The sequence below is a fragment of the Adiantum capillus-veneris genome, chromosome 6 (genome assembly GCF_014529385.1).
Source record: "Adiantum capillus-veneris isolate H3 chromosome 6, ASM1452938v2, whole genome shotgun sequence".
Lineage (NCBI taxonomy): Eukaryota > Viridiplantae > Streptophyta > Polypodiopsida > Polypodiales > Pteridaceae > Adiantum > Adiantum capillus-veneris.
In genome coordinates, this window is record NC_140936.1 from 140,887,111 (window position 1) to 140,959,199 (window position 72,089).

A 72,089-nucleotide genomic window follows, 5' to 3' on the forward strand; every position below is an offset into this window, starting at 1 on the left:
TCTAGCATGATTGTGTTCCTCAACAAAAACTACATCATTGACTGTCCTTAGTGCAACCAAATCAACGACACAATGTGGTTAAGCCAACATTGTGCAGCAACTGTTTGCATTAGGAAAAATTTGGACTCTCAAAGGGGCCCTATAAGGAGGTTTGACTTTGCTTCTCTTGTCCAAAGTGGGCAACCCGGTGAAGTACATAAACGCTTTGTCAAAACCCTATCAACCAACATATCATTGGAAAGATCTTGAAAGCAAGTTCTAAATCCCCAAACTCCAACAAAATTTGAAGTTGATTTGTAGAAGTTATGGCCTCCCACTAAAGCTAAAATGTGTAAAAGATGCTAGAATAAGCATCGTAAGAAATGCCGGTATCATAGCATCTGTATATATACCGATATGCACCATCGGAATATATATGCAGTTATAATCGTCAAAATACACGCAAGTATACGCGTTTGTATGCACGCAATTATACGCGCCAAAAATTTTACCTGATATTGATGGTTTTTCAAGGCCTATACAGACGCGTATATGGAACTCTATTCCGATGACCAAACCTGCAAATTTTTTTTTGGGCAGAGAGGGCTGGGAACTGAAGCTGCATATACTGCAGCAACTGAAAATAGCCCTCTCTACCCAAAGGAAGAGTGCACAAGCAACCGCACTCCACTTACAAGTTGATGCTAAAGAGAGGGTATATACAGATTAGCAGAACTGTCAAAAGAACAAAACCACAAAATCAAAAGCTTAATCATGACAAGTTCTCAAAAGCATAACCATAACATCGACTCCCAAACCATAGGCACAACTTCATAAAGTTTTTATAGCCATAATTAAAACATGATTCAAAAATTACAAAACCATAAACATAACACCATAACTTGCTTGTCATGCAATAATCATAACAATCATACCATCATTGCAAAACCATAACCATAACCATAATCTGATTGCCAAACCATAACTATCACATGATTGCCATACTTTCACTGAAAACCATAACCGTAACTTGATTGCCAAACCCTAACCATACCATGATTTCCATACCATCATTACAAAACCATAACTATAACTTGATTGCCAAACCATGACCAAAACCTATGTGCCATACCATGACCATAACCTCTGTGCCATACCATAATTGCAAAACAAATCATAATCACAAACAAAATGTAAAACCATAAACATAAGCACTACAAAACTGTACATGCAAACAATCATTGAGTAAAACTATATCAAAAAGACCATAGCTACAAAAAATATTGTACAAAGAAGACTGTATGAAGATGACTGAGTAAGACTGTATCAAGAAGATCGTCATGGTAATGCCTCCCAGTCATCGTCCTCTCCCTCCTCCTGTATAGCTGGGTCAAAAGGGTCACAAGTCCATACTTGTACTCATATTTCTCCTCTCAGCGTGTCGGAAGGTGCTTCAAAGAAACTTCCTACAAAATTATGGTTTAATCATGAGATGAATGTTCAAAATTTGTATATATTTTCAAAAATGCAAAGCATACGTATAATACTTACAAACTCATGTCGAAGTGTGTCGTACCCTTCACTCCCAAGATGTGACGCTCCATGAGATGTGGCTACATCTCTTTGCTATTGAAATCTGTTTGGATTGTCTTGTGTCTCTCGTACACTCCCCGTCCACTCCTTTGCATCCAACCATGCCGGCTTTGGACTGTCAGCATTGTACCTATATCTCTGGGATGAAATTGGAGCAATATGTACTTGCGGAGTTTGATCTATTGTCTCTGGACCATGAGATCGATAACGCAAGTCTTATAGTTGCTCTATCAGAAAGAGAGCGTGATTACATATGTGCTCGTCACAGATTTCTTGCTTTTGAAAGATCTGATGCTTGCAATGCGCACAAGGACACACCATTCTATCGTCCATATTTTATTTACCAATGATGCGACAAATAATTAAAACACTTTAGTTGTTATAACTACACACTACTAACTACATGACAATACATAACAACCTCACATTCTCTAGCTAGGCCCGATCCCCGCACACATCGGTCTAGAGGTGCACAGAGATTAGGACCACAGGGTAATAATATTGTCTTTATTGGTCAATGTTGGATCTATATATGGCTCACTCTACTCAACTTGGTCTCACCTATATATTTGTATCTTGTCCTCAATATGAATCAGTCTTTGGGAGTGTATATGGTGTGTCTCTTGTCTCATGTCTCTCTCTTTCTCTCTACATCTCAACATGGTATCAGAGCAGTAACGATCACGCATCGATTCAATTCATGGTGACAAAACAGTATGTGTATGCGATTTGCATGTAAGATTCAAAAATTGCTACAAATTTTATTTTTGAGCATTGATTCTTGTTAATTGTGGTTGTTTTGTGTTAAGAAGAATATGATTAGTGTTTTGTGTGGCACTTATTGCTAATCAATCTAATTGTTGATTACGTTTTCTTATTGATGACACCCTGAACTTCATCTCAATTTTTCTTGCTGTTCTGCTCAAAATTTGGAGAAACGAGAAAAGCGCAATGGAGCGTAGCATAATGCAACTTTTCATCCAAAACTTGTTCGTCTCCTCGAGCTCTTCGATTTGAGTTCTAGGTTTGCGTCAATCGGAGTTCGCAGCAGAAAGTTATGCTATTTTTACTGCAATTTACGCAGCTTTCTTTCTCCCACTTCTTCGTGAAGCGTCCGCGATCGTTTTTCTTATTTTGGCGTTAACTTTTTCGAGAAGATTTAGCTTTTTGCTATTCATATTGTGGCGGTCAATCTAGCGTCTTACGCCACTCTATTTTGAGGACTCTTTTATTATTAACGTCCCCTTACCCTGCCTTTTTGGGGTGACGTCTCTCACATCTTTGGACGTTCCTTGAGCATCCTTCTTACGCTTATCGTTGACAGAACGCAGTCCTCATATCTCTCTCATTCTCAATTGCGGCTTTCACCATATATGGTGTGAAAATTCTGCGATCTTATCTTATACATCTTCTCGCAACAAGATATGGCTATGAATATTCTCGTCAACGGCTTTCCTTCTGGCCAGCGTTCTGTTCCTCCTTTCCAAGGTCAAGGTTTTCCAGGCTTGAAAGCAAAGATGTTGTTCATTCTTGAAGGCGATGAACTCTCCGATGTTGTTCTTGGAAATCGTGTTTGTCCATCTCAGCCTATTGATACGGATAATGATAACGTGCTTATCACTGAAGGACCTATATTTGAAGATTGAAATGTTGCCTATACGGATTGGCAACAACGTGATAAAGCAGCTCATCGGTATATTCTTTCTGCTCTTACTGATTCTCTTTTTCTTGATATGTATGAACTGCCTACTTCCCACGACGTATGGAAGTACCTTATTGCAAACTTTCAGAAGAAATATGTCACAGAAATACTTTATTTGAGAGGGTTGCTTAACAAGTTACAATATGAAGTTGGTACTGCCATGACGGGACATGTTGAATCTTTCAAATCTATTATTAATCAACTTGCTGCTGCCGGTGATCCTGTTCCACAAAAGCAACTGATTACACTTCTCCTTGATACGGTGAAGGACTCTTCTTATGATAACATTGTTACTATTCTCTCTAATAAAGATGGTCTTGATTTTGACCAAGCCTGCATGTCTTTAATTGAATACTCTCAATGTCAAGAACATCGTAATGTTAGTCATGATACAGCTATGATTTCACAAGGGGAGACTGAGTCACAACAGATGGAACGGGCTTTTTATGCTCGAAGGCGTCCATTTCAACGAGGAAACCGCAGAGGTGGCCGTCCGGTAATATTTTCTCTCATCTCAAATTTCCTAATAAGCAATGTTCTTACTACAACAGAAATGGCCATACTGAAGATGATTGTTGGGCACGTCAATATGATGAAGAACACAATATTACCACAAAACAACCACATTTATCTAGAGACTCTTCTTCTTCTTCTTGTGAATATTGTGGACGATCTGATCATCCCACTCATATCTGCTATAAGCGTCGATTCGACACAGATCGAAATAGAGCATATGCTACTGAACATCGAAACAATATTGCACCAGAAACAACCTGCGTCATATGTTCAATTGCTCCAGACATAATACTTCATGTACGCGATGGATCACTTTTTATTGTCGATTCTGGTGCTACAGGAAATATGACATATCAGTCCAAGTGGCTCCATAACTATCATCCACTGCCAGTTCAACGTGTTGTTTATCTTGCTGATGATACTACTTGTTAAGTAAAGGGTATTGGAGACTTATATCTTGGTACCTTATCTTCTTCCACTTGAATTTTGCGAGGAGTATTGCATGTACCAGATCTTCAACGTAATCTTCTTTCAGTTCCTAGACTTGTTGATCTTGGTCTGTTTATTGGATTTGATCATACCAAATGCCGAATTGAGAAAGATGGACAGACTATAGCCACTGCTCCTCGAAATGGTAATTTGTTTGAAATATCTCTCAACGATGCTGTAGAAAATGTTGTCACTGCTTCGGGTGATCATGATTGCAAAGTATGGCATCACTATTTTGTTCATGCTGATTTCTCAAAACTCCTTGATCTTCAACGTTGTGATCTTGTTCATGGCATGGATCTTAAAGCCCATCCCCATATGGGAATTTGTGAATTTTGTGCTCTTGGGAAACACAATCGTAAACCCTTTCCTCTTTCAAATACAACTCATTCTCATGAAATATTGGATCTTAGCTTGTTCATACTGATATATGTTCACCTCTACCTTCTTCGAGATCACAATATCGCTACTTCATTACTTTCATTGATGATTTCTCAAGGTATATGACTGTATTTCTACTTAGAAAAAAATATGAAGCCTTATCTGTTTTCAGACAATTCCACAAGGCTGCGGAACTTCAAACTGGTCGTCGCCTTAAGAAACTTCGTAGTGACAATGGAGGCGAATATGTTTCCCGAGAGTTTGTGAGTTACTGTGCTGACAGTGGAGTTCATCATGAACACACTATTCCATATTCGCCTTAACAAAACGGTGTTGCTGAACGAAATAAAAGCACTATTCTCAATGTTGTAAGATGTATATTGATTCATTCTGGCTTATCTCGTGTTTTTTGGGTTGAAGCTACTTTGACAACAGTATTTATTCAAAAACATCTTCCTACTACTGCACCCTCTGGTAAGATACCCATCAAAGCATGGACATGTGACATTCCTTCTGTATCTCATTTTCGAACATTTGGATGTATTGCTTATATTCATGTTCCCAAAGAAACACGAACAAAGCTTGATGCTCCTGGTCTTAAAGTTAGTTTTATTGGATATTCTGACACTTCCAAAGGCTACAAATTCTATGACCCTTCCTCCAAGAAAGTAATTATGAATCGTGATGCTACTTTTAACGAACAGCTTATGGGAGGCTCATGGTCCATGGATAATTCTGATCATACTAAATCATTGCTTCAGGATTTTCCATTTCTTTCAGAAGATGAAACTCTTCCTATAGAGCAACTTTCCTCTTCACAACCATCCATTCCAAATGTTGCCAATGATGATATTGATATTTTTGTTGATCTGCCTATTGATTTTGAACATGGCTCATGTCATGTGTATGATGACGTTATGCTGATAATGCTTTTTCTACTTCCAAAAATCCCATTACTTATGATGAAGCTATCTCTTTAACACAAAAGGATCAATGGAAAGAGGCTATGGAAGCAGAGTGTAACTATTCTCTTATCTCTAAAGGTACATGGATACTAACTGAATTACCTCCTGGTCGTACAGCTATTAAATGTAAGTGGGTGTATAAGACAAAAGTAAAAGCAGATGGATCTATTGACAAGTTCAAGGCGCGTTTAGTTGAAAAAGGTTACTCCCAAGTAGCTGGTGTTGATTATCAAGAGACTTTTTCACCAGTTGTTCACATTACAAGTGTTCGAGTTTTATTGGCATTTGCTGTTTAATTTGATTTAGAAGCTCATCAAATGGATGTGTGAACTGCTTTTCTTAATGGTGACTTGGAAGAGGAAATTTATATGGAACAACCAGAAGAGTTTGTTATTCTAGGTAAAGAAGACCTTGTTGCTCAACTCCATAAGGCACTATATGGTCTCAAGCAAGCTTCGCGAGCCTGGTATACAAAATTTGATCTTTTTCTCACCTCTAGAGGATTCATCTCTTGCTCGTCAGACCCCAACTTATACATAAAACGCCAAGGTAGTAGTTTTGTGATTCTTGCTCTTTATGTGGATGATACCATCCTTGTTTCCAATGATTTGGGATTTCTTCAGCAAGTGAAAAAGTTATTGTCTTCTGCATTTGATATGGTGGATCTTGGGGAGATTCACTCGTGTCTTGGCATTCAAATCCAACGGAACCGTACAAAAGGTATTTTATTCCTTCGACAGTCAAAGTTTATTGCAGATACTATTCAAAAATTTGGCATGGAATCTGCACATTCAGCCAACACACCTTGTCTTGCGAGCTCTACGAAGAACACTTCTGACAATGGCGATCAACTTGTCACAAATCAACCTTATGCTAACTTGATTGGATGTCTCCTATTTGTCGGCATGAACACTCATCCTGATATTCTGTTTGCTGCTAATTATCTTGGACAACATCTTGCATGTACTTCTCTTAAGCATTGGTCTGCTGCAAAGCGTGTGTTGAAATACTTGAAAGGTACTACAGATTTTGGTTTAGTCTATCAACGACAACTCCCATCGGATTCTATGCAATCTCTTTCTCTTTTGGGTTACACAGATGTAGACTGGGCAAGCTCACATTTATCTATGCGATCTACTAGTGGAAATTGCTTCTTTATAAATGGTTGTCTTGTTTCTTGGACCAGCAAGAAACAACTTTGTGTTGCAGTTTCTACGACTGAGTCAAATGCTGGTTGATATTGGTCACTCTCCTCTTTCTAGCACACCCTTGCGGTGTGACAAACAAAGTGCTATTAGTCTTGCAAAATACTATGTTCAACATAATAAGTCAAAGCACATTGTTTTCCATTATCATTATGTCAGGTATAAAGTACGCAAAGGAACCATTATGGTTGAGCACTGTCCAAGTGACCAGATGATTGCAAAATTGTTTACCAAAGGCCTCAACGAGTCACGTTTCATCCTCTTACGCTCGGAGCTTGGAGTTGCTTCGACCTCACTCTTTCTAGATTAGCTTCTTTGCTATTGTAATAGCTTTGTACATATGACATTGTAATCTTTTAGGTACCATGCACTATGCACACTCCACATTTGCACATTGTGATCTCTAAGTCACTTGAATATTTGTACATAGATGCACAATTCACTTTCACATCATCATCGCTGGTTCATATTTTCACATTGTATAGGGGCTTGGGTTTTTCCCTTGAACTCCCCAAGGGTTTTTTCATCCAAAGCTAGAGACCTTTGTTTGAGTGGGGGTGTTGGAGCTATATATGGCTCACTCTACTCAACTTGGTCTCACCTATATATTTGTATCTTGTCCTCAATATGAATCAGTCTTTGGGAGCGTATATGGTGTGTCTCTTGTCTCGTCTCTCTCTCTTTCTCTCTACATCTCAACACAGACAAGCGAGGAGAATGTGAACGAAGCAGCACTAGAAACCGTGCGCCTATCTCCTGAAGACGTGTTGAGGAAGTTGGCACGTCAACCAATCTATGAAGGCGCCAAAATATATGTGCTTCGTACTTGTCTGGCGTTTTTGAATCTTCAGTCAGTGTATGGGTGGTCAGATGCAAGCGTCACTGCTTTGTTTAGCTACGTAATTTACAAAAGAGATTTTCCGATTGCAACGGTGATGTGCTCAGAGAGCTTTTTAATTTAATGTGGCTTAAACAGGTTATTGCGGGATCAACTTCTCCCGGCAGGCAATGAAATGCCCCCCTCTAGGCCAGACGCAAAGCAACTTTTGACCTCAGTTGGCTTGGACTACAACAAGATTCATGCATGTCCAAATGATTGCATTCTTTTTCGCAATGAATTCGCAGATTGTCTGTCGTGTCCTAAGTGTGGAGCAATGCGCTACAAACAAGATGCAGTTGGCGAGACAGTGCCAACTAAAGTGTTGCGGCATTTCCCTATTATTCCTAGGATAAAAAGCATGTTTCGTTGTGGTTCCATTGTAAAGTTGATGCGGTGGCATTCTACGAATAGATCCACTGACGCAACATTTAGGGTGCCCGCTGATTCGAAGGCTTGGAGGCACATTGAAGATACCTAGCCACATTTTAAGAGTGAACCACGCAATTTGCGTTTGGGCATGGCAATGGATGGAGTCAATCCATTTGGCTTGAGAAGCTCGTCATGGAGCACTTGGCCTGTGTGCCTTATCAATTACAACCTCCCGCCATGGCTTGCTATCAAGAAGGGTCATTTGATTTTAAGCTTGATTGTACCTGGTAAGTTCAAGGCAAAAAACATGGATTTTTATCTAGCTCCACTAGTTGACGAGCTCCAGGAGTGATGGCATGGGATCGACATAGCAGATACGGTTGAACCAGTAGGACAACAGCATGCAAAGATCCATGGACTTCTTATGTGGACTATGCATGATTGGCCAGGATACGCAAAAGCTTCTGGTAATGGTTATTGATTTACAAAATTCTCGCTATTTGCAAGCCCTTTGCCTTGGCCTGATTCATGCTTTGATATATGCAGGACTAACAACTTCGGGATAAAATGCATGCCCAATTTGAGACAGTCTTTGGATGTGCGCTATTCTACCTCTCTTCAAAAGACAATTTACCAAGGCCACCACCGTTATCTTCCAGATGGACATCACTTACGCGAAGACCAGCGTGGTCGCGTCGAACGTCATCCTATGCATGTACAAGAGTGGCGTCGCCGATGGGAGCAACATGAGGGGCAACCTATTCCAGGAATAAAATGTTTTTCCATTCTCCATACGTTGCCGTACTGGGGTGATCTACTAATTAACCATTTGCTGGATCCAATGCATATATTCAAGAATGTGGGAGAGCTCCTCTCGAAGACAATCATGGGAATGAAAGACAATCGAGCTTCACGAGATGATTTGCAGTCGGTTGGAAAGATGCCAGAGCTGTGGCCTTTCACCAATGCAGCTGGTCAAACAAAACTTCGAAGAGCGCCATGGGTATTGCTAAAAAACGAAGAGCGACAAGTGAAAAGGGTGATTTTAGAGTTCAGGGCGCCAACAGGATATATGCGATGTCTCTAGACAGCATTCACCCGTGATGATCAACTGTCAGGGTTGAAATCGCACAACTGGAATAAGTTCTTGCAATTCATTCTTCCAATTGCGTATACAAGATTTCACAGCTAGTGCGGTGGATCTCTTCCAAGGAGATACGGGAGGAATCTATTGCAGTCGCAAGGGCTAACTCCATTGAGGCAGTTTGCATGATTGAGAAGTATCTACCCACGAGCTGCCTAACTATCCAAATGCACTTGCTCGTCCATGTAGTAGATGAGGTTGCAGTGGCAGGTACAGTCCACAGCCGTTGGATGTTCTTTCTAGAGCGGTTCATGAAAACACTTAAGGGTTTTGTTCGCCAAAAAGCGCGTCCAGAGGGGAGCATGACAGAAGTATGGCTGGTGCAAGAGTCTCTTGTGTTGACGATCGAATTTATATCTGTTTCTGACCCAGAAATGCCTCGACTGTGGAGCGATGAGGAGGATGCAAGACTAGTGGGAGAGGAGCCGCAAGGGCAAGCGATGCCGAAGAAAATGAACCTGGCCATGCGAAAAAAGATCATGAAGTTCTGTATACTAAATTCAGCGCCGATGCAAAAATGGCTTGAAAGGTACGAAGAAGAGAAAGAGAGACGCAATCTAGAGCGACAGGATTTCAGGCGAAGTCGAACGACTAGAGGCTTACCCTTGCCAGACTATCTCGCTCCTCTACCTGAATTCCCTACAATGGCATGGTTGGACAAGACAGTGAGAGCAGCTCGACAAATCGGAGAACCCATATCTCTAGAAGAGGAAGAGCTGGCTATTGGATGTGACTGGAAGTATCATACATACATGGCACTGTGGTCGCATGGAAAGCATTTCAGAACACAACAAATTGACAGCAGAAGAAACACATTTGACAGTGGGGTAATGGTTAGTTTCATGCAAAAGAGCAGGGCCAGTGCTAGAGACACGAATGAGAGCACTGGATTACTGTGGTCTGGTGTCAGATATCCTGAAAGTAAGATTCAGGCGGTTTGAGATGTTTTTGTTGGATGTGAAGTGGTTCAAGGTGATTACTTCTGGTCGCAATGCAACGGTACGTAGAGATGGAAATAAGCTTGTGTAAATAGATTCTACAAAGACTTGGACAGATGCGAGCGACACATTTGCTCTCACTGAACATTGCGAGCAAGTGGTCTTTGTAACGGACCCTCGAGAGCGACAATGATGGTTTGTGGTTCAGGTTGATCCAAGAAATAAACAAGTATTTGAAGGACAAGATATCCTGGAGGAAAGTCAGTCAGACGACGTCCATACTACTGTGACATTAGATGAGATGGACGAAGGTATGGCAGAGGAAGCTGACAGATATACGAGGGATGACGCAGACGAGCCAGAATTGACACTTGTAGATGAAGATGCAATGGATGAAGACAATCTACCAAAACGAATTGGGGCAGAGTTATGTTTGCAATTAGAGATAGACGATGATACGGTGCAAGATCTTATCGATGATGCCTCACTCGTCGAGGCCTAGGCCTGTAAGTGTTTGTGTGAAGACTTTGATTTAAAATTAAGCTTAAAGTTAATTTAAACAACTGTGTTCTCACACTTTATTTTACTTTCTTTGTGCAAGACTTTAGTATGGCAGACGAGATTCCAGATCCCGCTTCCATGAGTGCAGATGCATTCATGGGCTTCGTTACACGGATGACACCTGCTCAGATGGCAGAAGCTTCTCAGTACTGGGTAGCCAGAGGCACGGGTACTACACCTCTGGGCTTCACACCCGAGGGACCGACGCCTAGGGGGGGGACGCCTACGGGGTTCAGGACGCCTATGGGTACGACGCCTTGTTCTCCCATCACGGCCGCTTCGACACCTAAGAGTGGGGCAGAGGCGGGTACATCCTCATCTCCGCAGCACAGGCGCACTCGCCGATCTCAGTGATCGTCAGGTGGAGGTTGTGGTTTCTGTGGAGAAGGGTCCACAGATTCTTCGACCCCTCCTCGCTCACGACCCCCGTCTTACCCAGGCACACCTCTCGACACACCTGTTGGCACACCTCGGACACCTTAGGGGGCACACGATTCTAGTGCCTCCAAGCTCTATACTATACGAGGAGATGGTTCTGTTGACATGGATAGAGTCGGAACTGAGATGCGACAACGGATTCGCCAGCTCGTGGAGCTGCAGTTTTTGACCAGCATTCTGACGTCTTGGGATCAGCAAGACAAGGAAAAAGTCACTTACATAGTGGAGACCATCCTGAGAGAGTACCAGCCTGCTCAGGGTTCTTCCGTTGTTTCGGCGCGATGGATCAAGGGTGTTGCACGGGACACCATCAAACATCGACGAGATGCAGCTCGGAAGGCTTTCAGGACCGGCTCGCCAAAGCCTTCGGGCATCCCACACGAGACATGGCTGCAGATCAGGGAGGATGAGCGGACAGCGGCCACGCGGTTCAGATAGCAGCGTGAGGCCGCGCAGGTACGGCAGATGACAAGGGGGACATCTCATCTTGGCAGCGGAGGCTTCGACACCTGTCGCTATGAGTTTGTGAGTTTCTAATCCAATCTTAACTATGGCGTTTTTTAAAACGCGATGAATCATGTATTCTTATTACTTTGATTTTTGTATAAACGTAGAATCTTGCGATGCATCGAGCTCCATCACGCGAGGAGGAGTCAGATGGGTATCGCAGAGGTATCTATGAAGTATTGAATGATCTTGAAGCTTCAGGAGAGCTTGTAGACTGGGAGGCCTTACAGTCTCACTGATCGCTTGAGGTGAGACGTTAATATGTGTGAGCTGATTTAATTAAGTCAGTATATATGAAGTAATATCAATACTAATTTTGTGAGTTGTCCTATGTGCAGGTTGCGACGCCTAGTCATTAGTGGACCAGATTTCATCTATATGCTTTGTGAGACACAGACACGCTTCTATGTCTCTTTTTTGTACAAACAGTTAGTGTTCAGACAGTTATTGTTTCCCTTATGGTTATGATTATTGTCATTGTCATTGTATAGACAGTTATTGTTTCTCTTTCTGGTTATGCTTATGGTTATTGTTAATTTTGTTTATGGTTATGGTTATCTGCATTATGGTTTTGATTAAAGTGGTTATAGAAGGTTATTGTTTTAAGTTATGGTTATGGTTCGTTATGGTTATGCTTTTAAGTTATGGCTATGCTTTTCAGTTGGTACGGTTGTCTTTCATTGGCCTTAAATCTCATGTGAGATCCTACATGGATAGCATGTAGGAGGCGTATACTGCATGATATGTTTTTTTTTTAAAAGTCTATGTAAAAACAAAGGAAACTCTGCCGAAATTTCTGCGCGCGGGAGCATGGTTGATATTTTGGTGCTGCTCGCTTTCTTGGGCAGAGGGCAGGAAGTCTGGCTGTGGCTGTGTCCATCTTTTAACTGGGCACAGGCCAGGCTACCTGCCCTCTGCCCAAGAAAAAAGTTTTCTGCTATGGTCGTCGCTATATGCGTCGTTATGCCCATCGCTATTAGAGTCGCTATCCGCGTCGCTAATAGCGACTGGTTTGTAACATTTAATGGCCTAAAATCTTATTTGTAGCGGAAATTAGCATGAACATAGTGGGCATTTCATTAGAATAGATTCCTAATGAGAATTACAAGAGTGCTTGGGTGGAGAGAGCAACAAAAAGCATAACACCTAGTTAGATAGCATCGACAATACTTTCAAAAGAGAGAGCAATTAAGCTATTGACAACAGTTGAGGACCGGATTTGCATGGAGCCGGTCCCCCCTCCAAAAGGCTTTGTATTATGGTTTCTCCCATCAAGAGAGACATTGTACAATACAATTCTTTGTGTTCCTTCAAGACTAGCTAGTGCAATGAAGATGGAAGCTTCATACACCAAGCAAACACTTAATCAAACACAACTTGAATTATCCCCGTTCTCAGACCCAAGACCTCACACACCTTCGAAGATGGTGAGAGCTAGCAGGGTATGAGAGTAGATTGAGAGGAAAAAGAAGTATCTTACGAGAAAGAAGTACATCTCCTCACATAATCACTCATATTAGCATAGCTTAGCTTAGTAATTAGCTTGGTAGAGAAGATGAGCATGCATTGAAGCTTGGCTCTTGGTTGGATTTGCATCCACATGCCAAGAGAGTGTTGATGTAGGCTTCTATCTCACAAGCTTGGAGTAGGTGATGAGCTCTCCATTAAAGCTTGGGAGGAGATAGAGTATTTTCCCTTCACACATGGTCAAGTGTGAGAGTGTGTGTGTCAATCCAAGCAAAAATCAGCCCCCCTCTCTCTCTTGGGCGAGCCCTAGCTGCTAAATTAGGCTGGCTTTTGCCTCATTGGACCTCCCCAGTTCAAGCCAATAGGGATTAAGCAGCATAAGTGATAGCCTTCTGACATGTGTCCCCCTTTCCCCTTTTGTGAGAGCTTTAGGTAATTAAATAATTAAACTAAACTCTCATTGGACCCCTTTGCCTCCTGGCCAATAGGAATCAGGCAAGCCATGGGGCTCCTGAATGCTCATTGGACCCCTTGGGAGACTGCCCAATAGTCTTCTAGGACACTTAATTCTTATTGGTTTCTTTTATTAAATGTTTTTAAATTAATTAAACTAGATTTACTCTAGCTTAATTCTCATTGGTCCACTTCAAGGGTCTTCCAATAGGAATTGGGCACACCTTGTGGGCATCTGGCCTAGTTTGATGACTCCTGTCCCTAATTCCTTTTGTGTAAAGGGAGCCTGTGTGTGTGTGTGTGTGGTTTTCTCTCTCATCCCCTAGTTTTGGGGCTCGCCCCCTCCCTTGTAGGGATGCAGAAAGACTTTTTGGGTACACACTAAGCATCCAATTTTCCCTAAGGTTGACCTTTGGACACAACCTTTGAATTTTGGAACCTTAGCATTTTGGAAGTCTTAATGGGCTGAACCTTAGGGTCTTTTTGGCCCATTGTTTCACATGGCTCTTTTGCAGATGGCCCCCCCTTTGGATCCCTATTTTCCCTCCTTTGGATCCCTACTGTGGCCGGTCTGCTAACTTAACCAATATTCTAGCTTTTTCTCCCTTGGCACTTCCCCACATTAAATGATCAGTTTAATATGAGAAAATCATTTAGGAGAATTAGATATTGATTATTATGACATTACCTCTCTCTTGAAATCATAGTCGTCCTCGACTATGGTGTAGAGAAGATAAAGCATATGCATGAGTCCTTTTCTTAGCGGGTAGAGGATCCCTATGTTACCCTACGACATCATTCCATAATGGATGACTAGTCCATTTGGCGCTTGAGAGCCTGAGGCTGCCGCAAGCATGTCTGCACATTAGTCCTATCAATCTTCCATAGTAGAGTGACAAGCTCTACTTGGTGTTCCGGAGACGTCGTCTCCGCAAACTTGATCTAAGCATGCATACTACTTCATTTTTGTGCACAAATAAAGAAAAAGAGAGTCTTATAAGACAAAAATTTTTGTTCATTTTTAACATTTTGTACATTTGCTTACTCTTGGGAAGCATTGTAAGCATTGACAAGGTTTAGGTTATCCTTTAATTGTATGCCTTGCATCCATCTAGCATCTTCAAAAGGATAATTTTTAAACTTAATAAGATATCGTCGGATAGTCTTACCGCCTCTTAATACCTTGTCTTCATGTCGGAGAATGGACTCGGGCTGCAGCACCTCCTCGTGGTCCTCGATCTCCGGTGGGTCTTCAATAGTTGGTTCTTGAGGTGGCTCTCCTTTGTAAGGCTTTAAGAGGCTCACATGAAAAGCATTGTGTATGAGCCAATGATTGGGCAACTTAAGTTGATAGGCCATCTCATTGATTGGCCTAAGAATCTGGAAGGGACCATAGTACCTTTTTGCTAGTTTAGCATAGTACTTTTGGTGGCCCGTAGGATTCTTGCCCGTCGTGTGCCTTAAGCGAGCCTTGGGAAACTTTAACAAGACCCAATCGTTTTCTTTAAAGGCTTGGGCTCTTCTGTGCTTGTCAGCAGCAGCCTTTTGCCTTTGCTGTGAGATAGAGATAGCATCCTTAATCTTTTGGAAAGATTCTTGTAGGTCTCGGCTATACTCATCTGCAGCGAAGATCTTCCCATGTACCTTAAGTAGCAAGGGACTTTTTGATCTTCCCTCAATTACCTCGAAAGGTGCTTTTCCTGTAGAAGTATGTACAGTGTTATTGTAAGCATACTCTACTAAGGGTAAGTACTTCTCCCATTGGGATCTTTGATCTACTTCCGTTACATAGGCTTTTAGTAGATCGAGAATAGTTAGGTTAGCTATTTCACTTTGGCCATCAGTTTGTGGATGATAGGCCGAAGAGAAGTTTAGCCTTGTTCCTAAATTCTCAAAGAGACCCTTCTAGAAATTACTGGTCATTCTAGGATCTCTATCCGACACTATGGACATTGGCAAGCCATGGTACTTGAAAATTTGTGAAATGAAGAGGGTTGCCATTTGATGGGCTTTGATAGTCTTTTTGACAGGTATAAAATGAGCTTGTTTACTGAACCTGTCTACTATCGTCCATATTCCCGTATTCCCATGGATAGACTTAGGCAATCCAAAGATAAAATCCATGGATATGCTCTCCCATGGTGAATTAGGGATTGGCAAGGGTTGAAGCAATCCAAGTTGCTTCCCTCTATCAAATTTTGTCGTTTGACATACCACACATTTGGAAACATACTCATGTATGTTCACTTTCATGGTAGGCCAATAGAAATATGTTTCAATTCCCTTTAGGGTAGACTGAATCCCTCTATGCCCCGCATATGGGGGAGCATGAGATTCATACATTACTTTCTCACGTAGTGAGTTAGTAACGCATAGTCTATTGCCATAGAGAAGATAACCATCTTGTAAAGTAAATGGTTCTTCTTTCTTCCCTAAGGCAAGGGCTGAAATCACATCTCTAAAATCGGGATCAATAGCATACTCATCTATCATTAAAGATAGATCATTGTGAGTTGCTATGGAAACCGCATTCACTCTCGGTCGTCTTGAGAGTGCATCGGCTACTTGATTATGCTTGCCAGCAATGTGAGCAATATGAAAATGAAATTGCGAAAGGAAATTTGCCCACCTCATTTGTTTGTCGGAGAGCTTGGTCTGCGTCATGAAGTACTTAAGACTTTGGTGATCCGTTCGCAGAATGAAAGGAGTCCCCAATAAATAGTGCTTCCATGAGTCTAAGGCATGTAGAACTGCAAGGAGTTCTTTTTCGTATATGCCTAGAGCTTGCTCAACAGGGTCGAGCCTTCGACTCTCATAGCCTATGGCGTGCCCTTCTTGGAGCAAAACAGCCCCAAGGCAATCACCACAAGCATCACATTGGACCTCAAATGGTTTTGAGAGATCCGGTAGTGTAAGCACAGGTTGAGAGATAAGCTTTTCTTTAAGCTTTTCGAAAGCATTGTTCTCCTTAGCAGACCACGTATACCTAACATTTTTCTTTGTTAGGTCATGTAATGGTCCCGCAATTTGTGAGAACTTTTCTATGAAGCGTCTATAGTATGCACACATACCTATAAAGCTTCTTAGTTCATGAAGATTCCTTGGTTTAGGCCATCCTTTTATTACCTCTAACTTGGATGGATCCATTTGGATTCCATCTTGAGAGATAATGTGACCTAAATATTGAATCTCTTGCAAGAAAAATTCACTTTTCTTTCGATTAACATAAAGTTTATTCTCTCTTAAAACTTGAAATATTACCTGGAGGTGTTGCTTATGTTCCTCTAATGAATTAGAGTAGATGATAATATCATCAAAGAACACTCCAGTGAAGGTTCGATGAGGTCTGAACAGCTTCTCCATCAAGCGGTTAAATGTGGCTGGTGCATTAGTCAAGCCAAAAGGCATGACAATGTATTCGTAAAGACCAAATGTAGTACGAAATGCGGTCTTTACAATGTCTTGATCAACTATCCTTATTTGATGATAGCCACTTTTTAGGTCAATCCTACTGAAGTAGGTCGATCCTTGTAGCTTATCAAATAGGTCTTCTACCCGTGGAACGGGAAACCTATTCTTGATAGTGATCCTATTTAGTGCTCTATAGTCGACACACATACGATATGTGCCGTCTTTCTTTTGCACTAATAGCACAGGTGAGCAAAATGGAGATGAGCTAGGCCTAACCATGCCCTTCTCAATTAACTCATGCACTTGCCGCATAATCTCCTCTTGTTGAGCTTGAGAAACTCTATAAGGAGGTTTGTTAGGCGGTGAACTTCCTGGAAGAAGTTCAATTGCATGGTCGTCATTACCTCGTTTAGGAGGTAGCTCACAAGGGATGTCGTCAATAAAGACATCTTGAAACCCCTTGAGAAAATTGGATAACTCTAATTCCTTTTGGTTGCTTTTATTTTCTTTTGCTAAAGCATTAGGTTCATTTTGAGAATCTTTAACAAAAATCATGTACACGGAAATAGAGCTCTTTATTGACTTGTTGAAAGCTGGTGTATGTACAATGGGGATGGTGTTACCCATCTCCCTAGCATCTATATACATGTCCTTTTCCCTGAACTTAAAGGAGATTCTCCTTTCAGGAAATTTAACATGGGCAGCCAGACGGTCAAACCATGGTGCCCCTAGGATTACATCCTCATGCTTGAGAGGAGAGATAAAGAAATCCTCTTTGTCCACATAGCCTTGGACATGAAGCCTCAATTTCCCGATTAAGGGAGTGACTGAAGCTTCTTGCCCCTTGAAGGCACTGTCTGCGGGTAGGATATCTCCCATCTCGTAGGATTGTATGCCTAGCTTGGTGGCTAACTCCATAGATATGAAATTGTGAGTAGAACCAGGGTCAAAGAGAATAAAAGCATCATGTTCTCTTACCTTTCCCCAAGCATGGCATAGAGGAGATCCTTTGTGGTGAGTTTGGTGAATCTCCTCCTCTTGGATTTCAACCAAAGAAGCTCTAGGAGGATCTTGGCGGTTGTTCTTTTGGGGACAAGCGCGGTACGCATGCCCTTGTTCGCCGCACTTGAAACACCGGTTATCTTTACGATAACGCTCAAGCTCTTCAGGAGAGAGTTTATTCTTTCCTTTGTAAACTCCCTTCTCTTTAGCTTTGTTGGAATTGCCCTTAGGAGACTTTTGGACATTGTCCTTCCCCTTAGGCTCATTGGAACCTTTGTTTTCCGGGGGCTTATTATTTCTTTTACCCCCCGTTTGGAAATTGATTCGCGAGGCCACCATAGTATGGTGTATTACCGCCGATATGGTACGTGGCCTTTGGGAGTTGACATACTCCGCCATTTCTTCGGTTAAGCCCGCACAAAATTGTTGCTTTTGCTCTCCAAAATCCAACTTTTTGAAGACAGTGGCTTTGAGTTGTAGGTCCCAAAACTTGTCTACATATTTGTGGATGGATTCATTGGGAGAGAGCTTTAAGCTTCGCCATTCGGTGAGTACTTTGTCTTTGGCATCGGTGGCCAAAAACTGCTTCATAATGGAAGCTCTTAAAGCCTTCCATGTTCGTGGAGCTTCACCGTTGGCTCGTAGGCTAGACCACCATTGTCTGGCGGACTTTTGAAAGTGCATAGCTACATGGCGTAGCTTAGAGGACTCCGTGAAGCCCTCATCTCCAAACGCCGCATCAAATTGCTGGATAAAGGCCAAAACTTTGTCTGTAGCACCGAAGGTGCCATCATAGGTAAGGAAAGAGATGCTCTTCCCTCCCTCTTTGAATTTCTTCAGCTTGGACGACCTCTTCCATGCGGCATAGGATTTCCTATGGCCTCTTCTTTTTGATGGTTCAAAAGTTGCACCATCACTTTCTTCAGAAGATGAAGAATTTGAAGAAGGTGGAGAAGAGGGTGACCTCTTTCTCGCCTTTTTCTTGTCTTGATCTTTGTCGTCTTCACCATAGCTTTCATAAGAGGAAGAGGATGAAGAAGATGGAGAAGAGGGTGTCCTCTTTCTCGCCTTTTTCTTCTCTTGCTTTTTATCATCCCTCTTTGAATTATGGCGTGGAGAAGAGTGTGATGGTCTTCTCCGCTTTGGTGGTGATGGAGAGCGTTTAGCCCGCCGTCTTCGTGGAGCCATCTCCGCCGAGGTGGCGGGAGACTCGCTTCTTTCTCGTTCCTTCGGTGGAGGCTCTTGAGTTCTCCTTTGGGAAGGAGATGCATCATCAAGAAGTAAGTTCTTGAGCCCTTCATATGGATTCTCTTCTTCTTCCCGAATCGGAGAGAGACCTCTTTTGGTAGTCTCACAAGGAGGCTTCCTAGGTGTTCTCTCGTCATGGTGATGAGCTTGGAGAATCCCGTGAGCACGGAGCTGCCGTTGCACTTCACTTTGGAGAGATGGATTGCCCATGGCTTGTTGAAGCCTAGAAACAAGATAATTAACAAGCATTGAAGCATCATTAGTAGCTTGCTCATGAGCAAAATCAAAGTTATCAACATTAATTTCACTCTCTTTAATATTGTCAGCCATTCTAACAACTTTTAGGTGTAAACTTTTTAGGTGTACTTTGGCACTTCAAGCCCTAGTTGCTACTCCTCTTTACCCCTTTAGAAAAAGCACTCAAGCTACTGTACCCGCGGCTCGAATACCATTAATTGCAAGGAATAGAAGAGAGGGTCTTTCGACACCAAAACAGCACCGGCTCCTGTCAAGCTTCTAATAGCTCAATAGTGGTTAAGCCGTAGGCAAGCCCCGTAGGACTCCACTATTAAGACCATAGCTCTCGACGGTGATGCCCCGTTAACTGCACAAAGGCAGGCGCACTGCAAGGCTGAAAAATCCCTATTCTACTTACTCACAGGCAATTAATAATACCAACCATTTGTAGCTAGCTTGAGGACCTCCCTTCTTGAGCAAGAAAAGAGAAACCTTGAGCTCTGATACCAATGTAACATTTAATGGCCTAAAATCTTATTTGTAGCGGAAATTAGCATGAACATAGTGGGCATTTCATTAGAATAGATTCCTAATGAGAATTACAAGAGTGCTTGGGTGGAGAGAGCAACAAAAAGCATAACACCTAGTTAGATAGCATCGACAATACTTTCAAAAGAGAGAGAGCAATTAAGCTATTGACAACAGTTGAGGACCGGATTTGCATGGAGCCGGTCCCCCCTCCAAAAGGCTTTGTATTATGGTTTCTCCCATCAAGAGAGACATTGTACAATACAATTCTTTGTGTTCCTTCAAGACTAGCTAGTGCAATGAAGATGGAAGCTTCATACACCAAGCAAACACTTAATCAAACACAACTTGAATTATCCCCGTTCTCAGACCCAAGACCTCACACACCTTCGAAGATGGTGAGAGCTAGCAGGGTATGAGAGTAGATTGAGAGGAAAAAGAAGTATCTTACGAGAAAGAAGTACATCTCCTCACATAATCACTCATATTAGCATAGCTTAGCTTAGTAATTAGCTTGGTAGAGAAGATGAGCATGCATTGAAGCTTGGCTCTTGGTTGGATTTGCATCCACATGCCAAGAGAGTGTTGATGTAGGCTTCTATCTCACAAGCTTGGAGTAGGTGATGAGCTCTCCATTAAAGCTTGGGAGGAGATAGAGTATTTTCCCTTCACACATGGTCAAGTGTGAGAGTGTGTGTGTCAATCCAAGCAAAAATCAGCCCCCCTCTCTCTCTTGGGCGAGCCCTAGCTGCTAAATTAGGCTGGCTTTTGCCTCATTGGACCTCCCCAGTTCAAGCCAATAGGGATTAAGCAGCATAAGTGATAGCCTTCTGACATGTGTCCCCCTTTCCCCTTTTGTGAGAGCTTTAGGTAATTAAATAATTAAACTAAACTCTCATTGGACCCCTTTGCCTCCTGGCCAATAGGAATCAGGCAAGCCATGGGGCTCCTGAATGCTCATTGGACCCCTTGGGAGACTGCCCAATAGTCTTCTAGGACACTTAATTCTTATTGGTTTCTTTTATTAAATGTTTTTAAATTAATTAAACTAGATTTACTCTAGCTTAATTCTCATTGGTCCACTTCAAGGGTCTTCCAATAGGAATTGGGCACACCTTGTGGGCATCTGGCCTAGGGAGCTGACATGTGTCCCTCATTCCTTTTGTGTAAAGGGAGCCTGTGTGTGTGTGTGTGTGGTTTTCTCTCTCATCCCCTAGTTTTGGGGCTCGCCCCCTCCCTTGTAGGGATGCAGAAAGACTTTTTGGGTACACACTAAGCATCCAATTTTCCCTAAGGTTGACCTTTGGACACAACCTTTGAATTTTGGAACCTTAGCATTTTGGAAGTCTTAATGGGCTGAACCTTAGGGTCTTTTTGGCCCATTGTTTCACATGGCTCTTTTGCAGATGGCCCCCCCTTTGGATCCCTATTTTCCCTCCTTTGGATCCCTACTGTGGCCGGTCTGCTAACTTAACCAATATTCTAGCTTTTTCTCCCTTGGCACTTCCCCACATTAAATGATCAGTTTAATATGAGAAAATCATTTAGGAGAATTAGATATTGATTATTATGACAGGTTTCACAGCAACGCGTATAGAGACGCGCATAGCGACGGGCAGCGTCGATATATGCGTCGATAACACCTGTTTTTGTTGTAGTGTATGCTTTGGAATTATGTTATAAAATTACGCTACCATCTTCTCATGTTGTTTTGGAACTATGTTGTTTCAAAATTATGCTATGAAAAAATCTTGTTTTGAAATTATGTTTTGAAGAAATTTCGTTTAGAATTATGTCGTTTTTGAAATTATGCGGTGGATGAGGTTTAGCTTGTAGGTTTTGGTTAGGTTTAGTTTAAGTTATAGGTTAGGTTAGGGTATAGGTTAGAGGTTAAGTTATAGGTTATAAGTTAGGTTATACGCTAGGATAGGTCAAGTCATAGGTTATGCTAGATTAGGTTTAAGTTATAGGTTAGGTTAGGTTCAGTTATAGGTTAGGTTAGATTAGGTTATAGGATGCAATTAGGTTAGATTATCTTATAGGTTAGGTTAAGTTAGAGGTTAGGTTAAGTTATAGGCTATAGGCTAGGTTAGCTAGATTAATTATAGGTTAGGTTTAGGAAACATGCTAGGTTATATGTTAGGTTAGGTTAAGTTATAGGTTGTATATATGTAAAAGCTTAGGTTAGGTTATAGGTTAAGTTAACTAATTTTTAGGTTATAGGTTTGGTTTGAAAAAAAATGATGCTCGCAAATGAAACATTGGCGTTCCATAATCATGATGTTAGTAGCTTACAAAATTATTGTCAAGTCAATTTTCCAAAGACTCTCTCTCTCACTCTCAATAAGGGTATCACTCCTCACCAACAAGGTTTCATAAAAGGAAGATCTATTTAAGATAACACCTTGACATCAATGTTTGGATTAGAATACACACTATTCACCATGCAAGATTGTGTCAGTTATAGGTTAGGTTAGAGCTAGCGACAAATAGTAGAAAAAACGCAAACGAATGTACTTCGATTATGTTAGGTTATAGGTTATGTTAGGTTAGAGCTAGCGGCAATTTAATAGTAGAAAAAACGCTTGCAAACAAACTTCAAAGATAACTCGTGCACTTCAAAAACGCAAACGGACTTCGATTAGGTTAGGTTATAGGTTAGGTTAGATTGTAGGCTAGGTTTAGGTTTAGGTTACAAGTAAAGCTAGATTATAGGTTATGTTAGAGCTAGGGACGTTAGTAGAAAAAACGCAAACGAACTTCGAGATGACTCATGTACTTCAAAAAACACAAACGAACTTCGATTAGGTTAGCCAATAGGTTAGGTTTAGGTTATAGGTTATGCTAGGTTAGGTTAGGTTAGGTTTAGGTTATAGGTTAGGTTAGTTTATAGGCTAGGTTAGAGCTAGCAACAAATTAATAGTACAAAAAACGCAAACGGATTTCAAGAATGGTTATAGGTTAGGTTATAAGTTACGTCAAGGTTATAGGGTTTTCGTTATGTTAGGATAGGTAGGTTTAGGTTAAAGGTTAGATAGATTATAAGTTAGGTTAGAGCTAACGGCAAGAAGTAGAAAAAACACAAACAGATTTCAAGAATGACTTGTGTACTTCAAAAAACGCAAACGGACTTTGATTAGTTTATGTTATAGGTTAGGTTTAATTTGGTTATAGGTTAGGCTAGGTTAGGTTATGGGTTATAGGCTAAGTTTAGGCTATAGCTTTGAAAAGCGCTAGCGCAATTAGACTTTAAAAGCGCACAAAGACTTCAAAAACACTAATATATAGTCATTGACCTTGTGTTCCTAATCTTCGTCCACCTCTAGACCGAGGTGTGCGGGGATCGGGCATGGCTAGAGAATGTGAGGTTGTTAGAGCTAGCATAAATAGTTGAAAAAATGCAATCAAACTTGAAAAGCGCCTTGTGTACTTCAAAATGCAAACGAAAATTAATAAATGAAGTAAAATAACACAATCGGACTTCAAAAGTGCACACAACTTCAAAAACCTTAATATATAGTCATTGACCAATAAAGACAATATTATTAACCTGTGGTCTTAATCTCCGTACACCTCTAGACCGATGTGTGCAGGGATCGGGCCTGGCTAGAGAATGTGAGGTTGTTATGTATTGTCATGTAGTTAGTAGTGTGTAGTTATAACAACTAGAGTCTTTTAATTATTTGTCACATCATGATCATTGGTAAATAAAATATGGACAATAGGATGGCGTGTCCTTGTGCGCATTGCAAGCATCAGATCTTTCAAAAGCAAGAAATCTGTGACAAGCACATATGTAATCACGCTCTCTTTCTGATAGAGCAACTATAAGACTTGCGTTATCGATCTCATGGTCCAGAGACAATAGATCAAACTCCGCAAGTACATATTGCTCCAATTTCATCCCAGAGATATAGGTACAATGCTGACAGTCCAAAGCCGGCATGGTTGGATGCAAAGGAGTGGACGGGGAGTGCACGAGAGACACAAGACAATCCAAACAGATTTCAACAACAAAGAGATGCAGCCACATCTCATGGAGCGTCACATCTTGGGAGTGAAGGGTACGACACACTTCGACATGAGTTTGTAAGTATTATATGTATGCTTTGCATTTTTGAAAATATATACAAATTTTGAACATTCATCTCATGATTAAACCATAATTTTGTAGGAAGTTTCTGTGAAGCACCTTCCAACACGCCGAGAGGAGAAATATGAGTACAAGTATGGACTTGTGACCCTTTTGACCCAGCTATACAGGAGGAGGGAGAGGACGATGACTGGGAGGCATTACCATGACGATCTTCTTGATGCAGTCTTACTCAGTCATCTTCATACAGTCTTCTTTGTACAATCTTTTTTGTAGCTATGGTCTTTTTGATATAGTTTTACTCAATGACTATTTGAATGTACAATTTTGTAGTGCTTATGTTTATGGTTTTACATTTTGTTTTTTATTATGATTTGGTTTGCAATTATGGTATGGCACAGAGGTTATGGTCATGGTATGGCACATAGGTTTTGGTCATGGTTTGGCAATCAAGTTATAGTTATGGTTTTGTAATGATGGTATGGAAATCATGGTATGGTTAGGGTTTGGCAATCAAGTTATGGTTATGGTTTTTAGTGATGGTATGGCAATCATGTGATAGTTATGGTTTGGAAATCAGATTATGGTTATGGTTATGGTTTTGCAATGATGGTATGGTTGTTATGATTATTGCATGACAAGCAAGTTATGGTGTTATGTTTATGGTTTTGCAATTTTTGAATCATGTTTTAATTATGGCTATAAAAACTTTATGAAGTTGTGCCTATGGTTTGGGAGTCGATGTTATGGTTATGCTTTTGAGAACTTGTCATGATTAAGCTTTTGATTTTGTGGTTTTGTTCTTTTGCCAGTTTTGCTAATCTGTATACACCCTCTCTTTAGCATCAACTTGTAAGTGGAGTACGGTTGCTTGTGCACTCTTCCTTTGGGTAGAGAGGGCTATTTTCTGTTGCTGCAGTATATGCAGCTTCAGTTCCCAGCCCTCTCTGCCCAAAAAAAAACTTGCAGGTTTGGTCATTGGAATAGAGTTCCATATACGCGTTTGTATAGGCCTCGAAAAACCATCAATATCAGGTAAAAATTTTGGCGCGTATAATTGCGTGCATACAAGCGCGTATACTTGCGTGTATTTTCAGGATTATAACTGCATATATATTTCGATGGTGTATATCGGTATATATACCGATGCTATGATAGCAGCATTTCTTACGATGCTTATTCTAGCGTATTTTACTTTTAAAAGAAACGTTGTCTCACCGGTATCTACACCAATTTTTGCACGACGTTGTGAGTGGGATGGAAACACACAGAGCGCCTCTATAACGACCCGACACACACTCTTGGGATGATACACACACACACATTAAGGGGCACCACTCGGCTTACACAACCAGCCTGGCCGAGACAGGAAACACACAAACAGAGTGAGAAGAGAGAGATTTCCCACTTGCCCACTCAACACTCACACACACACACTCACACACACACTCTCAATTCAGCTCAAAGGAGGCAAATTGCTATTGTTTAGACTCAATGAAGCTCAGCCCAACACCAATGGGGCAAATAGTTTACACAGTATGGAGGAAATACACCAGATACAACCACAAAGTTAAGCAGAGGCTTCACTCACCCGAGAAGATTACACAGAAAAAACAGCAAAAACTCTAATTGCATCCGGAACGGCCCAAAACCCCAGTCTACAATGTCAAAGTGCTCAAATCCGACCTCGGATGAGCAGTTTACGGCCAAAACAGACTCCAAAATGAGCAAAAACACACTTGCGACTGTTCCACCTCTCTTCTCCACTTTTTTTCTGATCTTCTCTCAGTTTCCCACACTTAGGTTTTTTATTTGGGCACCCGTGGCCTTTTAGATGACCTCAAACGGACCCCGAACAGGCCAAAAACTGACCTCGCAGTGCATAGTTGTCACCTTTTTGCATCATCGGCACACCTGGCACTCAATTTTTCCAAATAATGCATTCCGCAACCACGTGAAGTGGCCCCAAAAATTGGTCCTCATGACGACCTTTCTGCATAAGTATCACAAGAAAACACCCACATCGTGTCCATACTTCTCTGCGTGCAAGTATTGACCCCGTTCGCCCTCCTGACGCCACTAGATTCCATGTGACGCACCTGCTTACCTCATGTCGTCGGCCCATGGATAGCTTCCTCGAGAAGTTTTACGCACTACCAACTCCTCATTATTGTAGAAAAATCACACTGGTACTGATAATAGTGAAAATCGTTTCAGTATGTACACCCTGTCCTACATGTACACACGTGGGCCCCACGTAACCACCTGGCTATGAAAATTGGGCAATCCTTTATTCGATGCACCATGCATGTGTATGTACATATGCGCAATCCCTTGCTCCAAAAAACTCCTGACATAATTTTCCCATCCCCCAGCTTGCTAGATCATTCATGATCAGCAGCAGCAAAGAGAGATATGAGACTCGCCGCATCACAGGTCTCCTCATCCTTCACCAACATTGCTTGCTCCACAGACAACTCATCTTGCTCCACCATCATTAACCTGGCATGATACAATTTAAGATGCAATCCATTACCCTTAACTTATGTAGAACACCATCCAGGTTAGCCAGCTGATATGTACCATTTGGAAAACACTCCACTACCTTGAAAGGGCCTTCCCACTTAATCTGAAACTTATTTTGGAAGGTGTTGTCCGGCTTACTGTTGTAACACAAAACTAATTCATGCTTCTTGATACCCTTACTTTTGACCTTTTCATTTATCTTTGCCAAAGCCTTATCCTACATCTGCCCATAATGCTCCAATGCGCTCATCCTATCCAACTGATCCTCTTGTAACTGCAATAGCCTCTCTTTGAATGCATCACTAGGTGTCCCAAGCAACTTCTCTAACATCTTGACTACAGGCAACTCTACCTCCACAGGCAATAGTGCTTCCTTTCCATACACCAAATGAAATGGAGTAAACCCTGTACCTGTCTTCACCGAAGTATGGTAAGCCCATAATGCACTAGGCAATTCCAAATCCCAATTCTTTCCTTGGTGCTCTGTCACTTTAGAAAGAATTTGTACCAACTCACCATTGAATCTTTCATTTAAGCCATTACACTGCGGGTAATAAGGAGTGGTATGCTGGTGCCTAATCTTCATCTTTGTGCATAAGAAGTCTAGCAGTTTAGCTCTAAATCCTAGCCCCTTATCTGAAAGTAGCTCTAATTGCACCCCAAACTTGCAACATATTTCATCATACACAAATTTTGCCACATCCTTTGCAGTGATCTATTTTACTGCTATAGCCTCTGCCCATCTAGAGAGATAGTCCACTGCCGTCAAGATATAGCTTTTTCCCCTGCTTGTGATAGGTAACGGGCCTATTGCATCAATCCCCCACTTTTCAAACACATCAAACACCATAATGGTTTTTCATAGCTCTAGCTTCAACACTCTCTTCCCAAGTGCTTGACACCTATTGCAAGACCTACACCAATGGTGAACATCCTTGTGCAAACTAGGCCATACATACCCCTCTTGCAAAATCTTATGCAAGGTGATCTTTAGAGCAAAATGGCCACCACATGCGCCTTCATGATTCTCTTCCAACACTCTGTAAAGCTCCTCCCGCCAAGGTACACGTCTCAACATGAGATCATCCCCTTTCATGTATAAGACATCACCAACCAATTTGTACCTGTATGCTCTACGCACAAAACCATACTTCTTAGACTTTTGAATCTCCTTTGGAATAATTCCTGTTAGCAAAAACTCCTCTTCTTGAGCCAAACTTTCTTGGCCATGATAAAGAGGTAAAGTGGTCCTCAACACAAATAGCTCCCCAATCATGCCTTGAGCTGCTTCATGTGCCTCTCTATTTAGAGCACGTTCAATGTTTCTGATGCTCCGTGCTTCGAACTTTTTTAACAGGCCTTTATTTCTGAAGCACATTTCCTTCAATGAGGTGTTCTTGCTCTTCCACACACCCAACACTTGCTTCACAACTAACAAGGCATCACCTTTCATGCTCAACCTTCTAACCCCATGCTTCAAACAAATGTGTAATCCAGCTTCCAACGTAGCATATTCAGCCTCATTGTTACTATGCGCATCCAACTTGAACCCTCTCTTGCATACTAGCTTCCCCTCTGGATCGTAAAGTGCTATACCCCCTGAAGCTGAATCATGGCCCTTTCTGTATGAACCATCAAAGAACAACACATGTGCATTGCTGGTCTGTGGCACTTCTTCAAAGACCTTTCTCACCACCTCTTCCTTAACAATAAGGGGATTCTCCTTGTAGGTCAACAAATCAGCTAGGGTAGCCCTTGTACTATCGTCCACTAGAAAAGAGAACTCAAACTCTTGCAGCTCAATTACCCATTTCTTCACCACATTTGACATGTTAGTGCCATTAATTAACTGTGGAAAAAAGGCATAACTCGTCAAGAAAACAAAAGGTCGTGGTAGCAAATAATGACGAAATCGTCGACAAGCAAATATTACACTAGCCATCACTAGCTCTACTTCCGAGAACTTTCTCTCCGCTACCAACTTCACTCGGGTTGCACAATACACTGGCCTCATATAATGGCTACCCTTCTCCTTTTGTAATAGCATGGCTCCAATGGCATCATCCCCTACTGATGGATTTACATAAAACACTTTCTCCCAATCAGGAGCCTGCATGGCTGACAACCCTCCTAACACCTCTTTCACCTCTTGAAACACTTCTTCACACTTGTCATCCCATTGCAATGGATCATGCTTTGCCACTTGCTGTAATGGATAAAGAAGCTGCGAAGACAATGGAATAAACCGTGCCATGTACTTCACTTTGTGTATAAAAGTTGCCAATTGCTTCATACTCGTAGGTGATGGAAGAAGAATAATAGACTTAACCTTATCTAGATCAGCCTCAATGCCATTTTCTGACACCATGTGGCCCAATAACTTCACCCTTGGCTGTGCTATATGACATTTCTTTGGATTCAGTTGTCCTCCACATTCATCATATCGAGCGAATACCATCTGCAGCTTCTCATGGTATTCAGCCCTACTGCTATAAACACAGAAGTCATCCATAAAAGCTTTAACACAACTACCAATGAATGGTTCCAACACCCAATTTGCTCTCTCTTGATAGAAGGAAGGTCCATTTGACAACCCAAATGGAAATACTGTGTAGCAATAGCAGCCCCATGGAGTAATAAAAGTGGTCTTTGTGCGGTCTTTAAGAGCAATCTTCAATTGAAAATAGCCTGAAAAACCATCACACACAATGTACCTCTCATAACCTGCCACTGAATCCAAGATCTGATCGATGAATGGAAGAGGATATGGGTTCTTATAGTGGCTGCGTTTAAGGGTTTAAAATCTACACAATTTCTCCACTTCCCATCCTTCTTTGGACTGACTACAACTGGACTCACCCAATCTGTGGTCGCCACAGGGACTATGAACCCTGCCTTCAACAACTTGTCCACCTCTTCTCGCAAGGCTTCCATTTGCTCTTGACCCATACTTCTTAGCCTTTGCCTCACTGGCTTAGCACCTTCTTTCAGCTCTATATGCATCTCTTCGCCCTTGAACCCTCTGATCTCTTCATATGAAGTAATGAACAAATCAGGAAAACTAGCCAGCATGTGCAAATATATATCCTTCTCCATAGCTGAGAGGTCTCCACTGATCATTTGTGTCATCAATTCCTGCTTCTTTGACAACTCAACCTTGGTTTGCATTAGCCCTTCAATCACTTCATAAGGCCCTTCACTTTCATCTTCAACCTCATTCGCAAATGCAACTAAACCAAACTCTTGGATTTCTTTGTCCATCAAAAGAAATGCAACATCAGCATCCTCATCACTGCTGGTAGTGCTATCACTGTCCTCATCTGTCACCATGGAAGAGTCTTCAACACTAGAATCATCCTCATCTTCATAAAGCTCCTCTAATCGTTTCCTTGTGTCCATATTATAAAGCTTCTTGGTACCTGTCTTTCCATAGAGGCTAATCGTACCATGTCGCCAATCTTGAACAGCTCCCATTTCACGTAACCATGGTCTTCCCAGTATAATAAGATATGCTCCCAACCCTGCTGGCATCACATGAAAATCAACCACTGCCATTGCATCATATGCCTCCACTTCTAAACTCTTTACAACACCCAAGCATTTTACTTTTTGATGGTTTGCCGATCTGATCCAAAAACCTGACACCCCAGCCACTATGAGACCCATCTTCTCAACGCATGAGTGTGTTATGACGCATATTTGGGCTCCGTCATCCACAAAACCTTGTCCCAAATTTTTCCTTTTATGCCACACATCTACTATTGGACAAATGTCTGGTAGCTCATCCATTTCCAACACCTTTACTGGACCTCTCTCTGGCTCTTTCTCCATTGGGTTAACCATCCTCTTCCACTGTCAGATCCTCCTTCAAGTCATAGCTTAATTGCCCATCCCCTAGTGAAAAATCTGAAACATGAAACTTTCGACGAGCTCTCCTTTTCCTCTCGGCCTTGACATCCTCACCTTCATGGCTCTTTCCTTTCTTCTTACTAGGACCTGGGGCACTTCTTCCTTCCTTATCCTCCGTGGTCCTCTTCCCAATAGGCATCACTAATGTATCCTCTAGCTTTGATGCCTTCTCCAAGGTGACTACACTTAGCACTTTTGTCTTTCCCTTTTCCTCCTGGGTCAGTCCACTGGTTCCTTCGTCTCCCTTAATTTCGATGCCATAATCATTTTACCTAGTTAGCACCTGTCTTGGCAATGGATACATGTCCCCCCCCCATCCTTGGTGGCTTATCACATTGCGGGCTGATGTGACCCAACTCTCCACAATTATAACATGTGGGCGTCTGCCTCCAAAACCTACCATTGCTTTGTCCAACACCATTCCTAGGTCTTTCTTCACCTCCTGACTGATTTGCATACTTCCCTCGACCTTGATTATTTCCCACTTGACCTAGCATGTTTAGGCTGAGATTCTTCATCAAATCTACCACTTGCCTCATGTCTCTCCTTAGCCCATCATCTTGCACCGATGTAGTGACCACTGCTGGCATAACCTGAGTAGTAACAGGAACCATTGGTTCATGATGAACGCCTGATATGCGACCTTGTAAAGACTCTAGAGGCTGAAATTCAGACCTCATGGGCAAAGACTCCACCCCTAACTGGCTCATTTTCCTCAACTTCCACTCTTTGTTCCTTGCTACCTCTAGTGCATCTTCATATGTCCTAGGATTCTTTAGCTCCACTCTCCAGCGTATATTCTCCCAAAGACCAGCCAAGAACCTGTCCTTCTTCATCATCTCAGGCGGGGGTACCTGTGGTGCTAAGGCCTTGCACATCCGCTCCCATGCCAATGAGAACTTACGTATGTACTCATCTACTGGCTCACCTTCCTTCTGCACCAAACCTTGTACTTCTTGCCACACTTTGTCAGGATCTTCTATCTTCACAAACTCCACTTCTAGCCCATGCCGTAGATTGTCCCAACTCAATCTTACAGGTGGATCAGCCACATGCAACTCCTCTTCAAATGCTTTAGACCAAACTCGTGCATCACTCTTCAAACAAATTTGGAGAAGACATAACATTTGCGCAGCGTCATGCATCTGGTTGCTAATGCAGGCAACTTCCATCTTTTCCAAAAAGTCTTCCACATCTTCATCACTTCTTCCATGAAACTCCGGATAAGAGAAAGCCATGGCTACCCAAATTATGATGCTTTGAGAACCCCTTTGAACACACGTGCAAGAACCCAAAACTTCTGGTTGACTCAATTCCCACAAACTTCAATAGAGCTCAACTTTAGATAAGGACAAACACATGCACATCAAATGAGTTTTCATAGTTAATCATCGGAATTACAACAGGCAAAGGACATTCCGCGATCTCTCTTAATCTTCTCGGCCCGAACATAAAGACTATGCGCTGTTGGAAAAGAATCTTCCTGGACACATGAACATTTATCTGGATTCTCTGAGTTAAATGAAAAGGAGTGAATTGAGGGCCATTTTGATCATCCATTAAAGCCAACCATGAATCTTCCAAGAAGGCACACCTGACTTAACCTCTGATTTTGCCAAAATTTCAGCAGCATAACAGCATAAATGGCTCAAAAGACCAAGAAACCAGCCATCATAACTTGGAAAAATTTTGACAGAGTTCCCCCAGAAATAGAGCAGGAGGAACCCAAAATATAGACTGTATATATATGCATAAACTGTCAGCAATAGAACCTGAGCATCAAATAGGACTCACTAGTACATAGCCTATGGCGAGGTCACGAAAAGGGTGCTCCAGCTACCTGTATCACCGAAAGGATCTCCACATTTGAGAATCCCCCAGCTCAATAAAAACCATACGCTATCTACCCTCAAACGAAGGCTAATGCAATTCGCGCATAGTCAAGTCTCAGAAATGACTATCTTCCAGACCAAGTCTCAGAAATGGCTGGGACTACCAAATACAACCAAGTATGGCTCCACAAATGCGTACAATAGTATTTTTCACAAGTAACGTACAATCCAACAGACAATGCGCTCAAACAGGCACCAAGTGATGCATACCCACAACAATTGCAAGTGACATCACTGCTAGTATATCACTGTACTCCAGCTACTTGTACCTGTGTGAATCACCTATACCTGTACCTATCCCTGTAACCTGTAGCCCCGAATCGCGAAGCTTGAAGCTCGAAGCAGAAGGTACTCGAAGAAGATCCTCCGTGGGGGCGCCAAAAGAATGTGAGCGGGATGGAAACACAAAGAAAACCTCTATAACGACCCGACACACACTCTTGGGATGATACACACACATTATGGGGCACCACTCGGCTTACACAACCAGCCTGGCCGAGACAGGAAACACACAAACAGAGTGAGAAGAGAGAGATTTCCCACTTGCCCACTCAACACTCACACATACACACTCACACACACACACTCTCAATTCAGCTCAAAGGAGGCAAATTGTTGTTTTTTAGACTCAATGAAGCTCAGCCCAACACCAATGGGGCAAATAGTTTACACAGTATGGAGGAAATACACCAGATACAACCACAAAGTTAAGCAGAGGCTTCACTCACCGGAGAAGATTACACAGAAAAAAAAGAAAAAAATATGTGAGGAATTTGGCAAAATGGAGAGCGCCATTGCATCCGGAACAGCCCAAAACCCCAGTCTACAATGTCAAAGTGCTCAAATCCGACCTCGAATGAGCAGTTTACGGCCAAAACAGACTCCAAAATGAGCAAAAACACACTTGCGGCTGTTCCTCCTCTCTTCTCCACGTTTTTTCTGATCTTCTCTCAGTTTTTTCAGTTCCCACACTTAGCTTTTTTAGTTGAGCACCCGTGGCCTTTTAGATGACCTCAAACGGACCCCTAACAGACAAAAACCTGACCTTGCAGTGCATAGTTGTCACCTTTTTGCATCATCCGCACACCTCGCACTCAGTTTTTCCAAATAATGCATTCCGCAACCACGTGAAGTGGCCCCAAAAAGTGGTCCTCATGATGACCTTTCTGCATAAGTATCACAAGTAAACACCCACGTCGTGTCCATACTTCTCCGCGTGCAATTATTGACCCCGTTCGCCCTCCTGACGCCACTAGATGCCATCTGACGCACCTGCTTACCTCATGTCGTCGGCCTGTGGATAGCTTCCTCGAGAAGTTTTACGCACTACCAACTCCTCATTATTGTAGAAAAAACACACTGGTACTGATAATAGTGAAAATCGTTGCACTATGTATACCCTGTCCTACCTGTACACACGTGGGCCCCACGTAACCACCTGGCTATGGAAATTGGGCAATCCCTTATTTGAAGCACCATGCATGTGTATGTACATATGCGCAATCTCTTGCTCCAAGAACTCCTGACAACGTGTTGTAGTGTCAAATGGGCCCTATAAGGACTTTGACTTTCTCCCTCTTGTTCAAATCGGGTGCACGGTAAAGTTTTTACAAATATAAATAAACAACATAAAGTTCTATTGGATGGCTCTTATTCTCATCTACAGAGAATGATTGATGAATGAAAAGCAAATGGAGAGAAGCTAAAAAGACGGCGTAATAATGGACTGAGGCTTATTACCCATTTACAGAAAGTCATTAGTTAGTTCATGAGGGGGTAGCAGTTTGGGTGGCAGTCCGTGAAGCATTAAAAGAAATGTGTAGTGTTGACTTTAAAAATTGAATAGCCTATGGGAATGTTTTGTATGCCTCCACTTTGTGTAAAGATTCACTATTAGGTTGGAGATACTATCAGAGAATACAGTAGATAACTGTCACTTTGTCCTCTTTCTGATATAAAATCTCTCTCGCCCTTTATGGCAAAAAAAAGGCAAAGAAAAAAGACGATGTGCTCATTGTAAGTCCTAATTTATGAGGTCTCAAGTTATCGAGGGGAGTTATTTAAGAGATCTCAAGGTAGTATCAATCATTGTAATGTGTTTTAACTATTGATAGTAAACTAATGAGCCCTCATGTTAATCGTACTAACCATGGTCAGGTCATCGACTGGTGGCATGTGGAATAATGCAAAGCGATTGTACGGTATTAAAAGACTCTGTGTGTGTGTGTCTAGAATATGCAAGGTGAAACTTCACTTCAGCATTCTAAAAGAATAGAATGCAAGAGAAGTCAAGCCATGTAAGGGTGTGAAATGAAAGGTGAAATAAAAAGATCCACTTAATATTTTCAAGCTGAAATAACATTTAAGGTAAGTCTCAATCATCACTGAAAACATTGAAAGTATGCCTAATCAACTCTTTCTTAAGGCATCTTTCAGAAAGCCATTTTTTTAATTAAAAAAAAATATTTACCAAAGGGAGCATACCTGTTTTAGAAAGACTTTGATAAAATTACATCCATGAACCCCAAGACGGGTGAGGGAATATACAAGAGTTTAGGGAGGAGTGGCCAAAACAAAAAAACATAAAGGGTAACAACAATCACACTCGTAACCGAGTATTCGGTGCTCAATTCTGAGCATCAGCTCGTGAGCTTGATCACTGTGGATTATGAATCCTGCTAGCTTCCCTTCTACTTCCTCAGTCCTCTCTTGCAGAGTCCTCGCTGGGTGAGTTGCCTTCATCCAACTATTCAATGGTGCTTCATAGTTTGCCTTGCAATCTGCCAACACTTTGCTTTGAGCATGGGAGATCCTGGAATGGTCCAAATTTAGCTGAAATGTCTGCAAATTGAAGTCAATAAAAAGCATTCTTAGACTTTTAGTCTCGCAAGACTCCTCCAATACCGCTATACACCTCTCTTTCCACATGATCCAAATGAACTCGCAACAAATTTTGGCCCAATATGAAGAAATGATTTTAATTGAACCTCTCAAGAGCCACTGTTTGGCTAATTAGAGCCAAAACCCTAAAACTTCTGCCAGTGGGGTCAAGATCCTAATAGAGTATCTACAATTGAGGAAGATATGAGGGAGGTATGCTCTCTTTGGTTTTTTTTTTTTAAACCAAATATATTTAAAATAGAGATATTGCTTAAAAAGTTGGGGGGAGGGGGGGAGAGAGAGAGACTGGAGAGAGAGAGAGAGAGAGAGAGAGAGAGAGAGAGAGGATGGACTTGGAGTACGTAAGAGTGTGGTAGTATAAAATTTGGGAAGACACAGATAAAGGACGATGTGCTCATCTTAAATCCTAATTTATAAGGTCCCAAATCTTAAGTTGTCGAGGGGAGTTATTTAATGACAAAGAGAGCTGGAGGTACTATCAATCAACGTAATGTGATAGATTGATAGTAAACTAATCAGCTCTCAGGTTGATCGTACTATCCATGGTCAAGTCAATGGCTTGTGGCACGTGGAATAATGCGAAGCGATTGTACAGTATAAGCAGACTCTGCGGCCCATGTGCTCAATATACACGTCCGTCGAGGGGCTCTGATCATGAGTGGGGTCCTTGAAGCCTTCATTCGCATTGCTCGGCCCTATAAAAGCGACGGGGTGGCAGCATAGACTCACACTTTCTATAGTATTTGTAATTACTAATACAGCTCTTACCAAGCGGAGGGCATTTCATTGAGACAATTTTAATCATTGCCACCCCCAACATCTCCACCCCGACATGGAAACGCACCATCTACTACCTCACCAACTGGTCCATCTACGGCGGCAACTACTTTGTCAAGGATCCACCCATCGACAACTTGGTCGACATCTCCTACGCCTTTGTGAAAGTGGAAGCCACTGGCTGACATCCAAAATCGCTTCAACAACGGCAACGGTGTGGACCCCTCAACTCTCAAGTTGTCGAGGGGAGTTATTTAATGTCAAAGAGAGCTGGAGGTACTATCAGTCTGAGGTTGATCGTAGTAACCATGGTCAGGTCATTGGCTGGTGGCACGTGGAATAATGCAAAGCGATTGTACGATACAAGCAGACTCTGCGGCCCACTCAATGTACATGTGCACGTCGGTCGTAATGAGAGGGGACGTTGACTTTCTCCCTCTTGTTCAAATCAGGTGCACGGTAGAGTTTCTACAAATAAAATCAAAACCTTCTGGACCTTTTGGATTTATAATGTACCCATGGAGATCTATCCATTGATATATAACATGCCATCAAATTCTTTATATTCTAGAAGTTTCCATTTTTTGATGTGACAACTCCGTCTTATAAATGGAATCTCTCCACACATTTTAGCTTCAGTGGAAGGCCATAACTTCTACAAATCAACTCCAAATTTTGTTGGATTTTTGGGATTTAGAACTTGCTTTCAAGACCTTTCCAATGATATGTTGGTTGATAGGGTTTTGACAAAGCATTCATGTACTTCACCGGGTTGCCCACTTTGGACAAGAGAGGCAAAGTCAAACCTCCTTATAGGCCCCCTTTGAGAGTCCAAATTTTTCCTAATGCAAACAATTGTTGCACAACTTTGGCTTAAACCACACTGTGTCAAGTTGATTTGGTTGCACTAAGGATAGCCAATGATGTAGTTTTTGCTGAGGAACACAATCGTGCTAGAAAAGCCATGATGTTGTGAGGTAATGGGTTTTGACTGATTGTACGGATTTATCCAAAGGGTTCTATAAGAAATTGAAGCACAATAAAGCCAGACAACAATTCACAATACTACATCATGGGGATGGGCCTCCACTGACCAGGACAAAGGAAATTGTTGATGTAGCTACTCATCATTTTGATGAATTGTTGAATGTTCCACCTCACAAATCTCTCGACAGAACATTGGCTACGAAAACTCTACTGAGTGCGATGAAGCCATGTGTTAATATTTCTATAGTAACTATACTAGAACAACCCTTTGAGGAGTTAGAACTATCAATCATTCCAAAACAGGCATCAGAGCATCACGTTCCCCTCTGCCAAGTTGGGTGGCTGAGCAGGGGTGATCCATTATCGAGAATGGAACTATTTTTAGATTAATAGAAATACCTTTTGGCGTCAGAGTCTCTATGGCACAAAGGTGGCAATGGATTATGGACAAATTGTACTCTAAACTTAATAGATGGCTTGGGTTTCAAGCTAATTTGGCGGGAAGGACTGTGGTCATCAAAAACTACATTTCATGCTATGTACTCTTCTTCCTCTCTTGCTGGAGGCCCCCAGATTCCCAGCTAAAAGACATAAATAGGATTTGGAGGAACTTTCTTTGGTTAGGAGACCCTCTTAAGAAAGGATTGGCTAAAGTTAAATGGGAAGTGTGTTGTCTTCCTAAAGAGAAAGGGGGCCTGGGTCTCACCAACTCAAATCACTCGGCCAACAAGGTGGCAATAAAGCTCATTCTCAAAGCCCTAGAACAACCTGAGGAAGAATGGGCCTCACTTCTATTTTGGAACCTAAACAGGTTTCAAATCCAAGGAAGACAGGGGTTCAAAAACCTACCTTGGATCACTATTTTCTTTGGGCCCTTTGATGTGGTATCAAACCGCTCATACCTGCTCAAGTCACTTTGGAATGCCTGGAAGAGATACAGAAAGCTACTGAGAATAAATTGGGAGTCAAAACATAGCTTTTAGCTCGTATTAGCTGAGTCTATATGGTGGTCTTTCCCCCCAGTTCCCCCTCTCAATCAAAGACAGCTTAGGACAACCAAAAGGATCCATAGAAAGGGTATCATCACTTGGAGAGGTCTGTGGCATATAACAGAACATAGGTGGATATCCAACATGGAATTACTCTGCAGATTCCATCTTCAACCCTGGGAGTTGACCCTTATCAATGCACGAACTGCCATGTTCCCTGAAGAAATGAAGTGGACACTCTCCAATCAGCCAGGCTCTTCACCCAAGGCACTATACTGGTCAGGAGGTGGTGCTCTTCCTAATCCCCCAAACCTGCCCCCAGCTATGCAAGAAGCTTTACATGTTACTCTCAATAGAAAGTGGAGTGTATCTATGGATAGAAGACAATGTAACTTTAAGTTCCAAACTCTTGCACTCAAATACCCCTGCCAAACACTCTGTTCTGCTATGGTTGACCATGCATAAAGCTATTTGGAAAGTTCATAAAATGGGTTGCAGGCATGCGGGCAGGGAATTGTAAGCGTTTTGTAACCAAATTGAGGAAGATATACCTCACCTGTTCATTAACAGTCCTACTCACACATATATTTTAGCCCCTATTATAAGTAGTTTAGGGCTCACTCCCAGCTAGAAACAGTTGCTTCAACTACTCTCTTCTCAGTAGTATGCAATAGGATCTGAGGGGAATTTTTGAGGATCATTTGGCAAGAATGGAATAGTTGTCCTTTTGATGAGGCTTACAGGACTAAAAGTCTGAGAGTGCTTTTTTCACATTTTTCTATGCAGGTTAATCAGCTCAAATTGGAACAATGTAGAATATATCAAGAAAACTATAAAGTGCTAATGACGTACTGCATGAGCTACAACAATAGCGCTAATATACTAAATAAAGAATAGAAAGTTCTTTTGGATGGTTCTTATTTGCATCTATAGAGAATGATTGATGAATGAAAATCAGATGGAGAGAAGTTGAAGAGACGGTGTGATAATGAACTGAGGCTTATTACCCATTTACAGGAAGTCATTAGTTTGTTCGCGGGGGGTAGCAGTTTGGGTGGCAGTCCCTGAATCATTAAAAGAATTGTGTAGTCCTGACTTCAAAAATCGAATAGCCTATGGTAATGTTTTGTATGCCTCCACGTTTTGTAAAGATTCACTATTAGGTTGGAGATACTATCAGAGAATATAGTAGATATATGTAACTTTGTCCTCTTTCTGATGTAAAATCTCTCTTGCACTTTATGGCAAAAAAAGTCAAAGAAAAAGGACGATGTGCTCATCTTAAGTCCTAATTTATGAGGTCTCAAGTTATCGAGGGGGGTTATTTAAGAGAGCTCAAGGAATTATCAATTATTGTAATGTGCTTTAACTATTGATAGTAAACTAATGAGCTCTCAGGTTAATCGTACTAACCATGGTCAAGTCATCGGCTGGTGGCATGTGAAATAATGCAAAGAGAGTGTACGATACTAGAAGACTCTGTGTGTGTGTGTGTATCTAGAATCTACTAGAATTATGCAAGGTGAGGCTTCACTTCAGCATTCTAAAAGAATAGAATGCAAAAGAAGTCAAGCCATGTGAGGGTGTGAAATGAAAGGTGAAATAAAAAGATCCACTTAATATTTTAAAACTGAAATAACATAAAAGGTAAGTAGCATCACTGAAAACATTGAAAGTATGCCTAATCAACTCTTTCTAAAGGCATCTTTCAGAACGCCAATTTTTTTATTAAAAAAAAAATATCTACCAAAGAGGGCATACCTGTTTTAGAAAGACTTTGATAAAATTACATCCATGAACCCCAAGACGGGCGAGGGAATATACAAGAGTTTAGGGAGGAGTGGCCAAAACAAAAAAACATCAAGGGTAACAACAATCACACTAGTAACCGAGTATTCGGTGCTCAATTTTGACCATCAGCTCGTGAGCTTGATCGCAACGGATTATGAATCCTGCTAGCTTCCCTTCTACTTCCTCAGTCCTCTCTTGCAGAGTCCTCGATGGGTGAGTTGCCTTCGTCCAACTATTCAATGGTGCTTCATAGTTTGCCTTGCAATCTGCCAACACTTTGCTTTGAGCATGGGAGATCCTAGAATGGTCCAAATTTAGCTGAAATGTCTGCAAATTGAAGTCAATAAAAAGCATTCTCCGACTTTTAGTCTCGCAAGACTCCTCAAATAATGCTGCACACCTCTCTTTCCACATGATCCAAATGAGCTCGGAACAGATTTTGGCCCAATATGAAGAGATGATTTTAATTGAATCTCCTAGGAGCCACTGTTTTTCTAAGGGCCAAACCCCTAAAACTTCTTCCAATGGGTCAAGATCCTAATAGAGTATCTACAATTGAGGAAGATATGAGGGAGGTCTGCTCTCTTTGTTTTTTTTAATAAAAACAAAAAATATTTAAAATAGAGATATTGCTTAAAAAGTTGAGGAGAGAGAGAGAGAGAGAGAGGATGGACTTGGAGTATGTAAGAGTGTGGTAGTATGAAATTTTGGGAAGACGAAGATAAAGGACAATGTGCTCATCTTAAATCCTAATTTATAAGGTCTCAACTCTTAAATTGTCGAGGGGAGTTATTTAATGACAAAGAGAGCTAGAGGTACTATCAATCAACGTAATGTGATATATTGATAGTAAACTAATCACCTCTCAGGTTGATCGTACTAACGATGGTCAAGTCAATGGCTTGTAGCACGTAGAATAATGCAAAGAGAATGTACGGTACAAGCAGACTCTACGGCCCATGTGCTTGATGTACATGTCGGTTGAGGGGCTCTGATCATGGTGGGGTCCTTGAAGCCTTCATTCCCATTGCCCGGCCCTATAAAAGCGACGGGGTGGCAGCATAGACACACACTTTCTATAGTATTTGTAAGTACTAATACAACTCTTAACAAGCGAAGGGTATTTCATTAAGATAGTTTTAATCATGGCCACCCCCAACATCTCCACCCCGACATGGAAACGCACCATCTACTACTTCACCAACTGGTCCATCTACGGCGGCAACTACTTTGTCAAGGATCCGCCCATCGACAACTTGGTCGACATCTCCTACGCCTTTGTGAAAGTGGAAGCTACTAGCTGACGTCCAAAATCCCTTCAACAACGGCAACGACGTGGACCCCCAGTACACATATATAGTGGGCTCTGATTGATATAGTTCCATTGTGTGTGTGTGTGTGTGTGTGTGTGTGTGTGTGTGTGTGTAGAATCTATTAGAATTATGCAAGGTGAGGCTTCACTTGAGCATTCTAAAAGAATAGAATGCAAGAGAAGTCAAGCCATGTGAGGATGTGAAATGAAAGGTGAAACAAAAATCTCCACTTAATATTTTTAAAACTGAAATAACATTTACGGCAAGTCTCAATCATGAGTGAAAACATTGAAAGTATGCATAATCAACTCTGTGTTAAGGCTTCTTTTAGAAAGCCAATTCTTTTAAACTTTTTATTTACCAAAGAGAGCATACCTGTTTTAGAGAGACTTTGATAAAACTACATCCATGAACCCCAAGACAGACGAGGGAGTTTACAGAGGAGGGGCCAAAACAAAAAAACATCAAGGGTAACAACAATCACACTAGTAACCCAGTATTCGCTGCTCAATTCTAAGCATCAGCTCGTGAGCTTGATCGCAGCGGATTATGAATCCTGCCAACTTTCCTTCTACTTCCTCAGTCCTCTCTTGCAGAGTCCTCGCTGGGTGAGTTGCCTTCGTCCAACTATTCAATGGTGCTTCATAGTTTGCCTTGCAATCTGCCAACACTTTGCTTTGAGCATGGGAGACTTGGAGTAAGAGTGTGGTAGTGTGAAATTCTGCGAAGATAAAGATAAAGGACAATGTGCTCATCCGAAATACTAATTTATGAGGTCTCAACTCTCAAGTACTCGAGGGGAGTTATTTAATGACAAAGAGAGCTGGAGGTACTATCAGTCTGACATCGTAATGTGATAGATTGGCTGGTGGCACGTGGAATACTGCAAAGCGATTGTACTATACAAGCAGACTCTGCGGCCCACTCAATGTACACGTTGGTCTTGAACTTTGAAGCCGTCATTCACATTGCCCGGCCCTATAAAAGCGACGGGGTGGCAGCATAGACGCACAGTTTCGTGATTACTATTACAGCTTTCATTAAGATAATTTTAATTATGGCCACCCCCAACATCTCCACCCCGACAGGGAAACGCGCCATCTACTACTTCACCAACTGGTCCATCTACGGCCGCAACTACTTCGTCAAGGATCTGCCCATCGACAACTTGGTCGACATCTCCTACGCCTTTGTCAAAGTGGAAACCACTGGCGAGATCGCCCTTTTCGACCCATGGGCCGACGTCCAAAATCCCTTCAACAACGGCAACGGCGTGGATCCCCAGAACAATTGGAATTCTCCGCCGGAGGATCTGGGCCTCTTCGGCCAGTTCAAGAAGCTGCTCAAAGACCAGGGCAAGGAGTTCAACTTCATGCTGGCGCTCGGCGGCTGGACGCTCTCCGCCACCTTCTCCGACGCCTTTTCCACCGCCGAGAAGCGCTCCACCTTCGTCACCTCTCTCACCAACTTTGTGACCCAATACCCCATCTTCAACGGCATCTCCATCGACTGGGAGTACCTGAGCGACGACGGCGTCAACTATGGCAACGATGGTAACTCCGTCCGCAAGGAGGATGGTGAAAACTTCATTCTGGTGCTGCAGGCGCTGCGCATGGCCCTTCCCAGCTACACCATCGCCTTCTGCTGTATTGCGGCGCCGGAGAAGGCTAAGTGGCCCATCGAGCGGGTAGTGCCTCTGCTGGACGAGCTTCATGTGATGACATACGACTTCCACGACGGCAACTGGGGCGAGACGAAGTCAGCGCATCACACCAACCTCATGCCTAGCTCCCATGGAGTATGGTCGGTGGACGAGGCCGTTAAATTCTACTTGTCACGCGGGGTGCCTCCGGCCAAAATCTTCATCGGTGGGGCGCTCTATTCGCGCGGCTTTGGCAACACGGACGGCAATGCCGGCGCAGGGAGGCTCCCCCCACACTTCCTGGGAGCCAGGCCTCGTGGATTACAAAAAACTGCCATGGGATGCCAACTCCTTGGAGTTGTGGGATGACGAGGCAAAGGCTCCCTACGCCCTCGACTCTAAAAACCGGGTGCTGGACAGCTACGACAACGTGAAGTCCATCATTGCCAAGGCGCAATACATCAAGGACCATGACTTGGGGGGCCTCATCCTGTGGGAGTGCTCCGGCGATTTCCCCTACTCGGATCCGCGCTCCATCATGAAGGCACTCCATGACAACCTCACCCACGGTACTGGCCGTAATGCCAGTACTACTACTCACGTCCCCACCCCCCTTAAGATCAGCAAGCAGCTGGCAGCCACTCAGTTAATTGGCATGCGCAATAGCAAGAGTGCCCTCCACAGCGCCTGATCTACCTAGCTGTACTGTGACGTTGTCATCTGCATGCATGCAATAATCTGTCTTAAGTCATCTGCATTGCACAATAATTAGTCATTGCATGGAAGCACGTCTACCTGGGCTGCGCTCTATGCCGTTTCTTTGTTAATTGCACGACTCACGTACTCCCAGTGTCCCACTGCCCAACCTCCAATTAGCTGCCTGGCCGTGGCGCAATCGTTAATGTAGATCACCATGAAGTATAATATAGTTTCTTCCCGTCTTCTTTCTAATCTCATGTGTGTGAATCATTCCTAGTAATTAAATGCTCAAGTTTGAAGAAAAGCTTCTTCTTCCGCTCAACTGTAACTCAGCAAGCAGCAGTGCTTATATAATAGCAGGAGTGCCCTCCACAGCACCTGATCTACTTTCCTCCTAGTAATTCAACGCTCAAGTTACAGTTACAGTTAAAAGTAACTTTTTGTCAACAGTTGCAGTTACCTTAGTATGAATGTGGTAAACTCGACCGTGCATGATTTAAGGTACTATTTTTGTAGTTGACACTAATCAAGAGAATAATCACCATTCACCTCCGAGAGAGAGTAGTTCCCTTCAACTTCCTTTGTTTGGAGACACAGAGAGAGTAGTGAAGCTGGAACAGACACAGACTCACAGAGTCTGGCTATGGCTTGGCCCACCCTTCTCCTCCGTGCCTGCCTGTGAGGGCAGGATGTTCCCCTCTTCTTTTCCCCAGCAACCCCCTTTCAACGTTCATCTCTCACCCGGTTAATGCCAGACTGGTTGGGGTCTACGCTGGAGGTTTGATGGCTGATCGTACCAAAATCTAGGAATCTCTTGCTGCCCTTCAAGATCCCCTAATGTTAATTGGGGATTTTAACATGATAGATTTATGGCCAAAGGCATTACAGTCAAGGGGGCCGAGCAGAAAGCCTGGGAGTCCCTAAAGCAAGGTAATCAGTTGTGGGATGCTGGGACGATAGGAGAGTTCACCTGGCAAAACTATGGCAAGAGTAATCTAGCAAGGAAAGCCAGGCTTGACAGGTGCTACCTAGATGTCTCTATTGTGAACTCCTTCTCCAGAGTTAAAGCCAAACCTAGATACAATACTTTCATCTCAGATCACTATCCTATCATGCTCACCATGGATGATAAAAGTTCTAAACTCAGAAACTGTTGGTTTCACTTCGATCCTTCCCTGTTCAAACTCCACACAGTCCATGAATCCATCAAAAGCATCTGGTCACGAGCTTTCCAAGACTACCGTTCTCCAGCTAGAGCTTGGAGCAAGGCAGTAAAAGACACCCAATCTCACCTCATCCGTTTCAGAAAGGAAGTCACAACAATCCGCAAGAAACACAGGGACAAAATCTATGATAACTGGCATCTTAGAGGCCTCCCCCCCCCTCTTCATCTGTCCAAGATCAGATCTCTTCTCTTCAAAGACAAATTAACCACCAAGAAGAGATCATCCACATGCATTCTAATGTCTTCTTGAAACATTGGTGGGCAGGTAAAGTGGACAGGCCTTCAAAGGAGATGTTCAAATCTCTCCGCAAAAAAAATGCCAGAGACCGAATTCCCCTTTTCAAAGGGCAAAGTCCTATCCAATCACATGAGTAGAATCTAGAATATGTGAGGGCTCACTTCGCTTCTCTATTCAGTCCTCCTGAGACCCTTTCCCTAGAAGCAATTCAAGCTCGTATCGACACCCTTGCCTGCAGGACCAAAGTCATTCCCGAATCGGAAGCTTCGAATGTTGATTCTCCTCTTTCCATTTCATACATTCTCCAAGCTATAGAAAATCTCAAGCCTAACAATGTTGTTGTACTTGCCCAGGAGGGCGTCCACTATCAAGAGTGTACATCAGAGATTCTTACATGTTACACACACAGAGATTAGGGAGAGAAGAGAGAGTACGCAGAGATGTAGACGAAGGGGTGTGTGTCCACTTCTTGTTATATTCGTGGGTTACAAGAGGTTAAGAGGTTATAAGTAGGCTTGTGTATGGGGATTTGAAAAGGTATTCGTGCCTCTTGGTTTCTCGAGGCATGACAGCTGGAATTATGTTTATTTAACCCAACATCCCCCCTCAGCTGAATGCCGAGAGAAGATTGTGTATACGTTTATTGAGAATGGGCCTAGATACATGTGCATTAGATAGTGCCTATGTGAAGTGGTTTATGTGCGTTCTTTTTTTGTGGTCGCAAAGGCAACCGGTGCAAGACATAATTTGAAATTTGTACAATGGAGATTAAAGCTCATTATCCCGGATCAAACAGGAGTTGAGGGATAAAAAGCAGCTGTTGGCAAGGTTTTATCTTGAAATTTGTCTCCAAAATTTCGAACGCACAAGGCTTCACGAGCGAGTGTTGAGGTTGAATCATTTCAGCAAGACTTCCCCCCTTTCGACCTTGACACGAGCGTCGTATCTGCATCATCCGCATCAATAGGAGAAAACAGTCCACCAATGCAAGTTCCATCAGGAAATTGAAGGTCAAGCTCAAGACTGATGGGATGCTGAAGAAAAGTGAATCGCCATCATTGGGAGGATCAGGAGGTTTTCGGGACAGAAGTCTTCCACTTCGGCAGGAGGTTGAGATTTGTTGATGAGGACATGAGCAACAAAATGCACACTTGGGAACAGCATGATAAGCATCACTAACATCCAAGTTGTAAGGGTGAGGCACACGTTTGATTATATCCATCAATGTTGGGGAAGGGTTCATTGCATCAGTGTCTTGATTATCTACTGAGACTCTCAAACGGGAACCATGAAGGCCATCATTGAGAAGAACATGAGCAATAAGTAAAAGAAGGGGCTTGCTGGTTGTAGCAGAATCCCGGGCTTGCTTGCCAACAAACAAAACTCCTGGGCTGGATGGGCTTCCCTCTGAATTCTATCAATAGTTCAAAGAGCTCTTGGCTCCTTTTCTTCTTCGAGTTTGGGAGGAACCCCTAACCCATAAAGCTCTTCCTTGCTCCATCAACATGGGAGTGATTAAGCTGCTCCATAAGAGAGAAGTCAAGGACGACATGTCAAACTGGCGCCCTCTGACAATGTTGAACACAACTTATAAGATATTTGCCAAGGCAGTAGCGAATCGCATGTGCATTTTGCTCATGAAATGGACTTCAAAGAAACAGAAAGGGTTTATAAAAGGTTGAAAACTGGTCGAGGCAGTAATTTCTTTATGGGAAGGTTTTGACCATGCTACTGAATTTGGTCAGGAATTTGTTTTTGTCAAAATAGATTTTGATAAAGCCTATGATAGGCTGGAATGGTCTTTCATTCTGAGATACATGGAAGCAATGGGACTTGGTGTTAGAATGGTCCTATTTGTTCAAACTCTAATGGGCAATGCATGTGCAAGGTTATCTCTAAATAGCTCTCTGTCTGATGTGTTTGACCTTGCCAGATCCGTGAGACAGGGATGTCCCTTGGCTCCTCTGCCAATGCAGCTGACTCTCTCAACTACCTAGTAAAAGAGAGAAAGGGGCTCATCAAAGGCATTACCATCCGGGGCTCTGAGGAGCAGTAGTGTCTTTCTCAATTCGCTGATGACATTAATGCTCTTCTTTCTAGTGAGGAACCTACTCTTGTTGATTTTTGGTCAGTTATGCATATCTTCTGCCTAGTCTCAAGTTCTCAAGTCAACCAAAGTAAGACAAGATCTTCTCCCAATCCTCTCTCCCAGATTGGGTGGGTCGGGCCGGATGTAAAGTTCTCAAAGAAGAAGAAATTTTCAGGCCTCTTGGGATTCCAATGGGCTTCGGGGTCACGCTCAAAACCATATGGGATTGGGTGTGTGACAAATTGTAGTCGAAACTCAACTGGTGGATAGGTTTCCAACACTCCCTAGCAGGGAGAATGATAGTCATTAACCATTTTCTGAATGCTTATGTTCTATTTTTTTTGTGGTTGTTGGAGACCAGCTGACTGCCATGTACTGAGAATCACCAAAATTTGTAGGAACTTCTTATGGGCAGGAGACCCGTTTGCTAAGAAAACTTCAAAGGTCTCATGGGATATATGCACTCTCCTTAGAGAAAAAGGTGGATTAGGTCTCCAAAATCTTAACTATATAGCAGATAAAATGACCGTCAAATTGGTGATCTCTGCTCTCCTCCAACCAACAGAGGAATGGGCTAGACTTTTGTTTAGAAAATCGGACATATTCAGATTGGTGGATCTGAAAGGCTGGTCCCATCTGCCTACTACAGAGTTATTTTTTGGGAATAAACGCATTACCTCTGTTGATTCAGATCTCTTAAGGTCGATTATCCAAGCTTGGAACAGACACAGTGCCGACATACGTTTGAATACCCTCTCAAAGCATAAATACTCTGTTCCACCTAGTGATTCCATTTGGTGGTCATGCTTGGATATCCCCCCTCTACCCTCTTCTCCTGCCAGGAGAGCACTGATCCTCCATAAAAAGGGCCTCAAAACATGGTCCCAATTATGGGATGCTGTTACTAAAAACTGGATGGATGATCTCCAGTTGTCCGTCATATTTAGAATTAAACCTCGGGATGTTCAACTCATCAGATCAAGGACGTGTGTTCCCAATTCTCCTATCATGGACCCTTCAAGATCCCCTTCCCCTTGACATTCAAGCATTTGTTTGGGTAGGGCAGTATGAACTTCAAAATCCGGTCTAGGACCATAATAGGGTGGCTGATTCTATCCCGAGCACGTTAAACAGAAGGTGGCAAGTTGGATACTCTCGAAAATAGTGGGAGTTCAAGTTCACTCACATTTGGGCACCCTCAATAGAGCCTAAAAAGTCAGTGCTTCTCTGGCTAATTCTTCATAAGGCTCTATGGACAGGGAATAGAGCTCTCAAAGCCAATCTCAGTCTTGGGATATGCTGCAGATGCAATAGGTTCCTCGAGGACATAGGCCACTTATTTTTGGCCTTTCCCTGTAACAAAAAGATTTTGGCCCCTTTGGCCCGAACTCTTAGCTTCTCACCCTCTTGGAAACAACTTCTTTTGGGGGACTATGTAGGAGTTCTATCCGTGTTTTGGAATAAGTCAAGATCCGAGTTCTTGTGGCTAATTTGGCGTCTGAGAAATTGTAAACTATTTGAGGTTCCTTACCAGACACCTAGTCTGAAAACAATTATTTCTTCTCTTAATGTGCAGGATATGAAGATATCTCATGATCAAATTACATTCTATCGGACCAAGAAGGACATCCTGAAAGACTCCAAACACTTATATGATCGAGTTCAGTCTTGGGGAGCTGGTGGTAGTACTTTGGAGGACAAGACCTTGGCTCGGAAAGAAGGGCACTACTTCATGGAACGGCTCCAAGCCGAAATTGATAAGTTAGATGGAATGTTATATGTGGTGGAAATCTTGGGTCATTGTATATACATGTCATTGTATTGGGTCTTTATCTTTGAACTGGTTTATGCCGGTCACTTTGTAAACTTCTTGCTCTTGTAATATAAATTTCCTCGCACTTATGGTTTTTAAAAATTAAAAAATTTAGAAAATCAAGAAAATAATTTTATTTCCTTAACATTGAAATAATTGAGGATTCGCCCTTTTAAAAACTGCACTAACAAGGAGATTGGATTTACAATCCAAATGCTAACCACATTTACCAAGATTAAAAAGAAAAACATTGGATTTAGAATGCAAATGCTGACCTCATTTACCAGACAGTAACGTGTTCACTGTAAAAGAAGTGGTATTTCCAAATTGTCTCATTGCCATATTTTCTTAAATTGTCAATTTGTTATTGTCAGCAACAACTGTATACAATGGCCTCAATTAATTACATATTAAATCTTCCACACTAACTCATATAATTTTTTCCACACAATCACAACAACTTCCTTGTGAGAAACTTTGTCCATTGGTTGCATCTGTCCAAATGTATCACAAAGAATCACAGCTAATCAAAACTATAGTAATCACAAGCAGAGGGTAGTCTAGTTAGATTAATTTAGTGATGGCCATCCCAATCGGAACCGCTCCACCTTACTCACCTCACTCACTAGATTTTTGGACCAATACCCATCTTCAACAGTATATCCATCGAGTGAGAGTACCTAAGTGACGACGGCATCAACTACAGTATTGAGGGAAACTCTGTTTGCGAGTAGGACGGTGAGAACTTCATTATTGTGCTACAGGAGTTGCACAAGGGGCTGCCCAACATTGGCTTCTGTTGCACCGCGGCACCGACAAATGCTCACTGGCCTCTCAAGCGGGTAGTGGACCAACTTCTTTTGATAACATGCGACTTCCACGACAAAAACTAGGGTGAGATGTCGGCGTATCACATCAACCTCATGCCTATCTTCTATGGAAAATGGTTAGTGGGACGAGGCCCTTGGATTCTATTTGTCACGCCGGATGCCATTGGGCAAGATCTTCATAAGTGGGACGCTCTATTTGCACGAATTTGCCAACACGGTCGGCATCAGAATGCGGACGTAGGGAGGATCCCTTAAGACTTCCTGGGAGACGGGCTTGGTGGACTAAAAGAAGTTCCCCTGGGATGCCAAATCAATGGAGTTGTGGGATAACAATCAAGGTGAGGGATCCGTACGCCCTCGGCTAATTCAAAAACCGGGTGGTGGATAGCTACGGCAACACAGTCCATCATCACCGAGGTGCAGTATATCAAGGATAATAGCCTAAATGGCATCATCTTGTGGGAGTGCTCAAACGACTTCAACTACTCGCAACTCATAAAGGCACTCCATAATAACCTCACTCACGGTGGCTCGTCCTAGATACCGAAATCTCTACCGACGTGGCACGGAGGTCCGTCCATTGGTAACCGGTTTTAAAAAAAAAGGATTACCCACCCCCCCCCCCCCAAAGATAGAGGGAGAGAAAGAGAGAGTAGTGATAGAGAGAAAGAGAGAAAGAGAGATAGAGAGAGAGCTAGAGAAAGAGAGAGAGAGAGAGAGAGAGAGAGAGAGAGAGAGAGAGAGAGAGAGAGAGAGAGAGAGAGAGGGAGAGGGAGAGGGAAAGAGAGAGTAGAGAAAGAGGGAAAGGGAGAGAGAAAGAGAGAGGGAGAGAAAGAGGGAGAGTAGAGATACAATCAAAGTGATAGTGAGAGAGGTAGAGAAAGAGAGAGGGAGAGGAAAAAAGAGTAGAGACCGAGAGAAAGAGAGAGAAATAGACGAAAAGGGTTAGAGAGAGGGAGAGGGAGAGGGAAAGAGAGAATAGAGAACGATGGAGAGGGAGAGATAAAGAAAGAGCAGGAGAGAAAGAGGGAGAGTAGAGATACATACAAATAGATAGAGAGAGAGGTAGAGAAAGAGAGAGGGAGAGGGAGAGAAAGAGATAAAGAGAGAGGGAAAGAGACGGAGAGAGTGAGAGGGAGATAAAGAGAGAGTAGAGATAGCGAGAGAAACAGATCAAGAGATAGAGATAGAGATAAAGATACCTTGAACTTTGCCAACAAGCTTCAAGAAGAGATAGTCTGGCTGTGAAGGAAAAGGATTAACTTCTAACTGGTTATTGCCAGTTGTATCCCCTGGAAATTAGTAGGCCACCTTTTGTAAAGTCTGAAACTTGGCCTTTGCGCCTATCCCTAGTTTTTTCTAACTCAAAACCCCCTACATGGGTGTCAAGTTGTAATTTTGCTTCTCCTTTATAATTTCAAAATGCATATTTGGTAAGAAAAACCCTAAACTCTCAACAAACAGGGTTTACCTTCCCCTTATTTGCTTAGTACCGACCTCAGAAAAGTCTAATAGCAAACATCATTTATATTTTCCGAGGTCAGTACCAAGCCAACAGGTGCATCGAACAAAGTTTACCTTCCCTTATTCGCTTGGTACTGACCTCAAAAAAGTGTAATAGCAAGAATCCTTAATAAAGACGATGGTCGGTACCAAGCGAACAGGTGCAACAAACAGGGTTTACCTTCCCTTATTTGCTTGGTACTGACTACACAAAATACAAGTAAAAGTGTAGTAGTGCAGAACAGGAGTAAGAGAAGGATGCGCAAAAAGGAGGAGCACTAGAGAGTAAGAGAAGATGCACAAAAAGGGCTAGGATGGTTTGCTTACCGCGTAGCGTCGATGGGGGTAGAGTTAATTAAAATGATGGGCAGTAGAGGACGCAAAAAGAGGCAGAAGAGCGCTCATCTGGGGCGAGGGTATAGTTGAAATGTTTGGCGGGGGTACTGCCTCTAAACTTAGAATGCTTACCTCGGCGAGAGTGACAACTTCACTTATGTGCATGGTTACACTCGAGATTGTGGTTGGTAAATCCTACTACATGGGAATCTAAGCCCATTTATTACTGGTTGTCCTTGTGAGCGCAGCCCACATGCCTTTTTCAAGTGATCTTTTAGAGTCAGACGCCAATCGCCCTTTCAATCGCCATCTCCATCTCCAAGTGGAACAAACAGATCATCATTTCCTTTGCCTTTTTTGCGCTCTTCCCCTTGGCCAGCTCTCGTGATCCTGCGTTTAGAGTCAGACGCCGATCGCCCTTGTAGTCGCCATCTCCATCTCCATCTCCAAGTAGAACAAACAGATCGTCGTTGCCTTTGCCTTTTCTGTTCTCTTCCCCTTTGCCACCTTTTGTGATCCTGGGTTGAGCGACCTTGGCACAAGGTTGAGTCCTTTGTTGCCACGTCGCCATCGCCATTGCCACCTTCTGGTTCTTGCTGTCGGTGGCCTGCAACATCACCATCCAACTCGGTGCCATTGGATATTGCAGAGACAGGTTCTTTCTCCCTACCTCTCTCTCCTTCTTGTGTGTTGTTAACTGGGTGCGCACCGAACCCACTACGTTACGGGGTTAGAGCACAATGGGAACAACACTCCAAGGGCCAAAGAGTGGTCATTAGGGTAAGATTAGAAGTCTCACACCGCATGGCTGGAATAATTACTCCTTATGTGACCCTGCCTGAGTTTGGGCATAGTGAGTGAGTAGGCCTATATATCTATCAGTGATAACATTAAATGCTCTGTTCTTATCCACCTGTTCTGAATGCTTGGGTCAGAACCAAGCGAATAGAGACCTTGAGGGGTACTCGAGGCTCAATATTCGCTTGGTTATGACACCAAATAATTTTGTCTTGCTTTTTCTTTTAGTCATGGGGATCATAGTCCTGGAGACAGACGTTGTGGGCGAGAATACATGTGAAGAAAAACTATTCACGTTCTTATACTACGCCCGTGCTCATCACCGTGCACTAGAACTATCAGGAATGTTTAATGCAGAGTTTTCTATATAGAGGATTATAGATTGCTCATTTGAGTACCTACAAACCCATTTGCAACAGTATGAGGCAGTCACTTGTGACAATTCCATGGCAGTTAATGGCATGAGATATGTGCACCCAGCCGACCTTGACCCTGACAAGAGTGCTTCAAGGAGACTGAATCGCTATCTAGAAAAGTGTCCCTCCAATGCACTGCTTGTACAAGACAGGTGTATGAAGCACTTCAGAAAGTGTCGCTTAGTAGAATTCTACCACGGGTTTTTCTATTACTTATACTTGCAGACAGATGGTGAGTGAGAGACTTCCTAGTCAACAACTTTCGGTAGTTGTCCATTGGCGCCGGAGTAAGAGGTAGAGGATGTGGAGGTGCAGTTCAAACCAGAAGAAGAGCGGGTAGAGATATTAAAGGAAACATTTGATGCAGGCTTAACTCTTGCTTCTCTTGCAGATGCACCAATAGGATGCAAGCAAGAAAGACAAAGTAAGGAAGTGACTTTGCCTCTGAATTGTGCTCCCAGCTTTGGTATGGGGGGCGACACCCACTATGTTCTGCTCACAGATATCAAGCATGAGCTCAATATACAGGAGGACTACTGACTAGCTGCAATTGCAAATTTTTGTGAGGCAGACATTGGGTTTGTGAATGATGATGGAGTGGACCAACATCTTAATGCTGACACAGCTCTCCGCGACTCACAGTTCACTTCAGGGTGGCAACTGATCAAAGATACATTCAATGAGGCGAAGTCCGGAGAGGTCAATTGGCCAACAGATGAGCAGTTTGAATCGACAACAAAACAACTCGGCTTGGAAAACATGGCTAGGCCCATGGCACCCAGAGCTCAGGTAATGAATAGTCATTCTATTCACTTGTGGGGGAGGTCGATGCTGGAAATGGACGAGAATTAGATGGTAGTTTTTGTCGTGCATTCAGATGGTACTGGAGATGGCCCAGTGATAAAATATCATGATCAATTTTTTTGTTGACAGGTGCTAGTGTATGACGATAGTTTCTTGGAAGAGCGGGAGGCTCACGACAAGGGCTTGTCACTGGAGTCCAAGGCATGGATGTGGCGTTGTCTCACTACATCGGGCGTCACTACAAGAGGTTATGTGCTCTTGTGACGCTCTTAGCGACGGAAATACACTGGGTTTTTATAACCCCCGGCGTCGCTAAAAGCGTCGCTACCAGAGCGTCGCTATATGCGTCGCTATAGGCGTCGCTATATAGCGACGCTCATAGCGACGCCTATAGCGACGCTCTCACAGAAGAGTATAGCGACGCATATAGCGACGCTACAGAGCCATAAATAGCGACGCTTATAGCGACGCCTGAGAGAATATTTTTTTGGTGGCAGGGCATTGAATGCCCTGCCACCCATCAACCATATTGTACTTGATTCACTTTTTAAAAAAAGTGCAAAGGTAAATAATAGACCCAAAATAGTCACCCACAAGACGCATTGTTTGCAAAATTGACAATTGTACACATCATAGACAAACTGAATTGATTGGCAAATGTAATAATGACAATTGTACAACATCATAGGCATAAAGAATTGATTGGCAAAAGGAATTGCGGTGACAAATGTAATAATATACATGGTTCAAAAAGACGTATAAAATCCGTCTCATGATACATAAGCTATGAGAAACCCTAAACTAATGCTATCTAGCTACGGCTAAACTGACGTCGTCTAATCAGACGTCTCATCGCGTCCAAGCGGCGTATCTGTCGGATTCTGCAAAAAAAGACAATAAGACAGTTTTCAGTAAGTATAAACATATAACGACATTTATAAAACAATACAAAAAATAAAAAAGAGTAAACCCTAATACTAACCATGCCGCCGCGAGAACTGAGAATGTCCATCAGGGCGTTTAAGCCCTTCCTGCCTGCGTACTCGCGCTCGTACGGTGTGGGATCACGTCCTGTCATCGACCACTGTCAAAACATACAAAGATTTCATTATGTTAGAACTAAAAAACTCATAAACCCTAAACTATCGAACATGCATAAAGAGCAATGTGAAAAGACTTACAAAATCGGCCTCAAATGATGCCCATCCACCGCTCCCCAAGTGGTGCGAGCTCCCTGCCTCTACTCGCGCTCTGGCTGCATCCTTTTGTTGCTTCCACTTGTCGGGATTCTCGCGCGCTGCTTTCTTCGCATTCTTCCAATCTTCTTTGGCCAGCCAATCTGGCCTATTCCACCCATTCTTGATTGCTTTTTGCACTTCGGAACGCTTGTGTTTGCAGTATTCGCGCATTCGAATCTTCATCAGGTCTTCATTGAAGCGCTGATCCCGTGTTGGAACGGGAAACTCATCATGAAGTATGCTGATGACTCTGTTTTTTAAATCACTTGGTACTTCACTCCATTTGTTTAGTATATAGTGTCTAAACAGCTGAGAGCAAAGACCACGCATGCGCGAGATCACCTTCTTGCCGTCATCATCCATGATGATGCCGCCGCTGATGTCGACGGAGTAAGGCAAGCCCTCTGGCCGGTGACGCGTGAACCTGGGTGTCCCGGCAGGGGTCTCTAGCGGCGTGTCGATGGGGGTACGGACGTCAGGTGTCTCCACCGGCGTCTGGGCCCCGAAGCGAGGAGTGTCGAGTGGGGTGGCTCCTGGCGGAGTAGGTAGAGGTGTGTAGCTTCTAGGAACAGTCAGCCGTGCAAAACCTGGCGTAGACGGCGATGCTGTGGCTGGTGTGGGGGCGGGCAAAGAAGGGGAGGGTAAAGAGCCTCGTCGAACACGAGGCGGTGTGGAGGCATCGGTGGCGGAATCCCCACAACAACCGCCACCGCCACCACTAGAGCGCCGGTGTCTAGACGAGTGTGACGCTCGTCTCGTCGACGCCGAAGCTTCGGAGCGCGCCGAATGCTCCGAAAGAGAGGGAGATGCGGATGGTGTAGGAACGCGCGATGATGCGCCAGAGCGATGACGCTCCACGTACCACTGTCTCTGCTGCGGTGACAAAGAAGAAAGAAACTCCTCATCATCCATACCTGCATTAAACACACGAATATTTAAACTTAATATTGAATGAATAGAGTAGACAATGACGCAAAGACCATTAAATACAATGACGTAATGACGCATATAAATACAATGACGCAATGAATCGAGTGGTAGAAGAGGCAAGTCGAAAACTCAGAATTTTCAATCAAAAGATGTGAGCGCGAGTAGAAAAGAGCGTTACACACCATGGAAGCTACTTAGAGAGCTAGAGCTTTTACAGCACGGAGCAAAATTGTTCAAATACAATATTTGTGGCTTTAAGAGATCTCTCTCTCATCCTCGCATAACTCAGCATAACTTCCTATATCTATATAGAGCTCTCCGTTTAAACACATATCCTCTGTTTCATTTTGTAGCTCCTCTGCATGCACCCCATATAGAGTAGTAGCATCTTGATGCTCGTCTGGCACCACCGCAGCGGCTTCTGATTGAGCATCTTCTCTGATCTCCTCCATTGATGTCGTTGTGATTGGCACATGGTAGCCTTCATACGTCCTTGCACTACGAGGGGCTAACTCTATGACGTACCACCAGTTTGATGTAGACTTTGTAGGATGAAATACTACCTGCCAGAGCCACATAACTTACATGAGAGCTTTCAAGCACATAACTTGTAAAAGGGGGATGTTAACTATTTATATACTTACTTGTTCACAATGCTCGGGTAGTACGAAAGTGTCTCTTAGGTCAGTCCATTTCTTAGTAGAATCCACCTCAAGAAAACCAGACTCTCCTCTACGCACAGTAGCGTTTCGACCCTCCATGATTATCTTGAACCATTGCACGTCGAACAAGTCGACAAAAAATCCTCTGTAATCGATCCTCAAAATCTCTTGCAGCGTGCCGAAGTAAGTGAGTTCCACCACCACGGGATCTGCATCAGAGGAACGTCGTCGACTAGACTGTTCAAATTTTGCCATGATTCCACAATCTTGAGTAAAACGCTTTTTGTCGATTCGTTCCACCCTAAAATGTCGACCTTTACACCATGCTGCTGTGTATGACTTATACTACAACGAACAAAGATTATGAGTGGCCGTTCAAACGTTTATAAATAAAGTCACTTGCTAGTCGTACATTGCAAACTTACCTTGGTCGCGCAACCCCGAGAGTACTCCCACTCTTCTTCAGTCACTTCGTCACCGCATTGTTGTGCGCTTTTCAATTGGTTGTGCAACCATCTTAAGCTCATGAAGGTTGGTAGGCTCTCCAGAACCGCTGGATAGTGCATCGGTGGTCGTCTTCCCCGTCTCCACTCGATTCGTGCCCTTTGTCGCTCTTGCTTTGCATCCTCATATTGTGAAATCCACTTTTGCATCACTGGATTGTGAAGCATGCAAAATCGGTTGATTTTAGCCTCTAGATCTTCCGTCATCTTCTTCTCAACACCGAGATTGCACATGACAATCCCAGATATGCGCTCATCATCTATGGTTCTCCATAGCGTGTCCCGGGATTTATCAAATCCGTCTAGCCACTCTCCAATGTACACTAGGGACTCTGATACCAACCAACCTTCTGCCATGCTACCCTCCGGACGTGCCTTTTGACGCACATATCCCTTAAGCGTTTTCATGAAACGCTCTAAGAAGAACATCCATCTGGAATGAACTGTGCCAGCTATTTCCACCTCATCAACTATGTGAATAAGAAGATGCACCTGAATGGTTAGCATTGTAGTAGGAAAATGTTTCTCAAACATGCACACAAGCTCCGCAGCATTTAGTTTGGCGAATGGTATGGAGTCTACGTCGATCTCCTTTTGTGAGATCCATTGCACCAGCTTTGCAAGTTTGTAGATTGTGTTACGGATGTCGAGAGACAAACATCCCTCAATGGCAACCGGTAAAATAAACTGTAAAGTATGTGCAGCAATGATATTAAAGTCCACATTTTATGCAATGATATTAAAGTCCACTATGAACGTACCTGACACATTTTATGCCAATCGTGTGACTTCAAACCGGTAAGCTTTCCTTCTTTAGTAAAACACGTTCGGAGCGAGTGCATTACGCCAGTGGGGGTCCGCAAAGATCGAATGGCCTCTTTTACTTTGCGTTCTTGGGCTCCTGTGAAAATCCATGGTGCTTTAGGAAGTTTTATCGATCCATCAGACGCTGTTTGCGGCCAATATTGCTCCATATGATCCACATTTCTAAGGTCAACTCTGGCTCCCAAAGTATCTTTCTTGCCGGTCAAATGGTCCCATAGTAGATTACCCACATTCTTGAATATGTGCATTGGATCGAGCAAGTGATTGATCACGAGTCGAGGCCAGTATGGTAACTCGTACCATAGAGATAGTCTCTTCATCCCTGGAGGCAATCCGTCATCGCACATCTCCTTCTGCTCTAACCATGCTTGTGCAGACATCCTTGGTGGCTCTCTTCCCAAAAAGCCGTCGCGTAACACATGATTCTCCGGAAGATACACTTGATGACCTTCGTAGATTTGCTTCTTCAGTGAGGGTGCCCTACGTGCATTCAGTCTAGGTCCACATGTGACACATGCTCTGTATCCGCTTGTTTGAAGCCCTGCATGTATACACATGATAATAGATCAACTATGGGGAAAAACAAGATTTACAGTGTCTGAGAGAGGAGTGTCAATAGATCACCTGAGCATTCTGTTAGCCCGGGATAGTCATGCATGGTCCACATTAGAATACCTCTGATCAAAGCATTCCGTCGTCCTGTGTGTCGGCTCATATCCACCACCTCTATGCCAATCCACAATTGTTGTAGCTCTTCCAATAGTGGACCAAGATACACATCCATATTCCCCACTTTATATCGCCCTGGCACAATCAAGCTTAGCCATAGGTGCCCCTTCTTCGTAGTCAACCACGGGGGAATGTTGTAATTGACGATGACAACGGGCCATACACTGTAAGATGTTGATCTTTGACCAAATGGATTTACGCATCCATAGCCAGGCCTAAGCGCAAATTTCGAGCTTCCCTGGCAAAATCCGACCATGTTCCATCTATATGTTTCCAGGCTGCGCAATCTGCAGGAATTCGTAGCACACCATCCGAAGATTTATTCTCCTCATGCCATGATGCTAGGGCGGCCATGGACTTACATTCGAAGAAATGCTTGATGCGAGGAAGCAAAGGAAAATGTCGCAAAACCTTTTGTGGAATTTTTGTCCCGTGGAGATCTACTCGATATCTTTTGGAATCACATTTCGGACACTTCTCCATGTCTGTGTATTCCCCTCTGAAAAGAATGCAGTCATTAGGACAAGCGTGGATAGAATTGTAATCCATCCCCAAGTTTCGCAAAATCTTTCTTGCTTCATCTCGGGAATCTGGCATCACATTGTCAGCTGGTAGAATGTGCTCTTTCAGCAATCTACACAACATAAAAATATGATACAGTCGTGTAAAAATCTATCAGATCATTATACACCATGAGTTCTATTAAAGTAAACTAATTGTAATAGATCACCTGAAAAGCGCTGTGACGCTAGTGTCACTCCATCCAAACTTTGCCTGCATGTTGAGAAGAACCAGGAGTGCTTTCAATCTAGACATACGTGCTCCATTATACAATGATGTATCGGCTTCACTTTTCATATCATCATAGATAAGCCTTTCTGAATCCATGATCGTCTCGATCATTTCATCAATCTCGGGCTCAAACATTGCCTCGTTGGGAATGTGCTCTGCATGATCATCCCCCGAGCTGTCAGAGGCTACATCTTGTGGCCTCACATATGCTGCTTGACCAAAGCGCCTGCGAATACGTCTATTGGGTTGCAAGATTGCTGCTTGTTGGCCAGCGTCAGAGTCCGACGAGTTATAATTGGCAACAACTCGATCTATAATAGATGGATCGAACTCGCCAAATTCACGAACGTGCTGCAAAGAAACACGTCTTGTCCGTCGCACAGCATGCTTGCATTGATTACAAGGACATAAGACCCTCGTTGAGAGATAGGTGTTTCGGTTGGACGGTCCCACATCCTCGTCGCTACTCATAATGAGGATAAAAAACTTATAACCTAGACAACAAATTTAATATTCTATTGGCATTCTTCGTCTTATCTCTCTCTCTCTCTCTCTCTCTCTCTCTCTCTCTCTCTCTCTCTCTCTCTCTTTACCTCACATTCTCTAGTCATGTCCAATCCCCGCACACCTCGGTCTAGAGGTGCACGGAGATCAGAACCACCGGGTTATAATCTCGTCTTTATTGGTCAATACCTATATTTGTGGGTACAAGAAATCTAGACACCCACGTCTACATGATACTGCATGTAGTGGACAAAATCCCTTTGCCTCTTCTCTAGCTGTAGCACTTCACTTCATCTTAACATCTTTTCACAGTAGATCTTTTCACTGTTCGTCTAACTCTAAACCCTAAACCGTAAGTAATTCTTGCGTGGACTCGATCTAACGTAAATAAGCGTAAATCTAAATAAACGTAAATCTAACTAAAAATAAAGCTAAATCTAATTTAACGTAAGTCTAATGACTAGAGGTTGTCTAGATGGTCATTGTGTCGGGGATGTAGTGACTCTTTCCGCCCTGAAGATCCACCTTCTTCCCTATCTTCTGAAGACATTTCACCAGTACTTTTGGATCGACGGAGCCCACTATGAGTGAAGGCAGCAATACCCTATATTCCATTGAGGGCTTTCTTCACCCGCTTCATGCAGGCATCGCAGTCTATGGAGACCCGCATCTAATCTAATATAACATAAATCTAAATCTAGCTTAAATAAACGTAAATCTAGTTAAAAATAAACCTAAATCTAATTTAATGTAAGTCTACATATAACCTAATCTTTAACGTCTTTTAAGATAGTTTCCTACGACGTTATAACTCTCTTCTTCCTGTGTGTGTGCGCGTGTGTGGATGTGTGTGCCAATAAAAAGAGATAAATGGTATAACCTTTCTATCACCCATGCCAAGTATGATAGATTGATTATGCCATTTCTCTCTTGAATAATAGGTCTTCAGTTCAACTCCTCGTCGGCTAGATCTTTAGGTCTTTTAATTTTAATTAGTTTCCTACGACGCTCCCTTAGTTTCTCTTTCTTTCTCTCTCAATGTGTGTGCGTTTTTTTGGATCGTATGCATGTTTTCTTTCTCTTTTCCTCTCTCAATGTGTGCGTTTTTTGTTTATGCATGTTCTCTCTCTCTTTTCCTCTCTCAATGCGTGCGTTTTTTGTTTATGCATGCTCTCTCTCTCTTTTTCTCTCTCAATGTGTGTGTGCATTCTTTGTTTATGTATGTGTGTGCGTTTTTGCACTCTCTCTCGCTCTCTCTCTCTCTCTCTCTCTCTCTCTCTCTCTCTCTCTCTCTCAAAAACACTATATGTGTGTGTGTATGTGTGTGTGTGTGAGAGAGAGAGCGAGGGAGAGAGAAAGAGGGGAAGGGAACATGAGAATGAGGAGAGGGAAGGAGCATACCTGGCTCTCCTTCCTCTCCTCGTGTGTGTGTGTGTGTGTGTGTGTGTAAAAGAAAAAGAGAGAGAGAGAGAGAGAGAGAGAGAGAGAGAGAGAGAGTGAGGGAGAGCGTTACCTGCTCTTTGCTTGAGGGCGCCGAAAAACTCAGATCTGAGATCTGAGTTTTTGGGCGCGCTCGGTTATTTTTTTTACCCCAGCTGGCGTCGCTATGAGCGTCGCTATAAGCGTCGCTATGAGCGTCGCAAATTTCTTTGTAAATTTGCGACGCTCATAGCGACGCTCATAGCGACGCTTATAGCGACGCTCATAGCGACGCCGGGAATTTTTTTTTTGAGCGTCGCTGTGTGAGCGTCGCTAATGTGAAGAGCCTCTTGTAGTGCGTTTCAACCACAAAAAGGTTTGTAGGAACAATTTAAGTACTTGGCAATTGTACTCATCTCACTTACGGCCCATAAATTCATGACAATTTTTATGTAGATCATAATATACCACAAGAAATACTCGGAGGATAATGCAAAGTTCCCACTGTTTGCAATGAAAGTTATTACAAGATTGTGTGGTGGGCACCCCCTCCCACTAAACATAGAAAGACTAATTCTGATTGAGAAACAATTCTACGCGTATTTGGCATTGGGTATGGATGCCAAGCACTCAGAGCCCCCTATTTCATGTCCTACACAGCTCTCGCTCTGGCTACAGGGGTTGAAGACCCGGAGAGCTTAGATCCATACACAAGCGTCTGTTTCTGAGGGAAAGAAGACGCCTGATGCTCGTGGGGATGCTGCCATCAGCAGAGGAATGAGCTCGTCTACAGAGCTTGCACATCGAAGAGGTACAAAGTGAGGAAGGAGGTGCATTGAAGAGGATAAGAACGACGGGCTGAGGTCCATATTCTCCCGCTCCTGACTCGTAACCATCACCACCTTGCATGGTTCTCCCCCGCATTTGAAGCTCCCCGAGCCATCTGTTTCTTCTCTTTGCGGATGTGTTGTAAAGACCGTGTAATTTTTGAACTCTTAAGAAGCTCCTTCTATCTTACTCTATGAATTAGTCGTCTATAAGTCCATTGGTGTAACTCTAATAGGATATTGGCCTTATCCTTTCCTTCCCCATGTCAAGTGTGCTTAAAATAACCTGTTCTTGCCATGTAGTGGGTTTTTTCCATGCCTTCTGTGGACCATATTGATAGTGAGCCATATGTCTTGGCAAAATATGGACCACGGTTGAAGAGTATGTGCTGCATTGAAATAAAACAAAATGGTCAGTAGAGTACAATTTTAAATTTTGTTTTGTATACATAGAATGCTAACCCACCATGTAATGTATAATATGTTGCCCACCCCATTTTGTAAGGTAAGCCTTCTTCCAATCCAGCAAAGCTGCTTGAAATGATGTGAGCTTACTTTGGTCCCAAGAATGCTGCTCAACATAGTGGAAAATTTTATCTAGTGATTTCCACACGTTCACCTTGTGATTCTGGATTGCCCCACCACCAGCATTGTCTTTAACCACTTTATGTAATTGTTTCCATTTGTTGAATAGGTTTCTCCTTTCTTCTCTATCTGAATCTTTGAGGCTAAACCCAAGAAACCTTCTTGCCTTCATGCCGCCTATCGATGCTTTCCTAGGTACCTTGTAACAACTTTGAGACATCTTAGGGTCCTCTTCGATTTTGACATTGCCTCCATGCAAACCAATGTCTAAGAGCACTCCTCTAATGCTTTGATTTCTCTTTTCAACTCACTCTCTAGCTTTAATGTCCATGCAAAACATATGTACAAATGAACCACCTTTTCAATTATTCGACACAGTGCATGAAGTGTACAGACATGAACTCTACTCAGAGGAATATCAAGCACTGGTCTAAAAGTTTTACCTTGAAGATGTCTATTGGGAGCTCTATTGCATTGCACACTCTCAAGAGATTGTGCATCAGCCATGCAATATAAGCATGGATTTGCCACAGCTGCTTCGTGTGTTATGTTGTACATACACTTAAGAGTCTTTAAGTCACCTGCCACGTGCCATTCCACTGTATAGTCACCAGATCCTTCCACTGAAAGAATGGCTCCGTTTCTTTGTTCACTGATGATAGAAGGAATTTGGGTTTGACTAAAAACCCAATCGAGGATTTCAAAATTTTCCTTATCAACCTGTAGTGAAAAACAAAAACACAAAATCAAAAACCAAATAATCAACATTTTTGTTATCATAGAGTGAACGAAGTATACCTGAAATGATCCTAGAGTTAGAATGTTGTTTTCGGATTGCACGAAGAAGTATCGTGGATCCTCTTTCGTTATTGATGGATCCAGAGCTCTGTTCATGAGGGTAATTGTGACTCTCTCTAGCTTCTTGTTCTTCAAGACCTCGCACTCGTTGAGCTTCAAAACAAACTTGAGAACCCCACCGCACTCCTCTCGACTGATGTCAAAGAAGTGAACTGCATACCTTTGCAATGCTTCAAGATCAATGAAGAGGTTGTTGTGCTCGTTAAACTGCACCTCTCTCCCGCCCTTGCCTAAGAACGTTGCTTCAATATGGAATGGTGACCAAAGTTTCTCAAACACCTCATCATTACGTGCCCGCGAGCAGCCTCTACATGTGATGGCTTTGGCAGCAATGATCCTCTCTGTAGTTTATTTTGAGACTTTTTAGCTAATCTCATCTGCGAGATGCCACTCTCATCAAGTATTGCTTGCACTTCCATTGGTTTCAAATGATTCTCGTTCATGAAGGAGGTAAGGAGCCTCCCTTTCAACTTACAAATTTTTTTCTGAGTTATCATCTCTTCAACTACTTCTTTTGGAACTAGACGGATATAATGCACTCCGGCATTGAAACCTCCACTGTTCGAGTTTGGATGCAGTAAAGACCTGCCAAAAATGCACCATGTGTTATGATCATGTATAGGAAAGTGTATCCATTGAGGAAAACACCATGTCTTAGTGAAGCACATTGAAGATACAAAAGCAGAAACAAACTTCGAGTTACCTTAAAGATTGTATTCGTTTTTTCAGGCCACCACTACCAATCTTCATGTTCTCAATGTTGCACAGATCTCGTTTTCTTTTCCGACTACGAAGCACGGTGTCTTTCTCTCGCAAACTTGTGATCTTCTTCTCAAGGCCTTAGATTGTCTCTTTGTTTGATGAAATCTTTTGAGAGCATGCTTCATTAAGTATCTTCAGCTGCATGTTCTCCATCGCCAGGAAGTTTCTTTGCCTTTCCGCATTCAATCCTCTCATTTCCAAATGTTCGGTGTATCCCAATAGCCCATCCTTGCCATCGCCTGTGAAATGTAAGAGGTTAGTGATATTAGTGAAGGGAGGTGGCGTATTTGTCATAGGATCCTTTGAATAAATAGACCCATCGGTCCACAAATCCAAATGATGTTCCTTGTTTTTCCTTCTAGGTTCTTTCTCCCGTTGAGATAAGAAAGAATCCCTCCTACGTTTCTGGAACGGTGTGTACTCTTGCAATACATCAACATGAAGATGATGTGTGTTCTTTCTTTGGGTAAGTGTTAAAGATGAAGTGACTGAGGATTTCAAGTTCAAATTGGTGTTTTCATCAGGAAAAGAAGCGGTCTCCATTCCTAGAGTTGATAGAGAAAAAGGCAGACACTCGAAACTCATGAAATATCTCAGGTTTTGGCCGGGAGGGAAGACCATATTCTCAAGTTTAGAGTTGATAGAGTTTGTGTGGCTTATGTTTCTGGAGGGAACGCTTGTAAGTTGGCATTTCAAATCATTAGTCATACCATTAGTTGGATTCCTTACAAGAGAACGAAGGATAAGAATGATAAAGACGGAGGCTACCTACCAAAGAATGTCATTTTGGCTTTTTGTTGCACAAAAAGGTATCACATAAAATGCACAATTTAACATTTTCATTTTCTCTCTCTTAGCCGATGTGGCACTTCTTACAGGGCCCAAAAGCGAGTCCAACTTTCTCCTAATGGTTAATATCACAAAATCAAAGAGCACAAGATGGAAATCATATTAAGTTTCGAGAAATACACTAACATAATATCTTTGGAGATGGTTTGTAACACTTCACCAGACAAAATATATTAAATCAAGATTAGGGCCATGTATATATTATACAGTCTTCTTAACATGAAATACCATGAAATATGTGCACATATATACAAAGCCGGTACTCAAATTTTACCACATGGATATCTTATTTGTATGGACTCTATTCAATGTAAATTTTCTTGATCATAAATGAATCACCATGGAATGGCGTCACAAAGAAAATCTATGAAGAAACAAACATATCAAGCATAGAAAAATATCATGACATTATGAAACAATCATCTCAATCATTACAAATCAACATGAGATAATATCATGGCATAATAAAGAATATCTATAGAATAATAATCATTTCAATCATAAAAAATTATCATGGGAAAGCACCATGGCATTACATTGAATTCACACAGAATTCTTATGAGGAGCTAGATAACTCCTGTCAAGTACAACAATGTCCTTAAAACGCTCAAGAGAGAGATATCTTTGTGTAGACTACCAACATCTGCTCACGAAAAATGTCTTCATAAACTTCTTTTTTCTAACATAATCTCTTCACAGAAAATGCCTTGATAAACTTTAACTTTTTTTCATACTTGCAAATATCATAAACTGAAGAAATAAAATTGAGAAAATCTTAGCAATACTACGTAGAAACATTCTTTATTTCTTTTCTTGTTCTCACCGACTCAAGACTCGGGTCCACTGGCGACGATGTCCAACTCGGGTGGGAGCCCACCTGAGATGTGAACCAACCAAAAGAAGAGCCAATTGGCTGCTCCTCACCAGTTGGTGTCTCGTCTGACATCTACATTACAAAGAGCAACATAAGATTAAGATTTCCACCCTACTCACTCATCTATAAATACGTACACAAGTATATTAACACACAAACACGTAGATACATATACATACTAGTAGACCTAAGTAGAGGCTAGTAGTTCCAAAGGTCAAGTGTACCTCTTTAGATATCATCACACTCTCAACCGTGGTAAAACCAAAGGTACATTGCGGTAATCCATGCATGAATGGATCAATGACCGCAACGCCACGATTAAAAAAGGACTATACCCAAGAGGAAGCGTCTAACCTTCGGGTGCTATGCTCCCATACTTAGTGCCTACATACATGCATAAAAAAATATATATGTACATAAGTATATATGTTATGGTTGTAAATGTAGCCATCATTTTTGTGTTGGCTGCACCTAGATTCAACGTTATCGGGGGATAAATGTGCGAATGGTGAGCCGCAAAGGCACCGGGCCCCTGGTTGTGAGAGGTGCGGGAAAAGAGATGCAGCAGACACAATTAACGACAACAGTGCTCAAAACAAACGGTTGATCTCTTAATTCTAGTTAATCCACATTAGTCATCATTAATCAACCATTAATGGAGGCTTAATGCTCCTTACAAGATAAAACCTGGCTTAATCCAGGTGCTAATCAAGAAAATTATCAAAGACCTGATGTGTCCCGCCTTCTTTTGCTTTCCATTAAGGCACATGATTTTTTCTTCCAATGACCGTTCGCTTTGGCTTCTACTTCCCAATTCAAATGGTTAATGGTGGCTTAAAAGCTTTGGCCTGGCTTAGGAAATTGGTTTAGAAACGGGATTAGAGATCAAGCTTAGCTTATGAGAGCAAGGGCTTTGGCTTCAAGAGATTAGGCTTGATTTCGAGAGCTTGACTCATGGCTTAGGATTAGAGGCTCGAGAGTTAGAGAGCTTATGAACGGCTAATGAGAGGTTAGAGAAATCAAGAGGATCTGAATACCTTTGATTAGGCTTGGATGGCATATCTCCTTAAGAGTCGGTTAGTGGGAGCTTAAGGGATTGAGCTTGAGGTTCATGAGATTAAGGATTGCTTAAGGGAATAGGAGCTTTAGTGAGTTCTTAGAAGATAATCCGAGCGGTTTATGAGGGGGATTAGCTTAAGGTCTTTCTTGCTTATGGGGTGGATTAGATTAAGGGCTTGGAGATATGAGGAGGAGGAGAGCTCCCGATGATGAGAGAGCTCTATGATGAAGAGAGCCCCCATCACACGTCCTTCCTTCCTTTTTATTGCATGGTAAAAAAGCACCTTTCTATTCCCGGCATCCCATTAGCGATATCACTAATGGGAAGGGCCACTTAGTGACGTGGCAGGTCAAGTTGGACCGGCTTAGAAACCAGCGCCGCTCGTGCCGAATCGAAGTGCCAAGAGCTCCCATGCAACTTCTCCTTCTTCGCCCAAGCCTTCTGAGGCCCGAGCTGGCCTGCGCGAGCAAAACCCTCCCTGCACTCCTTCTGCACGCTGCCGCTACGCCATGGCTCCCTTTTCTTTTGCTTGCCTTCACACCCTTTGAAAATTAGGGTGGCCATTGGCCATAGTTTAGTGGGCGGCCATATTCATTGGGCGGCCTTCACTTCAAGAATACTCACTGATTAGCATTAGTAACACATCTTCTGACCCTTAGAGCCGCATCTGACACACTTTCAGCTTAAAATTGTCTTGTTAGCAAGCCCTTATAACTGCTGATTAACCATGCAGGATTTAAATACTCTTGATCAACATTCCTTTGTTCATTTTGTTGTCATGGGAGCGGAGTGGCACGACAATGTCTAAGTGAAAAATGATTATAACATTACAATTCTCTCCCAGAGGATATATATATTAGCACACAAACAAGTAGATATATATACATACTAGTAGACCTAAGTAGAGGCTAGTAGTGCCAAACGTCAACTGCACCTCTTTAGATATCATTGCAGTTTCAACCATGGTAAAACCAAAGGTACATCGCGGTAATACATGCATGAGTGGATCAATGACAGCAACGCCACGATTAAAAAAGGACTATACCCAAGAGGAAGCGTCTAACCTTCAGGTGCTATGCTCCTGTACTTAGTGCCTACATACATGCATAAACAAATATATATGTACACACATATATGTCATGGTTGTAAATGTAGCCATCGTTTTGTGTTGGCTGCACCTAGATTCGTGATCAATTGATCGTAACATTACAATTCTAGTGTAATGCAATAAGTAATTCCATTTCTCTCACTGAGTATCTCTCTCTCTATCCCTCTCGCTCTCTCCTTGTCGGTCGTGCAATTGAACTACGAAGCGGAAGCTCTATCCCAGAGTCATGCCTGCACCTCCATGTAAAGCAAGCACTTCATTCAACAAAGCGTCCTCGCCTTGAAGGTAATCTTGGTGCTGGTTGCTTAGGTATCCCTTTGGAGCCCAATTTTTCTCTCTCCCTGTCTCTCTTTCTTTCTCTCTCTCTCTCTCTCTCTCTCTCTCTCTCTTTCCCTCTTTCCCTATCTCTCTCTATTCCTCTCTCTATTTACTCTCTCTCTCTCTCTCTATCTACTCTCTCTCTTTCCCTATATCTTTCTCTCTCTTCCTCTCCCTATCTCTCCCTCTCTCCTTCTCTCTCTCTCTCTCTCTCTCTCTCTCTCTCTCTCTTTCTCTCTCTCTATTACTCTCTTTCCCTCTCTCTATCTCTCTACTCTCTCTCTTTCCCTATGTATCTATCTCTCCTCCCCATCTCTCTCTCTTTCTCTCTATCTCTCCCTCACTCCTTCTCTCTATCTCTCCCTCTTTCCCTCCCTCTCTCTCTCTCTCTCTCTCTCTCTCTCTCTCTCTCTCTTTGGGAAAGTTTTATATTACATATTTCTCTCTTTCTCTTTCTCTCTCCCCCCCTATATCTCTCTCTCTCTCTCTCTCCCTATCTCTCCCTCTTTCCCTCTCTCTCTATCTCTATCTCTCTCTCTCTCTCTCTCTCTCTCTCTCTCTCTCTCTCTCTCTCTCTCTCTCTCTCTCTCTCTCTCTCTCTCTCTCTCTCTCTCTCTTTCTCTCCCTCTTTCTCTCTCTAATCCTCTCTTTCCCTCTCTCTACCCATCCCTACATCCTTGAGCCCATCCCATTGAGTGCGATCCGCACCATTGCCTCCACTCGTCTTAGCTCACATTTTCTACGCTACGAGACAGAACATTGGGGCATTGGCGAGGAGTCTCATCGACTTTGCACTTTATGCCCTCGTCAAGTGCGAGAGAGTGAGTACCCCACACTACTTGAGTGCTCAGCTTTTGACCAGATTAGGTCCTCTTTTCCCATATATTCAGCCATGAGCTCTCCCTACATACCTTCCTCTCCCAACCACGATGTGGACTCGCTATTGCGACGCTCATTTCACCCATTTTTGAGCATCGGGAGTCACTTATGACCTCCACTCACACCATGTGACATGTTCAGTTTGTCCCATAGGTCATATTTGACCTCCGAGTACAATAATAGAACTATCTATCTATCTCTCTCTCTCTCTCTACTCTCTCTCTTTTCCTATCTCTCTCTCTCTCTCTCTCTCTCTATCTCTACCTCTTTCTCTCTATCTCCTCCTCTTTCCTATCTCTCTATCTCTCCCTCTTTCCCCCTTCCCCCCCCCCTCCCTCTCTCTCTCTCTCTCTCTCTCTCTCTCTCTCTCTCTCTCTTTCTCTCCCCCTTTCTCTCTCTCTCTTTCCCTCTCTCTCTATCTCTCTCTCTCTCTACTCTCTCTCTTTCCCTATATATCTATCTCTCTCTCCCTGTTTCTGTCTATCTCTCCCTCTCTCCTTCTCTCCTTCTCTCCCTCTTTCTCTCCCTCTTTTCCTCTATCTCTCTCTTCCTCTCTATCTCTATCTCTCCCTCTTCCTCTCTCTCTATCTCCCCTCTTTCTATCTACCCCTCTCTCTCTCTATCTATCTAATCCTCCTTCTCCTCCTCTCTCTCTCTCTCTCTCTCTCTCTCTCTATTTCTCACTCTCCCTATCTCTCTCTCTCTCTCTCTCTCTCTCTCTCTCTCTCTCTCTCTCTCTCTCTCTCTCTCTCTCTTTCTCTTTCTCTTTCTCTCTCTATCCTTATCCCTCTCTTTCCCTCCCTCTCTCTCATTCTCTCTTTATCTATTTCTCTCTCTCTCTCTCTCTCTCTCTCTCTCTCTCTCTCTCTCTCTCTCTCTCTCTCCCTCTCCCCCCCCCCTCTCTCTCTCTCTTCTCTCTCTCCCTCTTTCCCTCTCTCTTTCCCTCTCTCTTTCTCTCCCTCTTTCCCTCCCTCCCTCTATCTCTCTCTCTCCTTCTATCTTCCTCATCCTCTCTATCTATCTCTCTTTCTCTTTCTCTCTCTCTCTCTCTCTCTCTCTCTCTCTCTCTCTCTCTCTCTCTATCCCTATCTCTCCCTCTTTCTCTCTATTTCTCCCTCTCTCCTTCTCTCTATCTCTCCCTCTTTCCCTCTCTCTCTCTCTCTCTCTCTCTCTCTCTCTCTCTCTCTCTCTCTCTTGGAATCAAGGAAGAAAGCATGGAAACACCCCAATCTCTTGCGGTTGCTATTGAAGAGTTTTTTGCTACACACTTTGGCATGTCAGGAATCATGGATTATGGTGCACATCGAGTTGGAAAACAAAGAGTCCCTCGCTCGGGAGAAAGACCTATTGCATGTACCATGGCTGATGAGGTGAAGAGAAAGATCATCCTTGACAATGGTTGGATCTACCTCAAAGGAACGGGTTGTAATGTATATGAGGATCGCACTCTTATGCAACAAAATGTACGTCGCAAAGCATATGAGGAAAGAAGCAAGAAGGTTAAGGTATCATCTCAAGAAGAAAAGCCACTTGAGGAGGATGCAAGTCCACCCAACAAATAGGGACACATGATCTATGAGACCAACTCACGCTTGCGAATAAGATTTTGGAATTGTAACGGGTATCCATGGAATGTGGGAATTGGCATTGATGAGCTTACCAATGACTCCGATGTGATACTTCTTGTCGAAACATGGGAGCATGATGTGCAACGAATTCTTGGATCTGACAAATACGATGGGCATTCTATGATGTGGGCCAAAAATGCAAAGCAACGAAGAGGCCAAGGAGGCGTAGCATGTATGACCAAAAAGGTTTTGAAAGTTGTTTCCGTTGTCAAAGAAGATAAGTATAAACGCTACTTATGACTGAAAATCAGCCCACCAAATGGTCAAGTCATGTTTGTGGTTGGTTGCTACATTCCTCACTATGACTCCAACTTCTATGCTCGCTTAAATATGGATAGAGATCAACCCTTTGTTGAACTAGAGGAAGACATTTCTCATTACAAGGATCAAGGTGAAGTCATTGTTTTTGGAGACATGAATGCTAGCACAAATATGTTACAACGCGTACACAACATGTCGACATGCCGCATGTCTCAATAAGAATGGATGATTCATATATGTATAATCGAAGTTCTAATGATGCAAAAGAATTGGATCACTATGGAAAGTCGCTTTTACATATGTGCAATAGTACCGGAATGCTCATTGCAAATGGTGTATCTCTATGGCAAGGCACCAATGACTTTACATGTAGAAAGCACAATGGTGATAGCGTGATTGAGTATATGTTGTTCTCGGAAGCCACTCTAGAATGCATACAAAGCTTTACACTTGATGAATGGAATCCAGAATTGGATCATAGGATGTTATGTATTGACCTCAAGTGTGGTAAACGGCCCAAGCATGTAGCCTCCAATCATGACGTGAATCATTTGTACCTACGTCTAGACTTCAAACGAGCACTTATATATGCTAATATGGTGGACCAAATGCTAAGTATGATAGAGCATCAAGAGAGCCCAACATTAGAATGCAAGTGGAAAGTTTTCAAAGAAGTAATTTCCTCTTGTGAAAAGGAATTCTTTTCGGTGAAACACATGTCTTGAAAAAGGTCTAAGAAGGGTAGCACCAAGAAGAAATGGTTTGACATGGAATGTAGTCAAGCCCGAAAACACTTGCTAAGATTGATGCAATCAAAGACAAGGAAGTTTACTTGGAATGTTCACACACATACAAAGCACTTGTTCAAAAGAAGAGGAGAAGGTGGTAAGTCAA

The 72,089-nt window shown here is 42.7% G+C and overlaps 1 protein-coding gene and 2 pseudogenes across 1 annotated transcript; 2 read left to right on the plus strand and 1 right to left on the minus strand.

Annotated features, from left to right (window-relative positions):
• The first annotated feature begins 41,409 nt into the window (after positions 1-41,409).
• Positions 41,410-43,784, plus strand: LOC147456383 (endochitinase B-like; annotated as a pseudogene).
• A 3,822-nt stretch (positions 43,785-47,606) lies between these two features.
• Positions 47,607-50,267, plus strand: LOC147456384 (uncharacterized; annotated as a pseudogene).
• Positions 50,268-50,900: 633 nt separating this feature from the next.
• On the minus strand, positions 50,901-59,398 carry LOC147456385 (uncharacterized). The gene is made up of 3 exons (XM_086513843.1): positions 59,202-59,398; positions 58,936-59,105; positions 50,901-51,019 (listed from the first exon to the last, which is right to left on the minus strand). Exons 1-3 carry the CDS (start codon positions 59,396-59,398, stop codon positions 50,901-50,903), a joined length of 486 nt encoding a protein of 161 aa, XP_086369969.1.
• Between the last annotated feature and the right edge of the window lie 12,691 nt (positions 59,399-72,089).

Coding starts and splice junctions, on each gene's coding strand:
- LOC147456385 (XM_086513843.1), bottom strand. CDS start 59,398: ATGTTTGAGCCCGAGATTGATGAAATGATCGAGACGATCATGGATTCA. Junction 59,106..59,201: donor AGCGTCACAGCGCTTTTCAG/GTGATCTATTAC, acceptor TATGTTGTGTAG/ATTGCTGAAAGAGCACATTC. Junction 51,020..58,935: donor CATGGAGAAGTGTCCGAAAT/GTGATTCCAAAA, acceptor ACTAATTTCCAG/GGGATACAACTGGCAATAAC.